The following is a 50,755-nucleotide window of genomic DNA, read 5'->3' as shown; positions in this document are numbered from 1 at the left end:
TATTTCCTTCCGTCTTTGACTCTTTGGTTGACAATCATGGCTTCTTCCACATCAAGGCTATGGACTTACCTGCAAAACCATGGAGAAACGACATCTGAGACATGGCTTCCTTGCACCAGAAGGGTTCGTTCACAGTCGAAAACGGGAACAACGAAGAGAAAATATTTGGTGGTGAGGGGCTGCAATTGGGAGTCCGAGGCGAGAAATGGTGGATACCGGGGATGCAAAATTTCAAAGCAAAACGAGGAGTACGTGACGTGGGTGCGCGGAGCTCATCCCTATCTTCATGCTCACAGAGGGAGTACATTTGTTGTGGTGATTTCCGGGGAAGTTATCCAGAGTCCTGGCTTCCATTCCATTCTCAAGGTTTCTTTCTCCCCCATTGCTTTGAACTGTGAAACTAACCAATCTCTGATGATAACGACGCTCTTGTTTTTCTTTTGGAAGAAAGCACTCGACTAAATAAACCCTTAATGATGAAGTTCAAACACTAAATAAACCCATAGTAAAGAAGTTGCCATATGCGTCACTCTTATATTTGGCATGATTGGTCAAAAGAAATAGTCCGTCCCCCAGCTTCTCGACCAACTCGAAATTTCTGGAACGAGCATCGTAATTCCTAAAGCTAGCTTGAATTTTAAAATCATATCTGGGCCAGCAGAATTTTGTTTCAAACTGGGAATAATAGGTAGGGAGTAAATGATAGTAATATGGAATATGTTCAAAGCATATGGAATATTTTAGTGAAATATGTTGTGCGTTCAAGATTAACCGATGAAAACGAACGGTCGATGCTGAGACAAGGATGCAAAATACGCCACGTCAGTGGAATGAAAATCTCGCAACACTGGATTTATTAATTATTAGCATGATTGCAATTGCATCGCCTTTTTGAGCCGTGGGTCGACGCCTCAACGGGAATGGTCCATTTCGCAATTGCCCGCTCGACAATGGCGGCTTCTTGATATATATATTTTCTTTTTTGCCTGGTAGAAATTAGGGTTTCTTCCCTATCTTTTTTCTCCTCTCCATGGCCGCGGTAGCTTCTTGTTCAGCCTCTTGGATTTCTCTGCAAAATTGCCATCTTAACGTTCCTCTTCGCCACAAATGGCAGCCGATTCAACACTGTGTTTGGAGTTCTGGCCGTGGTTCTCGAAGGTTTGGATCAATGAAAGTGTTATGTTCGGGGCAGGAGAGAGCTTCGGTGAAATGCAATGTTTTAGGCGAAGCTGAGAATGATGGTGGCGGCGAAGAAAGTGTTCCTGAAAAGAATGAGCAGTTTGTGCGGTGGTTTCGGGAGGCGTGGCCGTATTTTCGCGCGCATAGGGGCGGGACGTTTGTTGTCATTATTTCTGGTGAAATCGTCGCCAGTCCCTACTTGGAACCCATACTGAAGGCACGTTTCCCGTGAATTTTTTTCCCTGTTAATTTAGTTTGGATGAGTAAACTGTTATTTAGTTTCACAAAAGCGATTTGGAGAGTTGGTTCGGAGAGGCGATACTCAATATTCAGATATGCTTTTCTTTTGTATGTTGGGAACTAAGGAATCATAACATGCTTATTGGTGAAAGGAGATTGTTGCCTATCCCCCATTTGTTTAAAGAGCAGGAATTGTCGTGGAGTTGACGGTTCAAGATGTTGATTGTGATTTAATTCTAAAACGTTTTAGAGAACTGTTTAAATAAATCTCTGATAATTTATTTTTAATGACTGTACAGCTGTTGTTAAAAATTTTATTCGGGAAGGAAAATGCACAAAAACAGATTCCATTCTTACGCTTTCCTTTTCTTTTTGGGACTTTTGTTTCCCTTCACTATTTTTGGAGGATACGAAGAGCTTTTGAGCTATTACTGCTTGTCTCTCTGTTGTTTTTTCCTTTAGGATTACATTTTAAACTTAATTCCCCTACATTTCAAGCTTAAATTTTGTTTACCAGCTTGAAGACATTTGTTTGCAGGATATCTCTCTCCTTCATGGCCTGGGAATTAGATTTGTTCTCGTTCCTGGGACCCATGTGCAGATTGACAAGCTTTTGGCTGAGAGAGGTAATTGGAACCTTTTTTTTTTACCACTTTTTGTCATTGCTAAATTCTTATATATGTTTCTCAAGATGGCATTTTCCAGCTGATCGGAGTGCTTTGGATAGCAATTAACCTGATATATTCTTCTTGCAGGAAGTGAGCCCAAGTATGTTGGTCAATACAGAATTACCGACTCTGCTTCTCTGGAGGCAGCAATGGAAGCAGCTGGGAGAATTCGTATAATGATAGAAGCTATGCTTTCTCCTGGACCCTCCATATGTAGCATTCGTCGTCATGGTGGTAATAGTCGCTGGCATGATGTTGGTGTCAGTGTTGCTAGTGGTAACTTTCTTGCAGCTAAGGTAGGGTTGTTTTGTTCAATGATAATGCTTATCGTTTTCAGGCATGGTATTGAAAATTTCAACTGCAAGTTTAACTGGTTCTGTTAACTTGTTGGCAGAGAAGAGGGGTTGTGGAAGGCATTGATTATGGAGCAACAGGTTTAGTGAAGAGAGTAGATGTTTCTCGCATACGTGAAAGGCTTGATGCCAGTTGTATAGTCATACTAAGCAATCTGGGCTATTCCAGTTCTGGAGAAGTTTTAAATTGCAAGTATGCTATGTAGCTTTTATTAGGTATCCTTTAGTTTGGCTTTGTCTGATCTGATTGTTAATGTTTTCTATGGATGATGGAGTGTTGCTTTGGTCCTCTGTAACTTATAGACCACTCCTCTTTTGTATGACCATTTAGACATTGTCTATGGGCTTTTCATTCCTTGGTCTTGGTTGATTCATCGTTCTTCTCACTATTGCAATTTGCTTCATGCCACTTCTATCCACATTACTTTTTGTCCTATTTCTTAGCTTGATGTGCATTATTAGTCCTTCCCCTACACAGTTTAAACCTTTTTAGGGCTTGTGATTGTTTAACATGCCTTAAAAATTTTGGTTCTTAGAGGTCCTGCTTTCAAACCTTTGTCTATTTGTTTATTCGTTTATTTGTCTATGCTGGTTATCTGCATTTTCATGTGTGGGTAAGGGCCATATGTGAAGGATGAAGAGATACATAGGCTATATTCACATTACAGTTGGGAAGGATGGAGAGAGTTTTGAGCTTATGTAACACCTCTTTCCAAGTGTAATAGTTTCGTGTCTACTTGATCCTTCAATGCTCGTGTCATGTTGTATTTTGACATTACATTATGTTGAGTTCATTTTCCTTGTCCCCCCAACTGCACCTGAGAGTGAAAGGGTTTTGGTTTGAATTTCAAGTGGGAATTTTTGTGAGTGCTTAAAGCTTCAAAACTAATGTTTTGTGCTTTTATAAATTGCAGCACATATGAAGTTGCCACAGCCTGTGCCTTGGCTATTGGAGCTGAAAAACTTATTTGCGTTATAGACGGTCCAATTCTGGATGAGAATGAGCGCCTTATTCGTTTTTTAACTCTTCAAGATGCTGACACCTTGATTCGTAAACGAGCTAAGCAGAGTGAAATAGCTGCTAATTATGTGAAAGCTGTTGATGAAGAAGATCTTGCTTATAAAGCTGTTGGTGAAGAAGATCTTGCTTATTTTGAGCATAGTGATTCTAATGGAGCTTTGACTTCTCCACAGAATGGGAAGGGTTCTAGTGAAATGTATAGTGCCACATTTCAGAATGGTGTTGGTTTTGACAATGGGAATGGACTATGGTCTGGTGAGCAGGGTTTTGCTATTGGAGGTCAAGAGCGGCTCAGTCGATTAAATGGTTTCCTTTCAGAATTGGCTGCTGCAGCATTTGTTTGCAGAGTGAGTCTATTATCAACAGATATTCTCTTTTATTTGTATCAACTTTACCAGATATCCATTTACATACATAAAAGGTTATCTTTTATTGTCCCCTCCATTTTGTTGTTGTTTAGTTGTAAGAGCAATTGCTACTTTAGTTAGTCATTTGTTTGGTTTCCATTAGAATGGGCTGCAACATATGATCTGAAAATGAGTAGTAATGATCAATGAGGAATCCCTTTTTTTGTTTACTGATTTATAGTGCTCTGAGTTTACATTCTATTTGCAATTTGTTGGAGCATTTAAATTAGGTGGAAGGTGCCAATTCTTATATTTGTTTAAAGGGATGTCTCTTGTTAATTGTCTCTTGCTACCTTTTCTTATGATCTGTGTTTATGTTAGTCTGGTAGAAGATTCTCAAGATATACAAGATTAGAGCCTTCTTTTTATTGAAAATTGTGCTCTTTCTCTTCAGCCTTTATCATTGCATAGGCATGATGATCTTAAGATCTAGTTAGAAATAAGCTTTGTACTGCTGAGGTTGGTGATAAGGTATAATTTCATAATCAATGTTGATTTAAATGAGTCAAGTGTTGTAGAATTACAGTTTGGTTCAGTGAAAGGATGAAGATCAGAAATACACTTGCTGTCTTATGTAAAATTTTGTTCAATTTATGCCTTTCTTTGATGACTGTAAATCGTTGGACTTCAAAGCAGCGCCTGTTCTTTCTGTTTTCGTATTGCATATTTTCAACTACTAAATGGCTGTAATAATCAAGTTGGTTATATCAGAAGGTGCCCAAATACTATGAATTTGTTGCACAAACACTATCAGTATTCTAAGTGCCTTGACATGGCTTGATCTTAATTATGAAGTTTTTCAAATGATGTCCTGAATAATTTGAACTGCAATTTTTTTAATGCTGTTTAGAGCTTCAATCACTCTTCCAACCATATTTTTTGCTTTCTGTCAGGGAGGTGTTCAACGAGTTCATTTATTAGATGGCACTATTGGTGGAGTTCTATTATTGGAATTGTTTCAAAGAGATGGAATGGGGACAATGGTGGCTAGGTATGCAACAATGTGATTTATAATGTCTACATGTTGATTCAATATATGGTGACTGATGATGGCTACGAGTCAGATTATTACCTAACTTTCCCTGATCTGCCTTTACTGAGATGAGAATGGTACAATAACAATAGCCATCAAGGTATTGGGAGAAATGGATTTCAACCTTCTGGTTCTCAACTTGGGTTGGGAATGTGTTATGGGTTTAATTACTCCATTCTAACTGTGATAGATATACTTCATTTCAATTTTCTGATCACCAAAATTTCAAATTTTTTTATTATTTATAAAGAATTTAAATATTTGCACATGATGAACCAAGGTGCACAGATGCTTTTAAAGAGGGAAGAAAATTCTTAGTGTACAGGTTGTTAGCAAGAAACATACGTGAAAGAAAAATGATGTTTTGTAACAGTAAAAACAACATTGACTTTTACGTTATTGAAATAACTTAGTTGTGTTAGCTGGTGCAAGTTTGTTAGTTGTCCTGCATTGGATCTTGTTGGAAGGAATGAAGTTCACACCCTGCCCACAGGATTGTTGTATGCAAAATAATAAACAGGAAATACAAATCATCTATCCTGCAGTTTTTGTATAAGCATGTCTTTTAGCTTTAGGTTGTCGGGTGGGCACATAATTTTAACTAGTGGGTTCTTTTTGGGCTTTAAATAGAGACTATCTCAAATTACATTCTAAGCCTAGTCAGTAGAACTTGGAGGAAAAAAATGTTCAGTGTTAAAGAATGTTTGGTGGGCTTTCCTTATGATAGAACTTTCTTACCACTTCCCTTTTTTGCAACTTTTTCCCCTTGATATAGTTTATCAATTCAGCATATCCCAATCTATATGTTCAATGATGGATTTAAACTCTCAGGCACACCTCTTTCTGATATTGAAGCACTGATCAGTTTCATAATCAATTGCAAGATTTGAGAATGGCACTTGGTTCATTGCTTTTTATTTTTATTTTTATTATTATTTATTTATTTTTTATGTTTAAATTTATTTAGATGTATGATAACTGCAGTAAACTACTGGGTTTCTTGTTAATATCAGAGTGTTCTCCATAGAGTTGGATGAACTAGTTATAGAACTTAATTAATTCGTCAATGTGAACCTGGGGGAGCATGTTGTTATTCTGAATAGATTTAAAATGATTTTTAAGAGAGTAAGATTAATATGTAAAGCTGCCACATGGATTTATATAGTTCTAGGAGGTTGACTATGTTGAACAATACTTACCCAGATATAGATAATCAACTTTGCCAAAAGTTAATAATTCTAAATGGAGGGAAATGGTGAAACCAAACATATGTAGCTGGCTATCCCTAAAACCCCAAAAAAGAAAATTATTAGATTAATGTGGTGATGTTGCTGACATTGATTCATGTTTTATATTTTATCCACTTTATTATGAACTTGGTCAATAAAATTTCACTCTACTCTTTTCAGCGATGTTTATGAAGGAACCCGGATGGCTAGGGTGACAGATCTCCCTGGAATAAAACAATTAATCCAACCTTTAGAAGAATCAGGCACATTGATCCGGAGGACTGATGAAGAGGTCTGCACTGCTGTTTCTATTTTTATTCAGACATGCATTGAGCTCTATTATTTGTGAAATGCTTGTTAGTTTTCCTCTGTTACACTAAACTGGTCTTATACTGCCAGTGCTTTGGCATTGTCTTTTTCACAGCCGAGTTAATAAACTGTTGTATATGTGACTTTGTTTGTGTTCTTAGATACTTAATACATTGGAATCATTCATTGTTGTTGAGAGAGAAGGTCATATCATTGCTTGTGCTGCTCTCTTCCCTTACTTTAAAGAAAAGTGTGGAGAGGTTGCTGCCATTGCTGTTTCTTCAGAATGCCGTGGACAAGGACAGGGAGACAAATTACTTGGTATGATATGTGAATATTTTTGTAGTACTGCGTTTGTGCAGCAATTTCTAAGAAATTTGGTACATGAAACAAGTTCATTATAGTATAGTCCATTGTCTATCCAAAAAAACAGTTGTGGTTGAAAATGAAAGAGATAGAATGCAACTAGTTAGCGATATCTCTCTTATTGAAAACTCTTTAGAAGCTTGAATAAGTTAGGTATGCCTTAAAAAAGAGTGCATGTTTTTCTCCTTATATTTGAATGTGTAAACTTTATTGATATACGTAGTTGAATAAAAAAACAGAACTTAGATTTTCCCTTTTGCCTGCCAAAGAATTTATATGGACTGGTGCTTTATATTTCTCTCTCTGCTATTCCACGCAGCTAGTATTTTGCATTTTTTTTTCTTATATTTTTTCCATTTGTTCTGCTCCTCTCCTGCTAGATCTCTCCCCCCTGTTAATTTAAGTTTGTTTCTTTTTTATGCAAAGTATATATAGAGATTTAGATCAGAAGAAACTAATTTCAATAGGTATCAGTTGTGGCTATGTTTCCCAACAATAATAGATTGAACCTCCTGGAAGAAAAACCAATTGTGTTAACATGTCAACCACCACTGCTCTCTTGATGATGCAATCACTTCTTGCAATAGGAATGTGGCATGTGTGGGTTGGTTTTTGCAAAGAATGTGAATCCTCAATCCAATGAACAAACTTGTTAGATCAACTATGAATAGAGCTAAACAGGGATTAAGTCACTATAACAACACTAGGATGATTGCATCCATTTAATTTGATTAAATTTTCTTGGGTGTCGGAAAATTTTTGCAAAAGAACTGCAAGGAATGTTGGGGAGGGCATAAATGAAAAACTTATGGAGCTTGTTATATTAATTTACAAAGTTAAGAAACAATGGAGCATTTTTATTTATATACTTTACATAAGTGAAAAAAAGTATATATAAAAAAAAAGCTGGACTCAGAATGAGTTCTAGTAAGGCTTATGGTGGTTTGACTGATTGACCTAGGATATATATGCATTCAAGATGTAAAACTGTGAAAATTGTTTAATATAAGTTGGTGTTTTCAAAGGTGATCACTTGGGTTGCCTAGGCCACTGGGCAAGGCAAGGTAGATAAAAGTTCTCTTAAGAACCAGGCAAGGCGACTTCAAAGATGTGATGCCTAAGCGGTCACCTTTGACAAGTTAAGATTAAACATACTTAAGATTGTAATTTAATTCTACCTAATATTAGATTAAATAGAGTATAAGATTAAATATTATATTATCAATCACAATGATAATGAGATGGAGGGCTATCAATCTAGTTTTGATGGAAGTAATGATAATTTTAATTTCAATATTGTTAGGATTTTAGCTATGTCAATTTAAGGTAATCACCCAACAATAGGGGTGAATAGGGTGATGTTATCTTTTTGCAAATTTAAAATATATGAATGCAAAATACAATTATATGCAAATATGTAATAAATATAATGAAAAAACAATTTCATATAAAATAAAGAGAGTAGGAAAGAGAGGCTTACATTCACTCTCTTCTAACTTCAATCCCAAGCTTGATGTTTCACTATATCAAGGCTTCCAACACAAGCCTTCAAGTTTTACTATTAGATTCATCAGCTCCAATGAGCACTACAAAATTCCTCAAGAAATGCGTCACTCGTGAACTTCCCAAGTGATACCCTACACTTAGCAAACACTAAGTGATACCCACACTCGAGTTTAGCTCACAAAGGTTACAAGAAAGATATAAAATTAAACTTAAAAAATCCTCATACAAGTTTAAGCTCAAATAGATACAAGATACACTAGGATTGAGGTGTACTAATGGATATGCAAGTTTGGAAACAAGTTGCTTGCCTAAGGCTCAATAATGTTCATAAAAGATTTAGAATTCTTTTTATTTAAAACAATAAAAATTGGAGCCTTTTTATAGGGTTTGGAAGCCTAAACTAGCCGTTAGGCAAGTTAAGGGGTTGGTTGGTCGAACAACTAGTTCAATCGGTTCACTGTTGTTGGGAAATAAATACTCTGCAGGTAACCTTTGGGCTTTCTAAGGCTTAATCCACCCTTGATTGGTCCTTAACTAGACCTCAATTGGACGAGCCAAAAGCTCAATTGGCTGAGCACTAGCTACTGGAAAATAGATGGTGCAAAATGCACCTCGATCGGTCGAGCCCAATAGGCTCAATCGGTTCCCTGGCTCCTTGTCAGTTTGCAGTGTGAAGTGCTTAAACAATCCGATTTTGAGGTCTGAAACCTTAATAAACTTGTGCAACCCTTCAGAGAAGATTAGAAAGAATTTGACTTGAGGTTTTAATTGAAAACATGAAATCATCCAAATATAAAAGATTTTAAAGTAATTCAACTTTTGGATGATTTTAGGTGCATGAATGAAAGTAAGATTTATGATCTTAATGCACCAACAACCTTATAAAGAGATCCTAGACAAAGTCTCAAAAGCTCTTCTCTTTGAGGTCTTATTCTTCTTCATTTTTCTTTGACTTGATTTGTCGTTGTAATTGGAAATCATCTTACTTAGTCACACTCAAGATGAAACATCAATTCTAAACTTTATTTTGTTATCATCAAAATTGAGATTAACCAAACCTTGGTTTCGCAAATATGACTATGATGAGGATGCCTCAAGCTCTCTAGGATGTTCACTCTCTTATTTTGTTTTTTATTCTAATTTTTGAATGTTTGGAAAATTAAAACATGCATTTGAACAAAGATGAATTTATCTAATTAATATGATGTTTCTTATAAGACACCATGAGGGATGAAAAGCTAATAGTGTTGATTTTTTAAGACGATGCTTATATTGGTTTTAGTATCGAATGGGTAAATATATGTATTTTCTTTATTGCCTTACTATAGTCAGGTTATTGCCTTATTTTTCATCTTACTTAGTCACACTCAAGATGAAACATCAATTCTAAACTTTATTTTGTTATCATCAAAATTGAGATTAACCAAACCTTGGTTTCGCAAATATGACTATGATGAGGATGCCTCAAGCTCTCTAGGATGTTCACTCTCTTATTTTGTTTTTTATTCTAATTTTTGAATGTTTGGAAAATTAAAACATGCATTTGAACAAAGATGAATTTATCTAATTAGTATGATGTTTCTTATAAGACACCATGAGGGATGAAAAGCTAATAGTGTTGATTTTTTAAGACGATGCTTATATTGGTTTTAGTATCGAATGGGTAAATATATGTATTTTCTTTATTGCCTTACTATAGTCAGGTTATTGCCTTATTTTTCATCTTACTTAGTCGTTGTAATTGGAAATCATCTTACTTAGTCACACTCAAGATGAAACATCAATTCTAAACTTTATTTTGTTATCATCAAAATTGAGATTAACCAAACCTTGGTTTCGCAAATATGACTATGATGAGGATGCCTCAAGCTCTCTAGGATGTTTACTCTCTTATTTTGTTTTTTACTCTAATTTTTGAATGTTTGGAAAATTAGAATATGCATTGAACAAAGATGAATTTATCTAATTAATATGATGTTTCTTATAAGACACCATGAGGGATGAAAAACTAATAGTGTTGATTTTTTTAAGACGATGCTTATATTGGTTTTAGTATCAAATGGGTAAATATATGTATTTTCTTTATTGCCTTACTATAGTCAGGTTATTGCCTTATTTTTCATCTTTCGCCGTATGGTAAGAGGAGTCCTATCACCTAGACATTGCTTTTTGCTTTTGACAACACTTATATTAGCTGAATAGAATTTGAAAGAAGTATTTTTCCCTCTTTTTGAATTCTATTAAACCAGAAGTACAAGGATGTAGCATGAATTCTGAAGGTCCTTCCTTAGAGCAAATGTTTGTAGGAAGGAACAAATCATATTCTCATCTTTGTAACATATTTAAGTACTAGACAAGGCTACACTTTAGATTTTCATCCAAAGAAATCTATGTTCTTATTTTCATTAGAACTTAGAGGATAATAGATAAGTTAATGTGAAGACTTCCTTGAATTGGGATGTTATTTGTAGGCCAAAGGAGTTGGGAGGTTTGAGATTTGGGATGACTTCCTTGAGAAATCATGCTCTTTTAAGGAAGTGGCTATGGAGGTTCTCTAGGGAAAGTAGTGGTCTTTGGCATCAGGTTATTGCAAGTATTTATAAGACATATCCTAATGGATGAGATGTCAACATGATGGTTAGATGGTCACAAAGATGTACTTGGAAGGCTATTGCACAAGTTTTTTTAGGATTTCTCCCCATATATCCGTCTTGTGGTGGGGAATGGGTAGAGAATCCGTTTTTGGGAAGATCTTTCGTAACAACCTTTGTGTTTACATTTCCCTGGTCTTTATAGAGTTATTTATATGAAAAACCTCACCGTTTCAGTTGTCTTTGACAATTCTTATCCGCTTTCTTGGAATTTTAACTTTTGCCACAATCTCACTGATGTAGAAATTCAACTCTTTCAAAGACTCATGTCCTCCCTTAGTTCAATGCATTTATCTTCTTCTGTGGCAAATTTAAAAACTTGGTCTATGTCCTCCTCAGGCTTGTTTACTGTTAAATCTTTTTTTTTTTTGGTCTTGTCTAATTTCTCAAATCTCGTCTTATTCCTTTTGGCCAAGTTTTTAGGGAGATCAAAAGCCCCTTCAAAGGTTAAGGCCCTTGCTTGGTTAGTAGCACATAGGAAGGTAAACACCAATGACAAATCCCTTCGTCCTGAGTGGTGCGTTTTATGCAAAGGAAATGGAGAATCAATTGACCACCTTTTTCTACATTGCCCATTAACTATTGGGCTATGGTACAAGCTCTTCAATCTAGCAAGGTTGGATTGGGTTCCACCTAGGAGTATTTGAGACATGATGATTATTGCTTTTAGAGGTTTAGGGCATTCAATCAGAGCCAAGACATTTTGGCAAATTGCTTGCCTCACCTTATTGTGGATTGTGTGGCAAGAGAGAAACGCTATGATTTTTTAAGATAAGGGGAGATCAGAAGGGATGTTATGGGTTTTACTTCACTTCTATTCCTCTCTATGGGCCTCTTGTACTATTGCTTTTAGAGGAGTTCCTCTTAGTGTTACACAATTGAATTGGCTTGCGGTTTATGATTCAAAAGTTTGAGATAGTTGGGGGTTATCTTTGTGTATGGTTTTGTATAGAGGGGTGTCTTCTTACTTTGATTAGATTCTTTATTTTGAGGGAAGGGCCTCTCATCCTTCTCTTGTACCTTTACTATTATTTATATAATATTTATGTCATTTCTGATAAAAAAAAGAAAAAAAAGAAAAGTTAATGTGGATAAAGTTAAATGATTATGTTTCTTCTCACTGGATATAGCCTGCATGCTTTAAATGTTTCATTACTAAACCAAATAGAAAAGTTTGAGAAACTCAACACTATGGGGACACCTCTTATGCCCTGAACTCGTTTCAAGCAAAGTATTCTACTGATTATTGTCTGCAGCATGTACCCCCTGAACTTGCTTATGGGCTGCTAAATTGTGCCTGCACCATTGGAAACACTGCAGCTCTTCACTGCATATAGCCTTTTTCTTTCTAGTGCATTGCTAAGAATATTTTTTTAAGACTATGCTTTCTAAAATTTGGAAAAAGTGCAAAATGGTTTTATGGGACAAGATGATATTAATTCATTATTGTAAATGTATTTTCAGTTAACTGAATTGGATTTTGAAAAGTAATCACCTGTTTGGAATCGAATAACTGCAGATTATGTTGAGAAGAAGTCAGCTTCCATGGGATTGGAGATGCTTTTCCTGCTTACAACCCGTACTGCAGATTGGTATGTATGTCACCTCCAATAGGTTACATACATGTAAGATGTGATATATTAATAGTTATTGGATCAACCTCCGGTACTTTCTAGCCAATGTAGCCTGTGTAGAATACTCCAGTTTTTATTCCTAAAAAGAGTTGATTTGTGCTTGTGGAATTAATTTAGAGTGTGCTCCATTCACAGTTAGAATTGCCTGGGATTGTACCAACATATATGTTCATTCAAAGGCTTGCTTCTTTGAAAAGCTATATCCTTTCTTTTCTCTTGGTTCCACAAATGAGCTCACTTCTATGAGAAGCTATGCCCTTCGTTTCCCATTTTGCAAAATTGTCATGGAGTACTACAGTAGTTTTTATCTTTTATCATCATTTCATGATTTCAAGGAATGAGGTTATTTCCAGATTTGGTTTTTATCTTTTAAATTAGTTTCTAGTTTGAAGTGGCTCCAATTATAAATTGTGATAATTCCATTCCAAAGGATGGATGGATTTATGCATTCAGGTGCAACTGAAAACAGAATGGAAAGATTTCAATTCCATGTGCTACCCGACATCCCCTTGTGGAGATGGGATATGTTTACTATTTTGATTACTTATAGCTCATAGTCAGCCTAACTAATTTAATGCTTGCTTACTGTTTATAAATGTCATTTACAGGTTTGTGAGGCGTGGTTTCTCAGAATGCTCCATTGAATCAATACCTGAGGAAAGGAGGAAAAAGATCAATCTGTCTCGCAAATCTAAGTATTACACCAAGAAGCTGCAACCTGACATGAGTGGGATTTCTGTTGCTAGGGCATTTAATTAGAACACGGGATACAGACAGCCCAATTAATTTTTCTTAGAAAATATCATATGTAAGAAGCAGAATTGATTGCATGTATTCTCTTCATGGTGGCTCTGCAGCATGTTTTGAGTTTTTGGGACTGACTCGTGCATTCATTTTTTCTTTTTTCCCTTGGTCATAGCCATCCAAATAAGCAATACCGTTAAACTTTATCACAAGGTAGCTTATTGTTAAATTACTAGGAGGATGTAAGCTATGAGGCATTTCCAAATGTTTTTTTGTAGTTACATAATCTTGTCCTGCCTTTGAGGAGGCACTCTATTTTCATTGGGGAGTGTCAGTTTTTTACTGGAATCATATACAGTATTTATTTCTAGTAGGTTAGGTTGGTAACTGTTATGGATGCAACAGAAAGGAAATTAAATTTCAATGCAAAAAATAAGGGACAATCCAACATTCGGAAAAATCTGAACTGGGCTACTCCCAGTAAATGCAAGTGTTGGAATCTGCAATTCAATCCGTGTAGCACTCGAATTTACTGTCCATATGGTGAAGCAAAAGGAGTATCATAAGATTAAGTAGTCATTTTATGTAGATTATAAAGGAGTGCGGATTCCAGAAATTTGTTTTCCATGGATAGTACGACTTTTCAATTAGTTGTGAGACTAAAGATTGGAATTGTCTTGGAAGAAACACCAGTCTCTATACCCTTCTTGAGCACAGAAGCAAATATTCAAGCCCTGTGATTGTAGGACAGCAGATTTTCAATTTTCTATATTGAGCAGAGCCGCTGAGTAGAGTTGGTACGGCGGCAGGGCAATTGCAGGTAATCTTAGCAATACAGTGAATATGCACCTTATCCCAAATGTGATTATGAACAATTTAAGTTCTAAGCAAGGCACACAGCCAAGCGAAGAGGCAAAGCGAAGTATGACAGAAGAATGAAAATGTAGGTTCCTTAAAGAAAAACCCAGAGAGGAATTGAGTAGCCAAACATCACAATAGTGCAACTGAAATGAACTGTCATTTTATCATAATTGAGAGAGGAAAACATGGTTCACCCCATCAGTCCCATTTATTCATTATAATGAAGGGAAGTCCTTGGGGACTCGTAATATTCTTGAAAGGAATAGAAAACCTCCTCCCCAAAATGAACAAAGAAAACTTTAAGGCAAATTGCATAACCTCTGCCATAATATGTGCTTGATGAATGGGAACAGGAAGAAATGAAATCACTCCTCAGTTTTGGGAGGTCCCTTCCACTTGAAGTTGTCTGCATATGCCTTAGTCTGTAACAGGAACAAACCAGTCACACATTTGAAGAGCTATGCTGGATATCACAGTAATCAAGCAGATAACAGACAGTGCATCTCCCACATTTTGTGGATTTAATTCGTGTCCTTTGGCTCTATGCAGGATATATTCTTGAACCGTGGAGTGGATAAGCTAAAGAGGCAGCAAAGACAGACCCGGCAATAGAAAACTTGTCTTACAGTGCGTGGTTTAGACACCCCACAGACATGCATGGTTCATGAAAATTCAACATTTTGAATTATGCATTCTCTATAAGCACAGAGGACAGGAAATTGTAAATATCAACCTGCAAAACTTATTCCTGAGAAAAAATAAAAATACAAATTGGCATATGCCAAAAGGTCACAAGGATGTGGAAGATCAATAGAGTATGCCCCCTAATTGTTCCATTCGGGTTGTTAGGAATAGAGCCCTATCAGTCAACACAACAAGACTTCATGATGCACATCATCCATGAATTGACAGATGAACCAATAACATATGTAACCCCCCAATTTCTAAGAAAGTTGCAGTCCATAAACATAGAGTTAGCAGGTCCTTCTGAGAAGTTCAGGGCTGGTTAAGGTTATCCGGAAACATCAGCTGTTGCCTAACTGCCGTGATTTCAAATTAATGAAAGTCTATGAATCGTTATGTACTCCCCTATTTCTAAGAAAGTTGCAGTCCAGAAACATAAGGATAGCCACTATTAGAACAAGTGGCTAGCAATTGTAGGAGTTTGCAGGTCCTCCTGAGATGTTCAAGGCTGGTTACAGTTATCTAGAAACATCAGCCAGTGCCAACTGTCTTGATTTCAAATTAATGAAAGTCTATCATGATTCATGATCAATACTACACTGAGTGAAGCCAAATAATAATAATAAAACCCTGAAATGACACTGCCATGCAAATAGCAGATGGAGAAAGAAACAAACCTTCAATAAGGGTGTTTGGCGCTTCTTAACCTGCACAGAAATTGAGGTCAATAGTGAGAAAAATTGAAGTAACAAGGAGGGGAACACTAATGGTATGTTCACCATTAAATAATAAAAAAGATCATTTATCTAATGGTTTGAGAACTCGAATCGATGATGACCTACTACAACATAAACATGTGAGAAAACTTATTTATTTATTCGTGGAAAAAATTATTTAAAAATTGAAAGGCATTAAACTCTTACTTAGATCAAGAAAAGGTTAAAAAAAAATTGTAAATGGAGAAATGGAAGTTTGGCATCCTGCATGAGATGCCTAGTTAAAAAAGTACCGCAAAGGCTAAAATCCTAGGCTTTTGGATTAATTTGTAGCTTAACAATCTATAAAATACAAGACATTAAATTTACCTAAAAATGCTGTTGCATCATAAAAAGTAAATAAACTGACAAACAATCAAGACTAAGAATACTCAGGATTAACAGACCGAATTTCTTGAGCAAACTAAACTCAGGAGGAAAATAAGAAAACTAACCAACACATACCGTATATTCCCAACCATGTTTCTCAGCAAATGCCTTAGCAGCTTCTTCACTATCAAAACCCAATCCAGCATCACCAACATTAGCGTATGGGTCCCCTGTGGATGTCCAGCCCATCAATGGATTTTCCCACCTACAGTAGTATGCCAGTGATAAGAAACAATCAATCATGTAATTACGGTCATGAGTTTGGGCACAGAAACTATAAGGGCACAGGAAGATTTCTTAGGAAGGGATAGAGAGAAAGAGAGAGAGAGAGAGAGAAAGAGATAGGGATAGATAGGCAAAACAAGAAGATTTAATAAAATCACTTGAAAAAGGACACATCAAAGTACATATGATAAATACAAGAAGCGTCAACAAGCAAGCAAAAAGGGCGAGAGATCAAAAAACAACCTCCTTCCCCTTACTTGGAGCTCAACCAATCTACAAAGCCTATCATAGTCAATGAACAACCATTTATGTATATTCTAGTCCAATAAAAAAAACATACACATAAAGCAAGATTTGATCATTTGATCCGACTGTTTTGTATGTTCCAATGACCTATTTTTTTTCTTCCATAATGCCCAAAACAAACACAAAAGAGCCGCTCTCTAAGGTTTCATTTGCTTCTTCCCTATAAAAAAAACTGCCAACTTGAGATTTTCTCTTACTGAGGAATGCATAACCCAGGCCACTCCAAAAAGAGAAAAAATTCAATTGCCACAAGATTCTTGCTTGGGCAGCATGAAGAAGCTTGTGATTAGTTGACTCTTCCCTTTTGCACATGAACATCTATTCAACAAAAATCCATCCTCTCCTTCTAAGCTAATCAAGTGTTAAAATCCTTTCTCAGACAACTTGCCAAGCAAAGAAACCTACCGTCATTGGTACCCATGAGTTCCAAACCATGCTTGCAGGGAAAGACTCATTTCTTCCCCGACTAAGGAAGCGTAGAAAGATTTGGCAAAGAACTTGTCACATTTAGTTTCTTTCCAACTTAATCTATCCTCATCCCTTCTGATTGAGCATGTTTCCAGTCTCTATAAAAAGCTTCCACTCCTTCCAACTCCCAATCATGGAATTGCCTATGAAAGCAGAGGTTCCACTAGCCTCCCTCCTGAACCTACTCTCACACTCTACTAACCAAGTGTCTTAATGAATGGCTATAGAGAATAGCACCAATAAGGACTCTTCTAAAGAACTTCCTCCGCACCAACTATTTTCTTAAAAAATTTACACTTTTACCATTACACACTATGAAGTGAAATCTACTTCTAAAGATCTCCCATTTGATTCTAATAGCCTTCCACAACCCCATCCCATGGTTATCTCTCACAACCCTTAAACAATATTCCCCTTCATCTACTCTAAAATTTCCAAGGAGAGCCTAATTTAGAGTGTGAAGATTTCTTATGCCAAGATCTTCATTCTTTTTGTTCAAATAGACAATAGACCAATTTACCAAATTGAGCTTTTTCTCAAGCTCCCCCACTCTCCAAAGGATATCCCTTTTGATCTTCTCTTGTCTTAAGCTCACCTTTCTTGAAATGGCGAACAGAGACATAAAATAAATTGGAAGACTTGACAATATTCTTGATCAAGGAAAGTCTCCCTCTTTTCGAAAGGTATTGCCTCTTTCACAAAGCAAACCTTCTCTGAAATCTCTCCTTCATTGCATCCCACACCCTTATTGATTTGTGAGGAGATCTCAAAGGAAGGCCAAAGTATGTGGTGGGTAGGTTCCCTACTTTTAGTCCAACACAAAAGCTAGTTCTTCCACATTTTCAATTCTCCTATTGATATTAGTTTACTTTTCTCCACATTTATTTTTAAGTTGGATATAGTCTCAAACCACATGAATGCCTTTAACTATTCTTGATTAGTATAGCAAAAAATTTGGGTGTTGTCAACAAAATAACAAATGAAGCACTTCCCTTCCCTCCCTAACTATTCTGCCCGCTTAAAGCCTCGAGATGAAGCCCTTTTCTTTTACCCTCCTCAAAATCCAACCATGTGCCTCCACTCCATACCTCAAACCCCTTGAACTCTAGAAAAACCCTAACAAGATCCCATTGGCTAGAATAGAGAATTACACTAAAAATTTGGGTTGTTCCTCAATAAAAACCATGCATTTTAAGCTATGTTGTCGTTATATTATTTAGAGGAATTAATTAAAATTTCAAATTTTAAGGAATTATTTACAAGGTTTGAGACATTCATAATTAAATTTGAGAGTTAATTAATAGTACACAATAAATTTAGACCACACTTTTGATTAACAAACTACAGAAAGGATGAACAATTTGATAAAATCCATCATAATATATCTTAAGGACTCTTCCAAGGAAACCGATGCTCTCCCTATCTATTTGTTTTGGTGATAGAGGTCTTGAATTGTGTCTTTTCAAGGGCCATGGATGGTGGTTCTATTAAGGGCTTTTGAGTGGGTAGAAAGGTGGCAAAGGGGAGGAGATGTCTCACCCGCTATTTGTTGATGACATTCTTATTTTTCAATGACTCTTTTGAGCGGCACTTGTACATTAAGTGCAGTTTCTAAAAGCAGCTTAAACCGAAAAGTTAATTTAGATAAGAGCAAGACAGTTTTAGCAGAGAATGTGTCTTTGGGGCTCCATTCTTGGGGGCAAAGTGGGTTCGTTATCACCCATTCTTGGGGGAAAGTGGGTTCGTTATCGCCTTCTTGGGTTTACTGCCGGGAGCTTCATTCAAATCATCTAGGGTATAGAACCATTGGTAGAGCATTTTGAGAGGCAGTACGTGTGTTGGAAAAGATCTACCAAATGGTGGTGAATCAATAGCACTCCATCAAGTTTACTCATCTAATACCCATCCATCATCATTCACTATTTTTCTGTCGTTCCTTAATGAACTACTAAACTCCCGGGACAGACATGATAATTAAAAAAATAGCTGCTTAAAAAGATATGTCTAAGATAATCACAGATGTCATACAGCTACCATGCCATAGATAAAATAAAAAGAATGCAGTACATAGGGTGAGGTTGCCATTCAATTGTTCCATATGTATCAATTTAGGAATAAAATGAGAATAGTGCACAGTCTTACAGCATAGGTTAAAGCATATGCTGTAAATGCCTACCCACAATAAAAAAAGTCAAACCATACTGCAGAAAAGAAATGAATAAATGAATGGATTGTATGAATAAAATGATAATCCTTTACTAACTTCTTAAAATAGGAAAAGTAAAGCAACTTAGCATACTTTTGAGTTGACATAAAATTGATTTTCCACCTCCCAACTTTTCCTGATCCTTGTTGAGTTGCAGTTCTAGCAGGTGAGAAAATTACAACCTGCCATACATGTAAGTCGAGTAAGGATTATTCTTAACAATGAATCGCATGCACAATAAAATTATCACAATAAGTGAATGCATTAAACAGTAGTAGGTAACTTACATGCCTAAATTAAGGGGTAAAAAAAACCAATGAGATAAGCTACAAAGTGTAAATTATTAAAGCCATAAAAACTCTAAAATTGACATCATTGGAGTGCAATTGCAGCACAACGACCATTAAAGGATCTAGAGTCAAGCGTGGAACAGCAATGACACCACCACTTCTCACTTCTGCATTCTCCATTTGGTCAAAGCTGTGTAATGTCACTGGGGTGCATAGAGTTGGTAAAATTAATGATAAATACATTTGTAGCAGCATTTATCTTTGAACATAAATTTAAAGACCCAGCACCATATCCTCAGCTCCTACTCAAACTTTCTTATAGTAAGAGGGAGAAAAATGACTAGGTCAAAACTCAAAACTCGTAGCTTATGTATCAACAAATCACAGTTCTTACTCATTGATTGATAGATCATATTACACTCATTGTGAGAGGGATTGGCCTCTGTGCAAATTGCATGGTAATAACAGAAATCCAACTAATTTTTATGTTTTTAAAATGTTCTGACAAGGTGGCAACATTGTTTCAAAAATTATGAAAAAGTAACCCAATCTTACAAGGGGAAAGATAGGAACTTGAAAATTGAATGAATTCGTGTTGCTAAAAGCATACACCTCTATGTGATATGCAACATTTAGGACTGTAAGCTTCAAATCCCTTCTTATCCTCTTTGAGTTCCAATGGGAGGGTGGTTGTAAATCACAGGGAATCAAGTTACATCTTCTCATTCTAGTGCTTCTCTTTCTCCTAGTTAGCGGACTATAAGTAGTCTCAATTGATCAACTGCTTACATTGTCCGCATCTGCTAGTCATTCTTATGTTACCTCTTCTATTAGGAGGTGAGTGCTTCTTAGTTGGAGAGCGTAAACTTCTCTCTTTCCCTGCTATTGCCCTAGCTAGAACGAAATCATCAACTTTGGAATAGTTTCAATAGCTTCTCAAATTACCTTACCTCGATTGAGGAAACCAAGTAAGATGCTTCAGATTAGAATAATAATATTTACTTAATAAATAAAAATTAATCATAAAAACCTAATGGAAATATAGCGACAAAATAATATGTCATTTTCTATGCGGATATCTTGAAGATAAATTGAAATCCCACTTATGAGTGGGATCCTACGGAAATCACTTTTTATTTCATTCCCATTATCCAAACATAGGAATGTATGAGAAAACGAATGAGATGTCCATTACCAATCTTAATTCCTTGTACCAATCATGGCCATAGTGTTCTTAAATCCAAATGAGCCCCTAATTCCTCACGAACTAAAGCATTAGCGTCAACATCGAAACCTAAATCACTTCCTTAGAATAATTAGCAACCAAGAACTAAAGGGAACCCCAGATGACAAGCCTAATTGCTTGGATCCATCATATATTGTGATTCTCGTGAATCGATCATTACTTTCAGCGTATATTGGAAAATCAAACAAACATGCCACATAAAAGAATTGAAGAGGAATAAGAAATGAGAAGCATACCCTCCTTCGAAGGTGCTCTTCGGGTATACCAGAGACCATGCCGATCTCGCCCGGTTTGATTTCCACCAAAGCATCAGCAGAGAAAGGTCTTGACATTGGAGCAAAAGCAGAACGCAGACTCCCACCATGGCTCCATAGCCGTTGCAGTGACTTCGCCATTTTCAATCACTGACTCAAACCTCAATCCCCTGCCCTAAATGTGGATCTTCCACTTCAACAAAATAACTATAAAGTTTATTCATTTTTATTTTTACAAAATTACAACTTCACCCCTCGTTCATTTTTATTTCTATAAATGGAAAATTGCCTTTTAATTGTTGTATTAATCTATTGAAAGGACGAAAAAATCTCTCTTTGTAAAATTAATCTTTCCCTTTCTTAACCATTTTTACAGAAATGCCCTTCAATATTTTGATTATTTACATATCTATTTAATTTTTTTTTAAGAAAAAAAAGTTATTTCTATCTAAATCATACTCTAAGGTGAAAAAAAAAGGACAATTAATTTTATAAATTGGGAATGATTTTATCCTTTTAATCAAATAACCTTTAATTGCTAGTCCAAAATCAAAAAAGTTTAAAACTTTTTGCTTTGCCAAGGATTATAAGCATTGTAAATTTTATCATTTTTAAATATAAAATTGAAAATTATTTTTAATGTATCAACTTTTAAAATATTTTCAAAATTTGTAATCCATTTTAAAGTTAATTTAGCCGTAATAATTTTAATACATGAATTTCCAAATTTATTTTAAATTCATTTTCTAATCAAATAGAATATATACCATCAAAATCCAACTAAAACTTATTTGTTTCTGAACGAATCTTATTTCTGTTGGTTATTGTGGGGCGGGTAGCATCTCGAGATTTGGATCCGCATGAAAAGTCTTAAGGACTTATAAAAAAAAAATTCCAACTAAAACTTATCATCTTGAATTGAAATTTTTTCATAAAATGGTTTATTTTTCTTTTTTTTGTCCCTCTAAAAAAATATAACAATTTGAATTTAAAACAAGGTTTTTCAACGTAATTTCAGGTAAAGGAAAGGGCATTTGTACGGTCTGATGTACAATGAAGGAGCCAATAAATAATAATAATAATAATAAAATAAATAAATAAAATAAAAATAAAAAGCGAATTTCCATAATTTCAACTTTCTCACCTCTAGGGCTGAACAACGTATAACATGAAGCGGAGTTGGCCCGTGATTTGCACGTGAAATTCACACCCTATAAACCTCCCTTTGGTGCCTTTGCTCAGGTATCTTCTCCGTTTCCCCTCAATTTCTTTCTCACTGTGACCCCTCAGGGATAAATTCAGCTCCTTTTTTCTGCTGATCGTATGGAAAGATGACGACGACGATGATGATCAGTTCTCATGTTTTAATTTCCATATTGAATTTCACATGCTTTTGTTGAAATTCTGTGGTGGTGTTGGGGGATCTTGTTGGCGAGCAAAGGTGTGAATTATAATCCTCTGATAGAACGTGAATTTCATGTTTTGACAAAACCCTAACAATTGAATCGAGTTAATTTGAAAAGGAATCGAATTGGTGTAGTTTTTCGTTTTTATTTGAAAATGGATTAGCGTCTGGCTTTCTACTTGATTTTTGCTCTGCCAATGGTGGTTCTGAGATTTGGGATTTGAGAGCTATGCAATGTGAGTGGTTTTCGTATGGCTTTCTTTTGGGGTTCGTGAAACGGGTTGTTTCATTCCTTGTTTCTTTTGGCTTCACGCTCTGTGTATGTTTTGCCAACATTTGTTTTGAAGGGAAGAGAAATTAATGCAGGAAACAGAGAGACTGAGTGAGAGGATAAAGATTCCTATAGGAAAGCATGAGAGATGTTGCAAGAAATCCACAGTTTAAATTTCAAAATCCATAGTATATCTACTTTAGTTTAATTTTCTAGGTAACACCACTTATTAAGATCTGGAGCCTTAAAAAAATGTACTTTCTTTTAATTTGTGTATCTGCATAAATAATATGTATGATATTTTTGTCTTTCTAAAGGCTTAATTGCTGGGATTGGTATGGCACCTTGTCCAATCGTATGGCTTTATGCTTCTTGCAGTTTTGGAGCAGGATTTGGGATGAAGTATTCTTTGGTGTTTGAGCATAAGTTATTGGCTGGTCTTGTTGATGCGAGCAGGATTTGACTCTCTTTTGTTTTATTTTTCCCTTTCATCTTCCTATTTTCAAGAAAGGTTTTGGGACTCTTGTTGATGGGTGCTCCAAAGCAGAAGTGGACATCAGAAGAAGAAGCAGCCCTCAAAGCTGGTGTAATTAAGCATGGGGCAGGAAAATGGCGCACAATACTTATGGACCCAGAGTTTAGCACCATCTTGCATTTGCGGTCAAACGTGGATCTCAAGGTATTCCATTCTGAACCTCTGTGGGTTATATCAGTAAATTGTCAACTTAAAGATGTAGAATTTGTTTGCTAGATTGTGTCTTTGTTGCATACCTAAATATCAAGGTAGGGGCTGTGTGTTAAATTTGAATGTCATTGTTGCATACCTGAATATCAGTAAATTGTCAACTTAAAGATGTAGAATTTGTTTGCTAGATTGTGTCTTTGTTGCATACCTAAATATCAAGATAGGGGCTGTGTGTTAAATTTGCTTGCCTGTATTACCATATGTTCTGGTGTATTGATGTGCATGCTTCTTATTCTGGACAGGATAAATGGAGAAATATGAATGTCATGGCAAGTGGATTGGGGTCTCGACATAGAGCTAAGCTTGCCCTTAAGAATCAAACAACCCCTAAACATCATGAGGAGGCTATGGCTTTGAGCACTGTAGTTCAGAGCGGTGAAGAGATACTTGATGCTAAGCCTCTTGCAATTTCACGTGGACCATTGCGCATTGATGGTCCAAAAAAGGGAATTACAAGGTTATAGTTACTTCTCAACATCTGGCCTTTTTATTATTTAGAGTGGTGACATGCTCTTGCATGGTCTTTTTCTTAATTTGGAATTGGAGAGTGAAAAGGAGCAGGATCCTTTTACTCCAACAACAATGAATTAGTTTTGGAGATTACACCGAGTCTTAAGAACTTGAGACATCTCAAAGCTCCTTCTTTCCTGTAAACGTGAGTTGGAGATTAAAGATCATTGAGTCAATAATAGTAGGATCGTCCTAACTAATTATTTGGTACTTGGTAGTATCTATAATTCTGACATTTGATCTTTCTTTGTCTGTGACTTCTTCTTCTTCTACTTCCTCATCCTCAATCTTTTACTGGATTGGATCATTATAAAAGTTTGGTGAAGTATTGGTGGTAAGATCTCTCGGTTCTAGAATCCATTCCCAATCTTTTACTGGCTTAGAGATTTTTGAAAGTTTTCCCATGGAGTGGTGGCTAGATTTCTTGGTTTAACTCAGGAAATTTTTGTGGGATTGTAATGTACAAAAGAGAACCCCAGTATCACTGTGACTTTTTTAAAGCGTTGTTTGTTGTGACATTATATGCCATGCACATGTTTTTACTTAACTGGAATGTACATTTTTTTTGAAAAATTGGCCAAGTAGTGGTGGGAAGATGTTTTGGTACAAGTCTGGAAAATTTATGATATTATAGTGGACAAGCAAATAAGAGTTAATGAACCCCAGTATCATTGTGATTTTCCTACATCATTATTTTTTGTGACCCCATATGCAAGCATCACTGGAAAGCACATTTATAAGCAATGAGAAGAAATTGCTGTCACTGTATATGAACCAGATGTCATGCAATTATTCATGCTATCCTTAAATCATTGCTATTGTCTGTCTTTTTTGGTTTTTTTTTTTTTTGATAACCGAGAAACCTTCCATGGCCAAGCCCTTAGGACTCTCCATGGGGACCCAAACCTCGGGGTGCTCTTCTAGAAGGTTATATTTTCCTCTTATCACTTCATTTGATGACAGGGGTCTATGCTTTATAGTTTATTGTTACCTTGTTTGAGTTGTTTGCGTTATTTTTCAGTTGGGAAAATCAAGTGCTACCTTTTATCTAGAAACATGCTTAGATTGAATTTTGTTTTGTAGTTCATGAACTTTTACTACTCACTTTTGTTTTATCCTTTTTGTTTTCTAATTTTTTATATATGTTTCTTTTTCTCCTTTGATTTACATATTGTGCATCATTCCTTTCTTATTAATACAATGAATTCTTTTATCCTTAAAGAAAATTGTGTTGCAAGCCATGCCATCTTTTTTTTTTCTTTTGTGTGATTATTAACAAATCTTGTTGGAAATTCCTTTCTTGCTCATATACAGGTTGGACAGTCACATATTGGAGGCTATAACTAATTTAAAGGACCCTAGTGGTTCTAACAAGACTGCTATAGCTATGTACATTGAGGTATTCTAGCTCACATATATCAGTTATTTTAGAAATCTTTGATGTTGGCAGAAATATATAATTAAGTAATCAAACTGCAGTGCTACTTGAATGGTTCTAATGCTTATGCATTACTTTATAATAAGTCTTGCTTCTACTACATGTATGTGTGTATATGCCCAATGTCTTCAATTATCACATGATTGCCACTGCTATTACATAACAATGTTTTTCCTCATTTTCTGTAGTTATAAGCTTAAAAATCAATGATATCTGCCTACAGAATTTTTTTTTTTCCCAAGAGTGTAGACTGCTGTATCACTAATGCTTACATATGTATATATTCCAATTCCAACTAGTTAGGACTTGGCACTCTGGATGATTTTTTCACTATAGTTTCAAGTTGTTATAAATGACTTGATTTTTACTCTCATCAATTTTCATTTTGACATGTTGTCAATCTTTTTGAGAAAACCATTTTGAAATCACACCCTGTTTAAAACTAAATCAGGTATAAAGATTATAGAAACACTTGCCATGGATGGTTTGTTTTAGTTGTATCTCATTTTGTTTGCACTGGTTCTGACATAATTGGTTTTCATTTTTAGGAGCATTATTTGGCACCTCCAAACTTCAAAAAGCTGCTGTCAACAAAATTAAAGCTTTTGGTAGCAAATGGCAAGTTAAATAAGGTAATTAATCCTATGAGCATCAGTGGAACATACTAGCAGAAAACGTCAACTTTAACATGTGAGGAATCTGTGAAGCTAAATTGAATGTGAAGATTTATGTGTTCAAGCCTGAAAATATTAAAATTCAACTAGGAAGTGAAGATAGAAGTCATAATCGTATTTAAAATGTGAAGAGGATTCAGAAAGAGTTATCTTTGTGCAGTTTACCTATGGAGCCGATTTATTTGTTATCTATTTATTTATTTAGTTATTGCAAATCAAATGGTGCCTATCAAGTTAACGATGTGTGTTTTTTGGTTCCTTGGTATGTGTATGCATATTCTCTTATAGTAAGTAGAATTTTACTAGACTAATGAATGAATAGCACAGAGATGGGAGTGACAACATCCAAGAAAGTTCAATTTTGTTGAATCATTATATTGACCTGGAAAATAATTCTGTTGTTTGAATTGATAGGTAAAGGGTAACTACAGGATCAGTTTGATGCCTCCTGTAGTGAGAAGAAGCTCTTCCATGCCATTTGAGGAGGGAAAGCAAAAGGATTCTTCAAAAGCAGATAAGGGTGACATCAAAATCCTTACTAAATCTCAGATTGATGCAGAGCTGGTGAAGATGAGGAGTATGACTGCTCATGAAGCTGCTGCTGCTGCTGCACGAGCTGTTGCTGAGGCAGAAGCTGCCATTGCTGAGGCTGAAGAAGCAGCAAGAGAGGCGGAGGAAGCAGAAGCTGAAGCAGAAGCAGCACATGTTTTTGCAGAAGCAGCATTTAAGGCTTTGAAATGCAGAACACTTCGAACCTGGTGAAAAGTCTCTTCTAACACTTATCTTTTTCAGGTCCTTTATTATATTTCATAGATTTGTGTCTTTTCCTTATGATGCTGCTCCTGCATCATGAGACTCATGGTACTCTTATCTTCAGTAGGTTGTTTGAGAAGCTTCACCAAGATATGGAATACATAGGGTCTTTTTTTTTTCAACCCAACTGGTCTTTCATCTAACCATTTGGTTGCCTCTTGTGTCTGTCCTGTGTACTTTTTTGTTAATATATTATATATACCTTTCTTTGCCTGTCACCTAAAAAAAAAACAAACCATTTGGATTTGACTATAGAAATCCCTATTTTAGGATTATCCTCATGAAGCATAAGACTAAATGATCTATGCTGTCAGTTGACTGGACACGATCAGTGTTGCTCCACACTTGGGGGCCACCTGTATGAAAGCCTAACTTCCTAGATAGTTTTATTTCCCTTATTTCGTTTGAAAATTTAAGATTTCTTCCTGCTAGTTAAACTTTCTGATTTGGCCAGTATCTTGAACAAATTTCTATTTGCAAATCATGCTTGATGTGTGAAACTTTTATTCATTTAATACTTCTCAAATCTTCTACAGTACAACCATTGCTATATATGAGTTCACCTTTTTCTGACTGGAGATGAGGCAATCTAATAAAACTTGCTGTGTGTTCTGAAAATGTTCTGTTTTACATGGTACTCCATCAAGTGTGCATTACCTGATTTTATCATGTACAATTTAGTGTAGTGAATCAGAGTCATTTTATCACTGATAACTCTCTCTCTCTCTCTCCCTTTACTCCAACACTCTCGAGTTAAACAAAATAAAATTCAGAATGCAACACATGTTTCTCATTTTCTCATATACATTGTGTTTTCACCATTTCATTTCTCGTCTGTTGACCTTTAATTTCTGAATTTCTTGCTGAATTTGTTGCAATCCATAGCTCTCCTTTCTCCACTATACTACCGTGCTAAATTCTTTCAGGCAAATTATTCATGGCACATATTAACACCTTAATCCCAATTTGCAAATTTTTTCATCCTCCCCTAATTTCTAGCCAGATCTAACTATAATGTTAGTTACCACAAAATGCCGGTGTCACACTGTATCAAGGTTTCTTTAGTGCATGTAATGGAACAAGTGTGTAGTTGTACTTATTGATATTTTTGCAAACATGTGCAGATGGTAGAAACATCAAATCTGGCTGTTTGGATCATTGGAATGGAACCGTGCATTAGGACTCTGATGAGCATCAAAGTGCGGCATTAGCTTTTGCAACATGTTTTATAGCTGTAAATATTGTAGGCTTGTGAATGTGACAAAATGCAAAATTATCCTGTCAAAATGTGCTTTCTCTTGAGGTTTTTTGCTGGCTGGAAGCCATAGTAGGTTCATTGATTTTGAGGATTTTGTAGTGAAGTAAAAAAAAGAGGGACTAGCCAAAGAAATAGAAATCGAAACCTTCAGATGCCAAGTTGAATATATGCTCCACCTCTCCCTGACTGTTATTTGATCTGAGGAAAGAATGAATAACACAAAATGCAATTTTTGGAATGTATTCCGGTAGCAATATTTCCTTGTGGTCAGCAGCTCTTTATAAATGTAACAATGATGCCACTCTCTCCTGTGGGATGCGCAAAGAGTGAACGTGTCTTCAAATTGAAGATAAATCTGACTTGGGTGGGGTTCAACATTTTCTCATTTCAATTTCACTTGAGACTGAAACACATGAACTTCAGATCAGTTGAATGTCAAGATAACCCAAGTAAGGGACACCAAGCAGAAGGGGCTTCACCAGCAGCTCGCTTAACTGATGGTTTGCTTTTAAATTTTCAATATATATTCTCTCATTTTTCCTAAACCCACCCCACCCCCCCCCCCCCCCCCCCCCCCCCCCCCCCCCCCAAAAAAAAGAGAAAAAGAAAGAAAAAATAAAAAAGAGAAAAAAGATTAAAAAAAAAAAAAAAGAGGAATTAGGTGATGGCACCTAACTTCAAATCGTGATAACCAAGGTATATGTAAGCATGCATATGGACCAGAAGGCGTGTACATATAAGCATACATGGGGCAAACAAATGCAACAAATCTCAGGTGGTCAAACATGATCAAGTAGACACAAAAGGCCTGCTAGAGATCACAGTCGCTTTAATTTTTTTAGTGATCACTGATCAGCATGTCTAATCTCAGCCGAGATCCAAAAATAGAGCATCCCTTCTATTGGTACTGTTCTCCCACTGGGTGCAAAAGGTCCTCATTTCGAACCCTTGCAATGCCTAAGTAATATTTTGTGGAGTTTCATTGATACCGTAATTAATGTTGGCTACAAATTAACTCATGACATGGATTGGAGAAGTTCTGAATGTTCTCTCACAAGATTTTCAGTCACATGTAGGCTTGACCAAGAATATAATCAACAGGAAGCCATACAGGTGTAACTATCTTTAGAACAACCATCTGGCCTGAAAGAAGCATTCAAGTGGTTTGAAGAGGTGGAAAATCACCCTGGTGTTGTTATGGAGCTCTGTCGTACCATACCACTTACATGGGAAGGAGAAGTAGCCGGCGTCAGTGATTTTCCTGTCTACAAACTCTCCAAAATTGTATTTACAATTCAGCATTTAAAAGTCTAAAGCATGAGTACTCCATCCTGCCCTAGCATCAGCTTGCGTCTAGCAAATGAACAATAAAAGCAGGGAACTTAAGTAGCCTAGGACTCATTTCAGACCAAAGACCTAAATAACTCTCAACAGAAACATCCTGAATTAGGTTAAGGGCACTTTTGAAGTTGGTTGTTGTTGTTTTTTTTTACTTATTTCTCCTTTTTAATTTCCCAGTTGATATGAGAGGGGGAAAATGCGCTCTCCGTCTTTTCCTTATTTTTCATTTTTTAACTTCCCAATTGCTAAAAGTTACAAATGCAAGTGTTATTGGCAACTACCAGCCTCAAAGCTCATGTAACATTTTATACTCTACAGAATCACCAAGACAATATATGATCAATTAGAATCCTGCCTTGTCTGATTTCCCACAATGCCACAGTAGTGTCAGTTAAGCTACTTAAGACAACATGCATTTCAAAATCAGCTAAACATATGTAGTACCTACCAAAAGTTTGAAAAAGGTTGAACAGAGAAAATGTTGAGATCAGAATAAACATCAGGGGAGGTACAAAGCTCACCTTTTTTGTTTTTTGTCTTTTTGATAGGTAAAATATCAAATGTATTAACAGCACCTAAAGAGGAATATAAAAATATATACAATATATACAAAGATGTTAAAACGGCCAAAAACCAAGGCAAGGGGAATGCAAAAAACAGCAACAACACCTAACTTAGAGCCTAACCACTCTACAAAGTCCACCATGGACAAGGAGTGATCTCCTGCAGGCACCCCGACCCTCTATATTCTCAGATGCTCTCCTATTTCCCTCCCTCCATACTATCGAAAATAAGCATAAAGAAGCACCTTTCCAAGCTTTTTTAGCTTATTTTCTACAAAAGACCCATTCCAACTCAAAAGGGTACCTCTCACTTGAGACAAGGAAAAACCAACATTTAAAGATTTCCATGTAGAGTTTAAGGCAAATATCAATATATTAGTGGTCAAAATAACAGCCAGATCGGATGCAAAACAGGTGCTTCAGCATTGGAGGAAGAAGTCAAGCACCAGAAATTTGTCTAATAAAGAACAACTACGAGAGCTGACCTCAGGATTTAAAGCAATGTTCTAAATTGAGATGGATATGATTTCTAAAGATAAAGTTGAAAAATGAATGGAAAATTAAATTTGTTTAGTTCTTTATCAACTCTTCTCTTCTCTTCTTTTCTTTTCTTTTCTTTTTTCCCCCTTAACCCTAACATCCAAAGTGAGGACATTAAGTAATCATTCCATAATTCTAGCAATTTAAGAACCTTTGGGTCATAACAACAGAAGACAATCAAGAACCCTTGGATCACTGGTCATAACATCAGAGGATGAATCAAACTCCTGTGAGCACATAGGATGAAACAAGCTTACTGATATATGTCTGTTAGACACAGAAACAAGGTGTTTGCATCCCAAACTATTGAGTTACTGCTTATCACTCTTGTCAAATTTGAAAAATATACCATTTTGACTTTCAGTAGACATAAGAACAGCAATAAGAAGCATTGCATTGATCATAAAGTCACCCAATTCACCTTTCAAATTTCATTGCTCCCGGCAACACAAACCAGTTTCCCAGGAAAAAAAATGCTGACATAAACATTGCCAAAACCGCTCATCAACAAATTCATTTATCATTGTGATAAAAGATTATTCTACATTAACAAAAGAGTAATGCTACCTTTCTCAACAGATTAGACAAATTGCTTCTGCATCAAAGATCATGGCGTATAAATAATCCTAATTTTTCGAAAGAAGAATCATATGGCATGCTGCTGAGCATATGCGAGATGCAATTCCATAAAGCATTTCCAACATGTGAAACAACAGAAGTTATTCCAATACCACAGTGGCTCCCAACTCCTTGAGCTTCTCAACAATGGGATTGCCCTCCTCTTTAGTAACCCCTTTCTTCAAAACAACCGGGGCTTTCTCCACCAAGTCTTTGGCTTCTTTCAATCCCAGATCAGTAAAAGTCCTAACTTCCTTGATGATCTTGATTTTGGCAGCAGCATCGAACTTCTCCAGCTTGATGTCGAAAGCCGTCTTCTCAGCAGCTTTGGCGTCTGCGGGGGCAGACCCGGATCCGGCGGACGCAGAATCGGCAGACGCCAGACCAGACACGGCGGGACCGTACTTGTTGAGGCCAAGTTTGAGCCTGAAAAGGATGGAGTAGTCGTACCTTTCGAGCTTCGTGAGGTCGAGAAGCTCGTCGGCGATTCTTTCGAGCTTCTGCGTGGTTGCAGAAGCAGAGCAAAGATTGCGAGACTGGGCGAAGAACAAGGGTCTAACTAGGGTTTTGTAAGGGATCCTTGTGGTAATGGAATGCATTTTGGGAGATCAAGTTTTATCGTTTCAGTAGCGGGGTTTAGGGTTTTGGTTTCACCTGTAAAAGGTGGGAGCCAGGCTAATCTAGCGATTCGATTAGTCTCCTTACTAAGCGACGTCGTTTCATCAACTCAGAGTCTATGCCTTCCCTGGGGGCCAAATCCCCCTCCCAGAATACCAACAATGCTGCGATTGCTAATAAATCGGTCTCTCACTCTAGGGGAACGACGTCGTTCTGTTTGTCACATGGAGTCTTGTCTTCAGATTCTTCACTCCTGATCATAGAAAAGGAAGATACAGCGTGTCCATCGTATTTTTATAATATTATATTTATAAATAATAACTAATAATCATTTTTATATATTAAATTTAAATTTATTATACAAAATTATTTAATTTTATAATTTACATATCTTGTAAATGATATTATTATTAAAAGTAAAATTATAAAAAATCCTGACTGTAGGCAGCGCTGCAATGAAATGCAACCTTGCCTGAGCGGGGAAGTGTCTGTTACCATTTTGGATCCTGCAAATGATCCCCGCTGCATGTAATTCTGGAAAGAAAATAAACAGGGGTCTTGAAGTATTTCTCTTTCTAACAATATATGCATTGGAGTCTTAATTTAAAATGCATGCAAACCAGTTAGCAGCATAGAGCAAAGATGTGTGCTTCAATCTCATAAATGCTTCTTCTTTGCAGTATATTGACATACTAACTTTTGTACAGACTAATGGTGAATACCATATCAACAATCTGTCGTATATTAGTAGTTGCAAGATTACATATGGACATTGCTACCGAAGATCCCAGTCAGTTTGTCTGGCGCCTTACTTCTGGCCCAGTTGAAAGGGGAAGAAAATACCATCCCTTTCCCTGCTCTTCTTCCAAGTTCCCAATATTTCATTTGCTGAGGGCAAGTCGGATCCGTGGGAATCATCTTCTTTAGCCCGCATGTTGAGTTCAATCTTGTTAATGCCTTTTGAGTTCCCATCTAAAGTATTAGGTTCATTTGATGCCACTTCATCTCCATTACAAGCATAATTAAAGGCTTCATAGATAGTTTCTCCATCAGTGTCAGCATCTTCTTCCTCACTACCGGTGAGGTTGACAGAAAATATATCAAATATGACATCACTGTTCTTTACGGGAGGGTTCTCATGAGGGCTAAGGTCTGAACCCCTAGCATCCGCAGAAAACTTTTGAAAAAATACCTTTTTGTTGTCATCAAGCTCTCCACTATTGCCATTCAAGGGTGTTCTAATCATGGCTTCATCTCCAAAAGCAACAGAACTCTGGTCCATTGATGTTCCGGATCCACACAGAGACTGCAGTGACTTGTATAAGTTTGAGACGGTGGCTTCCTCTGCTACATCACAATTATGGAGAGAATCCAATAGTTTCTCTAAATTAACCCTGCTGATCCTGTCATCTGTCACAAAAAGATCTGTCCATTGCTTTTCACTGACCACAAATGGGGCATGAGCCATAGCGTTGATGAGGGTGACTGCTCTTTCATAATTATGCTGTGCGGTAGCTTGACATATCATTTCAGTGAAGATAGAAGGATGAGGAATTTCTCCAGCTTCCAAAATTGTGTCAAATGCATGCTCCAGCAGATGCCACTACAAAGAAAGCAGAAGGAAGCAAATTTATGTTTAAAATTATCCACCCATGATTTGGGATCATTCAACATCTTAAAAGAACAACAGGCACCCAACTTATGACATGGGAATTTATGAGCTGATCAATAACAAAAAAAAATCCAGCTTTTTAGAAAATATTAGGGCAGTGACTTCGAGTAATACTAAAGATGAGGTGAACATTGAAGTGGCTGTCTTCCCCCAACTTTGCTAAAAGAATGTGCAGTTGGATCAAATCAAATTGGAAACAATCAGTATTGCAGAAGGCAGATAACCAACAAGGCTTCAGGTGGTCATAAGAAACAAGAACTATTTTACAAACTCCCTCCTTTCCCCTATTCAAGGCTGCCCTAATCCCTCAACCAGATAGACCCATTGTTTTCTTGATAGGCCCCATTGTATAAGCCCCATAAGAAAATATTCAATAGTGTCATAAAGAACTAGTCTCATTGTTCATGCAGTCAGATTTGAGAAAAACAATTTACAATAGAAGCATAAGGCGCTACACAAAGGTTTCAAGGAACACTCGTGCATTTTGAGATTTTGAGTTCCATGAATTGATTGTCAAATCACTGGATGCAATTGATGACTAGAGGAGAACAAAAATCCTGTCCTTTTGCCATTAGGAGATACCAGCAGAAAAATCATTTTAAATAGATTTAGTAAAAGAGGCAACATGGACTAACAGTTCTAGTATTTGTCATTTAAACCAAAAAAAGAAAGAACAAAAGAATACGAATTCTATATATACCTTCCCAGCTCTGGACGCTTTTCCAAGTAGCAACGCATGTTTGCTTTGATCAAGCTGATACCCAGAGAGAGTCATCTCCTTGTAGACATACTCAAAAAACTCCCATTGGTGTGCACTGGCAGATGCCTCGAGCATTGAGCTATATGTGTACAAATCTGGTACGAGGGAAATACCACCATCATCCATGCATGTATTAGAAGCAAACCTAGATCTTTTGGTTTCTTCAAACAACTCTTTAGCTTTAGAAAACATATCATTCCGTCCATAAACTTTCAGCATGGCATTTATGGTCCCAATGTTGGGGGAGCAATGATATTTCATGTGCTCAAAGATGGATAGACAATCATCAAGATGTCCACCATCCATGGAAGAGGTGATCATGCCAGTGAATGTAACCTCCAAAGGTTTACTATGAGGACGTTTTTTCAGCTTCTCAACCTGCAGGCATGTTTTTAAGAAAATAAACTTTCCTGCTTATCCACACATAATTAAACAGGAGGTAGCTATAGAGACTGCAACAGGAAGGGGGAAAACCATTCAACCCAAAAAAGGAGGAGATGCCAACATTTTCAAATGGAATCTAAAGAACTTTTTTTTTTTTTTTTTTTTTTTTGTATGGGAACAAAAATTTGAAAAGGGAATCAATATTGCCTTGTAACAACAAAAATTCTCAGAAATAAGAAAAATGTATGTTAGACCATCACAGTTGCAGAAAATAATAAATTATCCAGATGTCATAGGATTCATGGACCAAACCTGAGTACCAAGATCACATAGTAGATTAAATTATTCAGAAACATAATTGGTGAAACACCAGCCAATAGATAATGGGTCCACCATTTCCAAGCTAACTTGTGAGACATATGTACATATCACTTTTCATATTTAAGACTGCACTTAACTTTCTTCAAATGCAGTTTTTGGAGAAGGAACAGTTCCTTGAGCATGCACTCTCTGGGTCAGGGGTTTGCAATTCCACCACCAGCAGCACAACCATCTAGAATGATTGGGACACTGGTGACCAACCAACCAACTCCATCTTGCTCAATGCATTAATTTTTTTTTTTTTTTGATGGGCAAAATAGAGGGTATGTATTCAATGCATTAATATTTGTCACACAAAACAATTACTAGTGTGACTATTTGCCTTTCTTCCCTTCACCATGGAAAGGAACACAAAAGTATTAAATTCCTTCAAAAGTACAATCCAGTGAAACGATAATAAAAAATTGCAGAGGAAATTTGAGGTATAAGAAGTATCAATTTTAAAACAGCAGAGTGAGACAAAAAAAGAAAAGGAAAGAAAGAAGACTGCTGCCAACTGTAGGCATTGAAATTGCTGTGTTCAGCAAGACATCCAAAATTAATATCATGTTTCCAGTGTTTCATTCTTTGGCAATCCTTCATACAAAAAGTCAGATTAATCATAATTTCCAAAGGCCAAGAAGAGAGAGAAAGATCTGGCATTGCAATAAACCAATTCCATCAAAATTACAAACAACTCAACTACAGTGGTTAAGTGAAACATGCTCTTGGTTTTTTCCATGCCTTATGTAAACATAAGATAGCAACTCTTCGAATTCTAAATGATAAAATTTAATAAATGAAAATAAATGCTAGCAAAGGCTCCAAACAAGAAGGTAATTAAGTAAGCAATAATCATAACATATGGTTCAAATACACCATCTCCAAGCAATCCAGCCATACCAAATCCATACTCACATATAAAGAGGTTTACCTCCACAATAGCATCTTGCCACCTCCCGTTGTTGCAAAGGCAGCATGCTAGCTCATAATATACACTAGCAATTCCAACCACTCCCCTTCGTTCCATATCCCTGACGACTTCAACAGCTTCATTGACTTTACCTTCCTCCCAAAAGGCTCTGACAAGAACTGGAAGGTTGCAGATTGAAGATGCATGAGCCATCAAATAACAACACCCTTTCTGGGCAGCAACAAAAAACACTACCTTTATAAGTAAGGGCTTTTGGAGCTTCCCCACTTCTTCTCATTTTTTCAAAGAACCTGTGGACATGGTCATACTTTCCAGATTGCAGCATCACCTTCAACAAGCAAACTCCTGTAAGGTTCTATGAATATACAATTTGAAGATAAATGATAAACTGCAGGTTGAATTCTTTTTCTCCCTAGAGATGAGTCCCATATTTACCCAAGTATAAAACAGCATCAAAAGGATTTCAATTGGTTATGATGGATTAAATGAGAAACCAAAGCATGATCAAGTGATGGATATCTAAGTTTGTGTATGTGATACACAACTGCAATGGTACAATAACAACATTATTTTATTTTTTTCTTTTCACTTTAGATCACATATCATTCTTGACATAATCATGAGGAAGCTCTGGCCATGATACTTACTTTTAGTTTACATCATGTTCATAAAATATTTTTTTCCTAATAAGAACAAACATTTGTAAAGCATAAAGAATGGAAGGATATAGGAAGGATGGACTATCCTTCAAGGCAAACAAAAGGAAACATTTACAAGCAAGCACCTGAAGTCGCCCAAAGAAATATGAACCTACAACACCATGAATACCAGCAAGGAAACTAAATATTGATAAATTCTTAGGGGCAAAGAAAGTGTCCAACAAATGCCTCCTGCACCAATGCCCTCTTGTTTGCCAACCGATTAGCTACTGGTTGGTGGAACCAGGCATCAATGAAAACGAGCAACCCATCCCTCCTGAGAGATCTAAAATCTTCCACATCATGTACCCCATTCCCAAGCGCCCCTTTTCCCCCATTACAGATCCATGTCATAACTGCTGCATCCCCTTCCACTTGAAAATTACTTATCCACATATAATTCATCACCATCAAGCCTTCCAACAAGGCAGAGATCTTAAAACCTCTATTGCCAATCCAGAACCTGTTAATTTAGGAAAACCCCTAATCATACTGCCTTATCGATATCTGAATATTCAAATCCCAACTGAGCAGGATTCCCCCAAAAGGTGGGGTTCCCATACTGCATTAACTACTTACTTATTCCTGCTAGCAGTGCTCCCTCTGCACACCTTCCAATTCAGTATAATCAATGCTAAGGGAGATGGCCAGCAACTCTATTGAAACAGAACTCCCCCAAAAAGTGAGATAGTGCATGACATCCCACAAAGACTCAGGTGGCCTTCATCTTGTCCCCAAAGATCCTAAGATCTCTCCAACCAAATAGTAAAGATTTTGGGAGCATGGCTCCTTGCTAAAGTACTCTGCCTCTGGGACTCATCCCAAACCTTTGAAAGTAATGAGCATCATATCTGCGACATCTCTAAAATGACCCCAAGACAATCAACCCCAACACCCATTTTTCGGATAATAATATCTGAAGAACCCTCTTAAAAAATATGAATTCTGGAGTTTTGGGATCAGCATTATGGTGCTGGCAATACAAATAATAGAACTGGTAGCACATGAAGTGAATCTAGGAACATATGATAACACCTAAAATATCTATTCTATTTTTTCCTGCTTTTAGCCTCTAAACCACTTCAAACCTAGATTTGACAAAAAAAAGAGACACTTTTTTTTGCTTTTTTATAGGTAAATTTTTGTCCCCATTTGGACTTGAACCTAAGACCTCCCACAACCCTTCCCATCCCTTTACCACTTGAGCCAGGCCTCAAGGGCACAAAAACAAGACACATACTCACCTCTAAAGAGAAATAGACTCATGCTCAAAATATAGTGTGGGAATAGATTTCATGATCTAGTTGTTACCTCCATTGCAAGTCCATAAGTTGCTCCATTAGGCTTCAGACCACACTTTCTCAACTGCTTAAACACCCAAGACACACCCTTCCATTGTTGGGTTGGAACACAAGCATTCAGTACCTGGTACCAATGTGAGAGAGTGGTTACTTTCGTCAATATGCTTAACAATATATACAGTGAATTTTAAGTGGGCTGCAAAAAGTAGTAATGCTCTCTTACAGCATTAAATATAACCACATCAGGTTCAAGGAGTGCATTCCAGTTCTTCCGGCTCATATTTTTTATTCTTTTTGGAGGTTTCTGCCTCATGCATTCAATAATGTTCAGCAATTCTTTCAGAAGACCGGCTTGACCAAGTGTAACAGCAACACTGTGGTATGCAGCCATATCTGGGTATATATGGCAGTCACCCTGAATGGCTTGGAGTTAAAAGTCCATAAAAAAAAATCACAAATTATAGATGAGGAACCTTGTTAGAAAGAGGGGGAAAAAGAATTTGGACATTACACGCATCAAATTGAAAATGTCAAGAGCTTCATGGGGCCTTTTTGCTTTCCCAAGAACTGCTAAGAGTTTAGTGTATACAAACCTAAAAGAAACATAAAGTTACTTATAGGACAACAAAAAAAAATTTAACACAATTAACTACCACTAGAACTAAACATTCTCTATAGTAAACATACAGATAAAAGAACAAAATATGAGAATAAAAGATAGACTTTCATAAATGAATCACAGTAAATTAGAATGAGAAAAAAGCACTAGAGAAGAAACACTATCCAAATCAAACCACTCATGTCAGCATTCTAGAAAACAAAAATAGCTGCCAGGATAATAATTTTGCCAATAAAAGGTGCAAGTTAAAACCCAAAACTAAGATGAGTATAGTTGAAATTTGAAAATGATACCAAATGACCAGATTGGTTTTCATTATGAGGTTACAGGAGAGGCAGATATCAACCCTTTTTTCAGAATACATGAAAGGCTTCCATAGAATCATGCACATTTATCACTAGTTAAAGTCCAGGCCATCAATTGAGTGGTTACCATATGGCTCCACTAGAAAAGACAAATATAGATGGTATTAGTGTTGGGTGTTTCATATCCAGTATTTGATTTGGAAATGGTTTGATTTACCCAAAGATAGATGACCTAGTTAGTCTTGGAAATTCCTATATCCAAACATCAGGCAAAGCTTGGGTGTTGATCTAAAATCACAAGGGTCCATGTTTAACGGATGGATATAGCCAAGGATAGAGCCACAAACATATGGTGGAATTTTTTATTAAGTTACAATACTGGCCCAAGAGGGAGGCTAATTCTATGCCGCAAAGCAAGTTCATTGCAAAACATGAGATCAATCCAGGGGCAATTCTTTTATGTTGTGTATGGCACTTGTTTAGTTGTTTATATGATCTTCTTCTGATCCCATTCTCTGTCAAAACTGAAATCTGTCCAAACAAAGATCAATTCCACTAGTTCTAACTCTTCCATCATAATTGATATAAGACCTAATAAAAATTACCTGCTCTTATACCGTCTGTTGTCCTTATCCTTATCGGTGTACACCCATTCCACAACAGATAATGCATGCTTCCAGTGTCCTCGAGCACCAAGTTCTTCAACAATTCTCAGTAACTGGCGTTCTGTGAACTGTAATCCAGACTGTTTCATTACCCTGGAAAACTTCCAATCTCTAATTGTAATGTCTGCAGCAGTAAGCCTATGTCACAAACTATCTTTTATCAGCCTCAAAAACAAGTCCAGGAGGAAAAAAATAATAATAATAATAACAGAATATTCAAAAATTCGTTTTCTGTCATTTTTCCTAAACTTTCTCAGCAACCAAACAGAAGATACCTATCAACGAGAAACCTAATAGCATCAGCATCTCCACCGCGACGCCTTGCCGGACTCCACCCTCTCCGTTCATTCCCCGAAGAACCTTGTTCAACTTCAACATCATCATCCAAAAGCCACCTGACCTCACCACGCTTCTCAAGAATTTCGCTCAACTCCCTCAAATGCTCTCTCTTCAGCCTCTCTCCACCGTACTCCACACTCCCATTCAGAATCTCTTTGAACCCAGGTCTCTCCCACGGCTTCCCAACCATCAAAGCCTTGGACAACTTTGTGTATTCGCGCTTTAGGGCTCGGAAATGAGCTTCTTCATTTACTTCTTCATCTTCAGTCGGGGACTGGTTTTGATTGGCCAAGCGCTTTGATTTGCGAATTGATTTTTGGATTTCTTTCTTGCGGAGAGTATGGATGATTTTGGGAGTTGGGTATACGCCCTTTCTGATGAGGTTTCGTTTGATTTTCTCGGTATTGGGAGTGGGGATTCCGGTAGGAGGAGGCACTTCCATGGTGAATGAGTGGAGAAGCAGGGCGTCCCCCTCAGGCGCCAATACGTCGATGGATAATGGTTATTTGGTTAAGGGAGGGTCTGCTAACACCCATATTTCCGAAAGGGCTTTAAGGGCTGTCTGGAAACTGTTTTTTAAAACGCTTTTCCTTCTCAAAAACAAAAAATTTGGAAAAGTCACGGCCAAATACTATTTTTTATTTTTTATTTTTAAGGACAAAAAACACGATATTTTTAAATAATATATTTTAATTATATTTTTATTATTTTAATTTATTTTCTAATAACTATTTAAAAAAATAATTATACAAACATTTAAAATATTAAAAAGCAGTTTTCAAAAATTATTTTTTAATACCGAATAGACCCTTTGAAAATTGTTATGTAAAACAATTTTTGATAAAATTTTTTAAAAATAGTTTTTGTCGCTTTTTTCTTTTTACTTTGTATTTGATAGCTGAATTTTGGAAAATAAATTTTGTTTTAAAAAAACATGTTTGGTTGAGTTAATAAAAAAAAATTAGAACAAATAAAACAAAAAAAAAACATATTTGAAAGTTTTTTTTAATTAATAAAGTGTTATTTTTTTAATTAACTTGATATTATAAATATATAAATAAGTTTTATATGTACCATTCATTTAAATTAAAAAAATATTATCTTTTAAAAGTTTTACAACAATTATGATTTTTTTAAACAAAATATGATTTCGTAATAATGTGTAAATATATTAATTTCAATAATTTAAAAAAAATAAAAGATTTAGAAATTACGATATGATATCGGATGAAACTCAGTTTCACGAAAATACAAAAAGTAGTTAGGAAAATACAAATGGAAGGAAAATAAAATATGAAGTATAATATGTTATTTGAATAATGAAAATATTTTTTTATTATTTTAAAAAAATGACTTTTGACAAAACGATAAACACAAAGAATAAAAACACACCCCTTTCTCCAAACATATTTTTAATGTTTTTTATTTTTAAAAACAAAAAACAACAACCAAACGTACCTTTATTTTTCATCACATCAATTTTTAAACCCAAACACTAATCGTGATATTTTGATTTTTACGCATTCTTAACACCAAGAGTACTATTTACCGGTAAGGAAGCCTTTGCATTACATCTCCAATCATTTTCCTTGTCTTTTTTTCTCATTGACATGGATTTCTTTGTTAGCAAAGATTTTAATGCCTTTGTCTATTATAAATTTGATATTATAGAAATCGAGGAAGAAAAAAGTTACAAATGAAAAAAGAAATTATTGGCAAAAAAAAAAAAAAAAAAAACGATTTTCTTGTTGTTGGTTCAAACTAGACACGTCAGACATCAATGATGTGTTGGGAGGTATAGAAACGGACAAAATACATTTTGTTTGATAATTTATTTGTTATCTCTTTTTAAATTTGATAATAAAAATTAGAAAAATAAAAAATATAAAAGAAATTTTATTTCTAATTTTAAAAAAAATTTCAAAAATAAAATTTAAAATGAAAATTATCACTCATGTAACTATAGTCTCCTTTATGCATGAGCTTAAAATTTATTCCACAAAATACACTAAAAATAATTATTCGAACTAACAACTCATCACTGAAGCATCCATGTAACATGGCAACCATGGGTAAAAAAGGTTAGATGGTTTCAAACCTGAATCCGAAAAAACCAACGAGATGGCACCAGCCTCGCTATGAATCTATGATGCATAACATCACGCACATGCTATTTCTTATGAAGTGCCTTTATTCTTAGAATTCTTTTCCATAATGGCACGTGCTATAAAGTACATCCAGCAGCCGGTTTTTATAACAGTCAACCCTTCTCTATCTTTACTGAAATTGAATACTACTGCAAACATGAGAAGCAGCCAAATTCTGATCATTAAAACCATGAAAAAAAAAACCCTGAAATCATCAATTACAAAGGACATAGTCTAATGTACACTATATAGCAGCTTTAAAGAAAATAAGACAAATGTAAAACAATCAGCAATAGAGTTAGACCAGTGAATCTCACCACCAACAACCCAGAAACACATCATTCAGAAATTTCAACAAAGAGAAACCAGAATACAGGAAGAGAGAAAAACCCTTCTCAGCTCTTAGATTTGGAATGCTTTACAAGCCAATCAATAACAGAATCAATGTTGGTAGAATTCTTGCAAGAGATCATGAAGCAGCATACTTCTCTGTCAGTAATTGATTTGAGTCCCCTGCAAAGCATAATGGTGTTCTCATTACCAAAACAATGCACATATTGAAAACCAGGCTATGGATACTGATTCAGCATTCACCATGGAGTTTTTAAATTTGGTCAAGAAAGGTTCCAGGTCATGGAAGTGAAAGAGCATCCACTTACATTTCTTCAGTCAAAGCGTGTTTGGACAGAGCTCCTGGCTTGTCGATTTTGTTTCCCAGTACCAGCAAAGGAATACCATTCAGTGAGGGTTTGCTCAGCAGATCATGGAGTTCACTTTTTGAGATGCCAATGTTATCTGGATCAGCAGCATCAACCACATAACTGCAAGAGAGATCAGGTTCAGACAACTTGGTTAAGTAATTGCAAGGTCAACTAAATATTACACTGAACCACTGGGAAACTTGATTTGGGTAAGCAAGAAATAAAATGTTTTATAATCACAAAATATCAATTTATTAAGAAACAAGGACCCTAATGCATAAACACTTCATTAACACTAAAAAGTGAACATCACATGAAAAATCATCATTAATTCCATTGATCTGAAAGACAAAACTATTTTTGGCCAAACTTTGGTGCAATGGTGCCATCTCAGGCTATCAAGCATAAAAAAAAAAGGGTTTGAGCTTGTATGCAGCCAATTAATGCAAAAGTGAAGGACATTTAAATTACCAGTCCACCCCCTTACAGAACCCCAAATCTGGATCTGCATTGGTTACAATAGAATTATTTAAACATGTTGCACTTCTCCATCAGATCAAACTACTTGAATCAATGAAAAATTTTGAATCTGGACAATCCTGTTGGGTTGATCAGTTCTGTAAAACATACTTCCTCAGCACTAGTAGTGCCATGAGAACTGGCCAAGAGATGAATGCCAATGAAACTTGAAATCCACATTTGAAAAAAAAATAAAAATTCATTAGATCAAGGAAAAACGAGCATTCCTTCAAATAATTTGCAAAAAGCCTACATAAGACAACCGATTGGTTGCCCATTGAACCAGGGCCAGTTGACCCAATTTGGACCCAGCTAGGCACTTGACAAAATTGACATCTGGACCAAATATTAAACACTCTCTTCTGTTTAACATTTCCCAAAAGAAAATGAAGATGCCAGCTAAAGCAGCCCATAGAGCATGTAGGAGATTGGACCAAGGATCAGGTTCAAGTCAACAAGCTTGAATACTATATCTTCACCTGTTTTGCATTTTAGTGCTTCATACAGTAAGCAAGTAGGGTTAGCTGGATTCCTTATTCATAAGAAAAGTTTAATTATAATAATCAAAATGATTCAGAGAAAAGCACTTAATTCAGCCATTTTGCTAATTTAACTAGGTTTGCAACTTTGATCCTCTTATAACTCCTGTCATGTGGTCTCTGGTAGTGCTCCAATCACAATACTTAGGTTTCCAATCATACAACTTCCAGTAGAACCAATTTGTAAACCAGATTAGCAGGTGTTGTAAGGATTTAAGCTAATGATAACTCACAAACACACACCACCAGTATCTTGGCTTAGTGATGATGTCTGACAACTATGAAGTTGATATTGTGAGTTCAATTCTACTGACTGACTATAAGGGAGAAGGAAAAAAAACAAGGAATAGAACTCAAAAGACAAGTAAGAACAACAAGGGTCTTAGAACCTATTTGGTTAATGAACATTTTCATTTACAAACAGAAGTGATGAACTCATGAACATGTTGGTTTTTGGATCACGTACAATTGCAACGATGCTTTCATTTTTTAATATGTGAAAAACAAGTTCTGCATGTTTTTAAAAATAAGCAATTTTTAGAAAATATTTTTGAAATCAATTTTCAAAAATGTGTTAACCAACATGTTACAATGTCAGTGTGATTTTCTTCTTCTCATTCTTTTTTGTTTTTTTTCAAAACAGAGAAAACAGTTCTCATTTCTGCTTTCAGACAAACCATTCTTTTGTTTGAAAGGATGAAATACATCCTCTAGATGCATGTGAAATCAAAGGCACCACTAATTTTCTGGGGCAAGTTGATAATTGAATAACATTGCATTCCCTAAACAAATTTGTATATTGATTTTTCAAACAGACACAGTGCACAAATACTTCTAATTTTACAAAAAACCACATGCCATGCTGCTTAGCCTAGTGGAGAAGTATTTCAGGACTCTTTTATTTGATAATTTGAGCCCTTTTGTAATAAAGTTAAAAACTGAAGGAAGAGGATAAGAGTGTGCATGGACATTTGATTGATACCATTCCCAAGTTTCATAGTATATATTCAACCCATGGGACTAATTATATGTTCATGTTTTGATTCCTAAACACAATCAGTTCATTATACTGATTGCACAATCTTCAATTCACAAAAGTTTTGGGAAGACAATTCAAATGCCTAAATTTGATCATTAAAAGAATTCAATAACAATTCCCAATTCTTAAATTTTTTTCTTTGAGGTTTCCATAATTTGAATTTTATCAGCCTAGCCTTATTTCATGAAAGTTCCAAAATTTTTCTAGATTTCAAACAAAATATTTTTTCAAATATTTACTAATTGTTAAAACATCTAAATTTTCCAAAAACCATTGAGAAAATTACATGTATTTTTTTTCCTCTAGATTTCCTAATTACACAACAATTTTTAGGTAATTTTTTTGTCTTTTCACTGTTACATGGAATAAAACCTGGAAGTACCTTCATCCCCACCCTAACTTTTTACCATAAGCCAACTACTCAATAAATCTTAAAACCAGAGTCATCTTCTAATTATCTTCAATAGACCAAAAAAGCCAAGAAATCTCACCCTACGTATGGCAAATATTCACCAATTTTATGGATGAGAACCCAAAATCTCTAAAGGTACATGTATACCAGATGGAATATCCTATGGGAAGTCAAAAGTTTAAGAATAATGATCAACAATGAACATGTTACATGTATACCAGTAACAGAAGATGGACTATTCCAAAAGAGGACAAGAAAAGAAAGAAAATGCCTTTCCAGTTATCAAAAAAAGGTTCTAGGAGACAAGCATCCTTAAAGGACAACACATCATTTGTGTCCAAAACTTCTGAAGCAAGTGACAGTTTCCAAATAACTATAACGTGAATTTTAAAGTCAATTTATTATATCAATTATTAATTTATTATAATTATCTTCCACACTAAGATGAAAAGAAATCATGAAAATAAACAAGGTCTAAAAATTTGACAATCTATGACATGAATCAACTGTCATTGAAACTTCAAATTATGACAATGGGTTTTGTCTGCCCACTTCTAAGGCAAATGCGAGGGAGAGTCGTCCAAAAAACTAACTATAAATATCAATTATAAATTCGATGCAGCTAGTGAATTAAATCATTAACATCTACACTAGACTAAAAGATATTCTAAAAAATTAGCAACATTGGGAGTGTCAAACAAGAAGTGGCCATGAAAAAAAGTTAGTTAGCACGAGCACGCACAGAGGAACAGCTAAGCAGCTCATTAATATTGGTTCTAAAACTATGATTCAAAATGAGATGGGGGAACAGTTCCATACACAATAGCAGAAACTGCACGACAGTATCTCTCCCACATAGTGCGAAACCTAGGCTGACCTCCAAGATCCCACAATTTTATCGTGACGTTCCCTTTAGTTACTTTCCTCATGTTGAATCCTACCTGAAGATCAAGTGTAATGCCATATGTTCATATCACTTCCCATAGAAACAGGTATGTTAAGAAGGACATTGAATCCTAAAAGAAAGTAAGAACCCTTTCTAAGAAAACTCACCGTAGGAATCATGTCTTCACTATATCCACCAGTCTAAAACAATACAGTTTCCAATGTGTCAGCATTAGCCCCAAATAAATGGGAAAGGACCATTAGAGAATGACATACATGATTATTTACTTACTGCAACAACATTAACAAGTGATGTTTTCCCAGCATTCTGAAGTCCTATCAAAGAAAGCTCCATTTCCTGCTTGAAAAAGAGGCTGCGATCATATAAGCAATAGAATGAGCAACATATTAAGAAAAGGGAATAAGAGAATGAATAAAGACATTAAGAAAATAAAACATTGTCATAATATGTGATCAGGTAAGGATAGTTGTTTCCACAATATTGCAAGCTTAGGAAGTTTGAGTCACATCTTTCTTGAAAATTTTTACAGTTGAGCATTTACTGAGCATAGAAAACAATTGTTCTTAGCATAATTGAGTGTCTGCAAGTTGTTTGTTGCCCTTTTGACCTATACTTTGAAGGAGCACTCTACAAGAACAATTTTTTACCTTTTTTAGCATGGTGTAGAACATGAGTACATGTGTTTGGATGGATGATATTGTTCTTTTCCCTTTTCTTTCTATATTTGGAGCTCAACTACAGGAGACCAGACTTTTTCTTAACATGGTCCCTATGGCTAAAGTGTATTTTTGGAAGGGTAAGAAGTTGTTTGTCACTAGGATGTAATTAAGACATGAGTCATCCCATGGAAGTTTCCATGAGTAGTATGGCTTTAAAGGCACTTCTTTATCAAGTTCAAATTGATGTAAAAACCAATTTGGCGAGTATATTGATATTTTTTAGTCTTTGTTGAAGTTCATCAAGAGAAATCCAGGGAAAATACAAGAAGGAAAACAATTTGATAGCCCCTCAAGTTACATTTTATCATAGCAAATGAGAATATCAGAGCAAAACACACCACGTCTGCGCTTGGAATGATATGAAAAAAGGCAATTACATGACAACAATTGAACTTTATTTGCTCATCTCTTAAGTAGTAACTACTATTGATGCATAAAAGTAAGGGCTATGATAAGATTCAATGTATGGATAACAAGGTGAAAAATTGTCCGCATCCATAATCTTTGATAATTCTAATGATTGAACTTAAAACCTATAAAAATTTATTAAAACAGTAATTCATTAATGAGTCCAGTATTTAAAACTATATAGAACACAAACATTGAATTCATCAAAGGGATCCATCAATTAATTGTCTTTCCTGATACAATCTCTTCTTCACCTTTCCTAAGTATGGGATCACACCCATAGTTGCGAAACATGCTTGCATCAGTTAAAAAATAGCACATAATCTTCATCATGCAAGAGCAAGATGCTGACTTTTGCATTGAGCTACCACTGAGTTCTTCGCATCTACTGAAGAGGTGTCTGCATTGTTGATTCAGTACCCTTCAGGCAGGAAATGCTATTATCAAGCATAGATTCCTTTGCTGTAAGTTTGTAACCACCAACCTTTCTCCTCCTTTCTTCTTTACTTTATCACTTTTTGACTCTTAAGCACTTCTAAACCCCATGTCTTCATCTATGTGACTAACATCATCACAGTAAATACCATTCCCACACAGATAAAACAATAAACAGAACCATAATGGCAACCACCTCCATTATTCTATTACCTGTCCACAAACTCATGCTCTTATTTCAATTCAACAATTCACCCAATGAAAACTAGTAACAACCACAAAAATAAGAGACCACTCCCGCCGCCACAAAAAAACAAAACCAAAACCAAAACCTAAAGAACAACACAACAAATTCTAACTAAAAGAGTCGTTCTGGAACCCTAACAATCTTTCTTTAACCCTGTGGATGATTCTCCGAGGGAAACTAAGGAAAAATGGAAGGGAAATGCTTCCAAAACGACAACAATCCAGGCAATTCTGAAGCGTTCTGTTAACCAAACCAAGTCCACAAGGACCATCAAGTCCAAGAACATGAATGCAGATTACCTCCAATCCAAGACACACACTTAAATGTAAAAAAAAAAAATTCAAAGTAGAAAAGAAAAATAAAAAATCAACCTCGAATCAAATTCTTCCAAAACAAACAAAAACCCGATCAGAAATCGATCAGAGAAACAAAAGAGCTCACCTGCGAAGCCAATTGAGGAAAGCCTCCCACAATCCCATCGACGATCAGACTCCAGAGAACTCCACAAACGCGAGAGAGAGAGAGAGAGAGCTGTAAGAAGTCTATTGCCTGGATTTGAGCTGTGAGGAACCTTCGTTTCAGCCCTCGCCGTGGATTACAGTATCCGTACAGAAATATGAAGATGTACGCAGAAATAAAAAGTGATGATTATGATTACAGTATCCGAATGCGAGAATTGAGAAATATAAAAGCCCTGGATCTGGCCCTTATTTACCAACCCAACCCACTCTGGATTTCGCAAATTCTGCTGTCTTCTATGTTTAGGTTTTAGGCTGTTTTACCCAATACGAAGATTCCATGGGGTTCTTAGAGGAGTCGAAAGGGTGGGAGGAGGGACTCGGAGTCCCACTCCCGTTTCAAGCGAGTGATCGACACGGACGTCTGAGGTGTGCGGATGGGGATTTGCCAGTTCACTCCACGCTCTCCGACACTGACCTAGCCTTGCCCAGCCCACTGTGAGCTGGACTGGGCCTATGAGAATATCTTTGAAGATCACGGCCCATTAACTTAATACGTCGCCCCTTTTTATTGTCTTTTTTTTTTTTTAAATATAAATATACGTGCAGGCATCGCATGTCGTAAAGTTTCAAGAATTCCAAACTGATAGGGAATGTACGATGGGTTTAGAGGACCGTTGGGTGATTTGTTACAAAAAAACTGATCTGGGGCTGGGCTACCTAAATTTTGAGGTTAGTTCTTTCTCTATTTATGGTAAAGCTTTGGATGGATAACAGAAGAGCTTAGCCACATTGCAAATTTGATATGATGGTTCGTAGAAATTGTTCCTCCGTTCAATCCAGCAAACAAAGAGTGGGTTCTTTGAGTTTTAAAAGTATACTTTATGGGGTAAAAGAAAAGAAAATGAAGAAGAAAGAAAGAAATTAAAACGGTGGGAATAATACTTTTATTCCATTAGGTATCCATAATCATTATCATCCATCCACCTTGATTTACTTTCGTAGCAAACTCTTTATTTTATAATACTACCTTTTGGATATTTATAGAAATGTGTCTGGCTAGAACTTTACCAAGAAAAAAAAAATTGAAAAAATCTTATTAAAGAAAATAATATATATATATAATTTTTTTTGAAGGATTTAATCATTATAATTGCCTTGTTAAAAATCTACCTATGAAATTCAATAGGACAAAATTTGAATTAAGAAACAAAAAATATATGTATAGTTTATTCATATTTGTATGTTTCCCTCGTGTAGAGATAATTATGTTTTCATTAATACTTCAATTATAGATCTTTTAATCATCGCTCTCCATGTTATATCTTAACTTTTTTAGATGTGGTAGATATAATACTTTTGTAAATATAACCACCAAATTATCACATGATCAGTTATGTAGACCATCAATTTCATTATTCTCTTGAAGCTCATGAGTATAAAAGAATTTGAGGGAGATAAACTTAATTTTATCTTTTGCTTTAATTTGTAAAATACAAGCAACATTATTTTCATATAATTTGATAAAATTATCTTTAATGGAGGGTGGCCCACACAATTCCCCAAATATGTTGAATCATCAACTTTAACCATATTCACAACTTGTTTCGTGAATTATGGATTCTCTTCATAATTTGAAAAGGTGATTATCATTGTTTACTTAATTGATCTCTATAACATTGTTGTATCTTCTTTTTGAGATCAAACTTTGTGGGGGTCTAAAATAATAAAATAAACTCATGTTGGTTGTTCCACGAAAATATTCTAGTACATGTTTGACTCAATTCAAATGTCTTCAAGTTGGTGCAAGACTATATCTTGGTGTGAAACTATATCTTGCAAGCAAGTTAACATTGAATGTTATATTTGATCATATACAATTTGCAAGGTATATGAAGGCACTAATAACATTGAGATAATATACTTTTAGACTAAATATTTCTTTATTATTTTCTTTAGGACAAAAGGAGTCATTTTTCACTTATAGTGAACGAAATTAGAGAATTTAGTGAATGTGGCATGTCTATATGAAAACATTTTTTTGACTTTCTTGTGTATCTTCATTAATAATTATTCAGTCTTATATGAACTCTTCAAGAGTAAAATGTGATATCAGATATTCAATCATTACTTTAGACATTTTAATTTTCCAAGCAATTGGTTTTTTCGTACATTTTGAATCTTTTGGAGATTTTAACATATCTATGAAAATATATTCTAGTTGTATAATAAAGTATATCTCAAATCCTTCAAGGATTATTAACCATATGATTTAGTTATCACAAGAGTTGACATAAGGTATCTATAGGAAATATAATGTTATAGTTTTTGCTTACACTATCATAAAATAACTCATTTGTAACTAACA

General features: G+C 35.7%; 6 protein-coding genes across 11 annotated transcripts; 2 read left to right on the top strand and 4 right to left on the bottom strand.

Moving 5' to 3' along the window:
• The first annotated feature begins 884 nt into the window (after positions 1–884).
• Positions 885–13,691, top strand: LOC117918326 (probable amino-acid acetyltransferase NAGS1, chloroplastic). The gene is made up of 10 exons (XM_034834888.1): positions 885–1,396; positions 1,958–2,045; positions 2,175–2,383; positions 2,482–2,633; positions 3,355–3,808; positions 4,762–4,859; positions 6,311–6,422; positions 6,601–6,760; positions 12,482–12,554; positions 13,205–13,691. The coding sequence occupies exons 1-10, from the start codon at positions 1,031–1,033 to the stop codon at positions 13,353–13,355; spliced, it is 1,863 nt and encodes a 620-aa protein (XP_034690779.1). The 5' UTR covers positions 885–1,030; the 3' UTR covers positions 13,356–13,691.
• A 645-nt stretch (positions 13,692–14,336) lies between these two features.
• Positions 14,337–21,213, bottom strand: LOC117918327 (NADH dehydrogenase [ubiquinone] iron-sulfur protein 4, mitochondrial). Its single transcript, XM_034834889.1, has 5 exons — positions 21,008–21,213; positions 19,329–19,417; positions 16,106–16,235; positions 15,563–15,592; positions 14,337–14,623 (listed from the first exon to the last, which is right to left on the bottom strand). The coding sequence occupies exons 1-5, from the start codon at positions 21,164–21,166 to the stop codon at positions 14,567–14,569; spliced, it is 465 nt and encodes a 154-aa protein (XP_034690780.1). The 5' UTR covers positions 21,167–21,213; the 3' UTR covers positions 14,337–14,566.
• Positions 21,214–22,161: 948 nt separating this feature from the next.
• LOC117919197 (telomere repeat-binding factor 1) lies at positions 22,162–28,381 on the top strand. Of its 5 annotated transcripts, none has more exons than XM_034836322.1 (7): positions 22,162–22,267; positions 23,209–23,380; positions 23,689–23,903; positions 25,271–25,355; positions 25,943–26,026; positions 26,483–26,833; positions 28,006–28,381. In XM_034836322.1, the coding sequence occupies exons 2-6, from the start codon at positions 23,231–23,233 to the stop codon at positions 26,828–26,830; spliced, it is 882 nt and encodes a 293-aa protein (XP_034692213.1). In that variant the 5' UTR covers positions 22,162–22,267; positions 23,209–23,230; the 3' UTR covers positions 26,831–26,833; positions 28,006–28,381. The 5 variants fall into 5 exon arrangements, with proteins under 5 accessions (XP_034692213.1, XP_034692214.1, XP_034692211.1 ...); XM_034836323.1 differs by having other exon boundaries at positions 22,166–22,267; positions 23,213–23,380; XM_034836320.1 differs by lacking the exon at positions 22,162–22,267 and adding an exon at positions 22,274–22,466 and having other exon boundaries at positions 23,213–23,380; positions 26,483–26,826.
• A 2,572-nt stretch (positions 28,382–30,953) lies between these two features.
• On the bottom strand, positions 30,954–32,028 carry LOC117917611 (50S ribosomal protein L7/L12-like). The gene has a single exon (XM_034833937.1). The coding sequence runs from the start codon at positions 31,798–31,800 to the stop codon at positions 31,303–31,305; it is 498 nt and encodes a 165-aa protein (XP_034689828.1). The 5' UTR covers positions 31,801–32,028; the 3' UTR covers positions 30,954–31,302.
• A 423-nt stretch (positions 32,029–32,451) lies between these two features.
• On the bottom strand, positions 32,452–40,400 carry LOC117918004 (pentatricopeptide repeat-containing protein At5g67570, chloroplastic). Its single transcript, XM_034834514.1, has 9 exons — positions 39,793–40,400; positions 39,458–39,655; positions 38,440–38,521; positions 38,152–38,343; positions 37,939–38,052; positions 36,164–36,257; positions 35,930–36,087; positions 34,192–34,629; positions 32,452–33,422 (listed from the first exon to the last, which is right to left on the bottom strand). Exons 1-9 carry the CDS (start codon positions 40,296–40,298, stop codon positions 32,628–32,630), a joined length of 2,577 nt encoding a protein of 858 aa, XP_034690405.1. The 5' UTR covers positions 40,299–40,400; the 3' UTR covers positions 32,452–32,627.
• A 1,763-nt stretch (positions 40,401–42,163) lies between these two features.
• On the bottom strand, positions 42,164–48,696 carry LOC117918005 (ADP-ribosylation factor-like protein 8a). 2 transcript variants are annotated; one of them, XM_034834515.1, is made up of 6 exons: positions 48,371–48,696; positions 46,391–46,472; positions 46,267–46,299; positions 46,033–46,154; positions 42,663–42,824; positions 42,164–42,516 (listed from the first exon to the last, which is right to left on the bottom strand). In XM_034834515.1, exons 1-6 carry the CDS (start codon positions 48,406–48,408, stop codon positions 42,399–42,401), a joined length of 555 nt encoding a protein of 184 aa, XP_034690406.1. In that variant the 5' UTR covers positions 48,409–48,696; the 3' UTR covers positions 42,164–42,398. The 2 variants fall into 2 exon arrangements, with proteins under 2 accessions (XP_034690406.1, XP_034690407.1); XM_034834516.1 differs by having other exon boundaries at positions 46,391–46,456; positions 48,371–48,576.
• Between the last annotated feature and the right edge of the window lie 2,059 nt (positions 48,697–50,755).

Source organism: Vitis riparia, chromosome 7 (genome assembly GCF_004353265.1).
Source record: "Vitis riparia cultivar Riparia Gloire de Montpellier isolate 1030 chromosome 7, EGFV_Vit.rip_1.0, whole genome shotgun sequence".
Classification (NCBI taxonomy): domain Eukaryota; kingdom Viridiplantae; phylum Streptophyta; class Magnoliopsida; order Vitales; family Vitaceae; genus Vitis; species Vitis riparia.
Note: the sequence above shows the minus strand (reverse complement) of the source record. Positions and strands in the feature narration are given on the sequence as shown.

Bases quoted from the DNA above. Each gene is read 5' to 3' on its own strand.
- LOC117918005 (XM_034834515.1), bottom strand. From the start codon at position 48,408: ATGGGATTGTGGGAGGCTTTCCTCAATTGGCTTCGCAG. The intron at 46,473-48,370 runs GTGAGCTCTTTT...ATATGATCGCAG, and splicing joins TTCCTCAATTGGCTTCGCAG to CCTCTTTTTCAAGCAGGAAA. The intron at 46,300-46,390 runs GTAAGTAAATAA...GTATTGTTTTAG, and splicing joins CACTTGTTAATGTTGTTGCA to ACTGGTGGATATAGTGAAGA.
- LOC117919197 (XM_034836319.1), top strand. From the start codon at position 22,413: ATGCTTTTGTTGAAATTCTGTGGTGGTGTTGGGGGATCTTGTTGGCGA. The intron at 22,467-23,212 runs GTGTGAATTATA...TTTTCAAGAAAG, and splicing joins GATCTTGTTGGCGAGCAAAG to GTTTTGGGACTCTTGTTGAT. The intron at 26,027-26,482 runs GTAATTAATCCT...TTGAATTGATAG, and splicing joins CAAATGGCAAGTTAAATAAG to GTAAAGGGTAACTACAGGAT.
- LOC117917611 (XM_034833937.1), bottom strand. From the start codon at position 31,800: ATGCATTCCATTACCACAAGGATCCCTTACAAAACCCTAGTTAGACCC.
- LOC117918004 (XM_034834514.1), bottom strand. From the start codon at position 40,298: ATGGAAGTGCCTCCTCCTACCGGAATCCCCACTCCCAATACCGAGAAA. The intron at 38,522-39,457 runs GTAATTTTTATT...TGTTTCTTTTAG, and splicing joins AACAGACGGTATAAGAGCAG to GTTTGTATACACTAAACTCT. The intron at 38,053-38,151 runs GTAAGAGAGCAT...CATTGGTACCAG, and splicing joins ATGTGGTTATATTTAATGCT to GTACTGAATGCTTGTGTTCC.
- LOC117918327 (XM_034834889.1), bottom strand. From the start codon at position 21,166: ATGGCGAAGTCACTGCAACGGCTATGGAGCCATGGTGGGAGTCTGCGT. The intron at 19,418-21,007 runs GTATGCTTCTCA...CATGTATGGCAG, and splicing joins AAGAGCACCTTCGAAGGAGG to GTTGTAATTTTCTCACCTGC. The intron at 16,236-19,328 runs GTATGCTAAGTT...ATACTACTGTAG, and splicing joins AATTTTATGTCAACTCAAAA to GTGGGAAAATCCATTGATGG.
- LOC117918326 (XM_034834888.1), top strand. From the start codon at position 1,031: ATGGCCGCGGTAGCTTCTTGTTCAGCCTCTTGGATTTCTCTGCAAAAT. The intron at 3,809-4,761 runs GTGAGTCTATTA...GCTTTCTGTCAG, and splicing joins CTGCAGCATTTGTTTGCAGA to GGAGGTGTTCAACGAGTTCA. The intron at 12,555-13,204 runs GTATGTATGTCA...TGTCATTTACAG, and splicing joins ACAACCCGTACTGCAGATTG to GTTTGTGAGGCGTGGTTTCT.